Here is a 61837-nt window from a genome sequence, read left to right as displayed (position 1 = left end):
AGGGGAACGTGAGAGCCGGGGTGGGGGAGTGCGGAGGGCGGTGCACAGCGTTCCCTCCACCCCCTCCGCGACCCCCCGGTTGGTCCCCAGCTCCAGTCCCTCATCTCCTGGTTCCTTGGGGCCCACCCCAAGCCTTCCAGCCTCGGGGCCCCGTCCCTGGGGCCAAGGATGGCCTAGGTCCCCGGAAAGAGAACTGGGCGCTTGGCCGCTCCTCCTTGCCTGTCGGGGGTGGTCGTGGCGACTCTGTCCGGTACTAATTAGAGGCCCCGAGAGGCTGCAACTGAAAAATTACAGGGGCGGTGGGAACTGGCGCCTGCACCGTCCAGGTCCCACCCCCTCCCCGAGACAGTGGCCCCAAGAGAGCCTCCCGGGTTCCCCAACATGTGATTTTTGGCCAGTCCCTCCTCCAGTTCCTGAGACACCACAGCCCGGAGTAGCCTGAACCGCAGCTCAGCTACAATCTCCTGGATTCTGTCTGTCCCCTCTACTCATAACCCACTTGAAGAGGATCTCAGTGTGGCCCAGACGGAAGGCGGGGCTCCTGAGACTGCCCAGGGCATCCGAGGTGGGAGCACCGTCGGGGGTCTCTCTCCTGGGTTCCCTGCTCTCCCCATCCACAGCCTGCTCAGCCCTGACCCCTGCCTCCTCCCCAGATTAGAGGGAGTACAGCAAAGAGGGATGGCAGCAGCACCCCTGGTTGACCCTCAGCTCCAGCCCCTGACTTCTGGGCAGCTTGCAGGGGTGGGAAGTATCAGAAGACAGGGGAGACTCACCCATTACATGCCCCACACTCCCCAGAATCATGAGGCCCGGAGCCTGCCTTTGACCCCTAACTGCCAACTTGGCTCCAGGTCAGCAGGCACCCTCATTCCAGAACCCTCCCCCAAATTCAGCACCACCTTCTTGGGTATGGGGATTAAAAGAACAAATACAGGATTTTCACCATGCCAAACCTTCCCCTCATGGCTTGCTGTGTGACCTTGGGCAAGGCCATACCCTCTCTGGTCCTGCTTCCCTGAAGATCTCTGAAGCACACCCACCCTCGGGGGGGTCTTACCTCCAACGGGGTCCACTCAAGCTGAAAGAAGTCCCCTCCATTTTCCTGCATCCTCCCAGACCCTCCCTTTGGGCACCAATGGGGATCAGGAGCTTAGGGTGGGGTTGGCACCCTGTTTATTGGAGAAGACCCCAGCGTCCACCCGTGAAGTCCTGGGGGCCTCGGTGTCTCTTCTGTTGTGAGTGCTGGGCCAGGGAGCAGAGTTCCCACGAGTCCAGTCTAGTGGTGGACGGAGAGTGGAGCCTGGCTGGGCCCGGGGAAGCAGGAAGCCCTCTGTCCAGCTGGGCAGCCCCCATGGGTCCCTGATACAGCCTCACCCATGTGTCCAGAGCGTGCCCCTTCCCCCACACCCTGTGGGGGGGCTGCACCCCATCACACGCTGGTTCTGCAGGTCTGCACCCCTGTGAGGCTGCCCCGGGGGAGCGCAGGTTCCGTTGGGCCTTTGCTCCCAGCGTGAGTGACCCATCGATAGCAGTCGGTGACACGCTTGCTGGGCACATGGGGGCCACAACGGGTACAGTACACGATGCCCAGTGCAAGCAGGACCACCAGGAAGACACATGTGGGCACCAGCAGTGCCACCAGCAGCCACCGGTCATCCCTCCGGCTATGGCCTGCCGGACCAGCCTCCCCCACGGCTGTGGGGGCCGCTGAAGACAGCCACGGGGCCAGCTCGGGGTCAGGAGCACCTTCCCTTGGGACTTGAGGGGCTTGGGAATGGGGGTGTGTAGGGCTGGGGACTGAGGCCTGGTTCGAGGGGCTCTGAGGGTGCAGGAGAGTAGAGAGGGCTGGGGGCTGGGTGGCAGCAGTCCTGGGGACTTCATGGGCAGGGGACCTGGGAGTGATGGTCAGAGTTGGGGTAATAGGAAGCTGGGTGGTTTGGGTTGTGATGACCAGGACATCTGGGGTCAGAGAGGATTGAGGGGCACTGGGGGTGACCAGTGGAGTGTGAGTACCTGGGATTCGAGGCAAATGAGTGGTGTCTTGGGCCATGGGGGGCTGGCGGACAGAAAACAGTTGAGAATTTTTGGCTGAGATAACGGGGAGCTGGTGGGCAGGGGGCTGTGCTGGGTGAGTGGCAGGGATAATGGGAGGTTGGTGGGCAGAGAGCCAATCTGGATAGTTGGGTGAGATCTTGGGGAACTGATGGCGAGGGGACAAAGCTGGGTGCACAGCTGGACTTATAGGGGGCTGAGGAGCAGAAGGCAGTGCAGGGCGTGTGGCAGAGACCACCACAGGCCGCGTGACAGGGAGGACTGCGGAGTGGTAGGGGACCCTGGGGGCACTGAGTGGGGGCGGCCACGTGGGCTCCGGGTAAGGCTCTGGGGCTTCTGGGAAGCCGGGACCATAGGCCAGGCCAAAGTCAGGCAGCTGCGTGGGCTCCATCCACGGGATCCCAGGGGCCTCTGTCCAGCCACCATCGAAGGCCTCCCAGGCCTCATCTTCGTCCTCCTCTTCCTCCCCATCATCCAGCAGCATATCATCAAGGTCCTGGGAAGCCCGGGTGCTCGTTGCCCCCGCAGGACTGCAGCTGATCCCGTCTGCCTCCAGCTCATGGCCCTCGCTGCAGTAGCACTCGAAACCACCGACATAGTTGACGCACATCTGCTGGCACACGCCGGCGATCTGGCACTCATCTGTGTCCACACAGCGGTGCGGCTCGTCCTCAGCTGGCCGGAAACCCAGGCGACAGTGGCAGCTGTAGCCCTGTGGCCCGCCGGGCTCACACTGCTGCTCACAGGGGGCCTGGGCACAGGGGTCCTCACAGCTGCGCCCGTCCGCTGCCAGCCGGAAGCCCTCCGTGCAGCGACAGGTCACCTGGCCGTCCAGCTCCTCCACGCACTCATGCTCACAGCCTCCGTTGTCAGGGTCGCAGCCGGTGCCCGGGCACACGGGCCCAGCCCGCGACCAGCCCACACCACCCTCGGGCTGCTTCACACAGAGCAGGGAGGTTCCCCTGCCAACCTGGCACGGCACAGCAGCCACCGAGCCGAAGGGCAGCCACTCCAGCTCGGTAGAGACCAGCTGGAAGGGCGTGGTGTAGACGATGGGGCCGGCCTGGCCCGCCTCCTCCAGCAACGCGGGGCAGGCACCCTCGAAGCCAAACTGGCACAGGTAGCCATCGACGGCCAGCGTGCAGGAGCCCTCGAGCCAGCGATGCTCACCACTGGCTTCGAGGGCTGCACAGCGCTGGGCCGGGCAGGGCCCGCCTGAAGCTGGCAGGGCCCAGTTGGTGAAGGCCGTGTCCTGGTCTCCCGTGGTCCACGTGAAGCCGCGCAGCGGGCGCTGCGGATGGCACTGGCGCGCCTGCCGCTGCAGCCCGATCCACAGCAGCCGGCCGGCCGGGCCCTCGCCCACCAGGCCGTCCACGCTGCGGGCCTCCTCGGGTGTCCGCGGCGTGGCCAGGTCGCCCCCCAACTCGCGGCAGGCCCGCCAGGCCTCCAGGAAGCTGCGGCGCCGCGGGAAGAGCGCGTAGCAGCTGCCGGGGCCGCAGGCGGCGCGGGGCTCGGGGGCCCTGGGGGCCTGGCCCAGGGTGGGCACCGCGGCCGCCCAGGCCAGCAGCAGGCGCAGCAGCATCGCGACGCCCCCCGACTGGCCCGGCCCGCGCCCGCGGCCGCTCTTGACAGGGGGTGGGTCCACGGCCTCTGGGGGGCGGGCCGGGGGCGGGGCCCCGGGCCGGGCTCGGGCCTTGTAAGGAGTGGGCTGGGGCCGCGGCCAGCTCCCTGCTCCCGCTCCCCCGGGGCTGCCGGAGCAGGAAGCGGGCGGGGGAGGGGAGGAGGCGCAGATCCCGGGCCACACCAGGCCCTGCGAAGCTGGGAGTCAGGGAGAGAGGGAAACGCCTGCGGGGGGCTAGCCCGAGCCTCAGAAAACTCCAGCACAGTCGAGGCTCAGGGGGATGGGGGGAGGTTGCTTCCAGGAGACCCAGAGGGACCCACGTCTGGACACCGACACCTGATCACACCTGTGAATGATCTCATGGTCCAACCACTTGTCCTAAGGTGGAAACATGCTGTGACATGCATGTGCAAGGTTCTCGCCTGCTCCCATCACCCCACAAGACCCCTCGCTGGGACACTCTGTCCCTTTGCCACAGATTTGCACACACTCAGACATGCTAAGTTCTTCACCTCACTGTGGACCCACCCGGCCTGCAGCCCTCTTCCCACATGTGCACACGCTCTGACATGCTAAATGCCTCTGGTGCACATACAAAAATGGTGGGGCATTCTACATGCACTGACATGAGGTCCCTCACATGTGCGTGCAGCCCCCAGATGGGAGCCCCCTTGATGGTGCAGCAGGGGCACCCTCAACCCCTCATCTATATATTGAGCCCCTGCCTCACTCCCCCCTCCTGCAGACCCCCCACAAGCTTCCTGCCTCCAGCTGGGCTTGGTGGGTGGGGGAGGGGAGGGAGAAGGAATGGGGGCCAGGGAGCTGCCCTCCCTTCACCTCTGCTTAGCCAGGGGCCCTGGGAACCTGGGCTTAGAGGGGGGAGGAGGCAGCCCCCAAACAGGAAATGCCTCTCTGGGCTCCTGCTGCAGGAGGGCAGGGACCGTGGGGGAGGGTGCTGGGTGGGGGCTGGGCTGCACTGGGGGTAAGCAGGGCTGGCTGTTAGGCGACTGGGTCAAGGCCATGTATGGGCACCGGTTCACAATGACACATACCTGTGTATGTGACACAGATATCACATGTGTGGAGCCATCCCTGCCTCCCCCAGGCCCTGCTGCATGGGCCTGGCTAGGGTCCTCTGCCGGTCCTTCCTGGAGACCTCCGGAGTCATGTGCACAGGCCAGCACCCAGATGGTCCCTGGGGAGCTGGTTGGCGGGTTAACCCCTGCGCACCCACTGCACTCTTAACCGGTATTTGAGCCAGGGCTGGGAAAGGTGGAGGAGAGGTTCTGCCCCTCTGCCTCTAATCTGCTGTGTGACTGCATGGAAGTCACTGACCTTTTCTGGGCCTCCATTTTTCTTATCTACAAAACATGGGCAATGTGCCCTGGACTTTCAGCAACGCAGGGCTATTGTATCACAGCCTTGGGGGTTTGCAAATATACTTTGTAAGCTGGGGAGCATGAGACAACTGTTCCCCAGTCTTCTGAGCAAATCCGGGAGGGGAAGGGTATCAGGGCAGGATTTGTTGACCACCTAACAGAGTCGGGGCTGGCCCAGCAGCTGTGGCCAGCTGCCCTGGGAGCCACCATTTATGGAGCGCTTACTATCTGCCTGGGAGTTGCTTCTCCCAAGGTCTATGTCTGTGAAGCATGGGGAGCAGAAAGCCAACATGGGGCAGTTCAGCCTGCCACTGGCTCGGGCCCCAAACCTTGAGCTCATCCGTGACTCGTCTCCTTCTCCCACACCCCATGTCAAATCTCTCAGCTACTCCTGCTGCTGCACCTTCCAAGTAGATCCAGAATCCAACTGCTGTTCGTCACCTTCTCCCCCGCTCTAGGCCCAGCCACTGTCACCTCCCGTCTGGGCTCCCACGGCAGCCTGGGCTCTGGCTTCCTCTCACCCTCTGCGTCCTGTTCTCTGCATCACTGCCAGAGGAATACTTGTAAAACCTATGTCAGATCCTGCCTCGTCTCTGCTCAGAACCCCCCAAGGCCCTCATCTGACTCATCTTCTCTGCGGCCTCCAGGCTAAATGATCTGCCCCCCCCAACCTCTCATCCCATCCCCCCACCACCGCCACCACTCTCTCTGCTCCAGCTGCTCCAAGCTCCTGATTGCTCCTTAAACTGACCAGGCACACACCTACCCACCTCCTGGACTTTGTCCTGGCGGTTCTCCTGGCCTGAAAGTCTTGCCCTGCACCATCGGCTTGCTCGGCTTCTTCCCTTCCTTCAGGTTTCTGCTCAAGTTCAGAGAGTCCCTGGCCACCACCCCCCACCTCCCCTGGGTCTCCCCAGCCTCCTGATCTTGCACTGTATCCCTCCTTTGCATTTATCACCATCCGACTTGGTCTACATTGTTGATTTGCATATGACTGGAATCTCTCTAGCACAGGCCTTCACAGCCTTGGCATTATTGGTATCTTGGGCTGGATAATTAATTTGTTGTGGGGGGCTGTGCTGTTCGCTGTGGGATGTGTAGCAGTATCCCTGGCTACTACACATTAGATGCTAGAAGCGGAACCCAGTTGTGATAATCCAAAATGTCTCCAGACATTGTCAGATGCCCCCAAGGAGGCATTGACTCAGTTGAAAACTCTTCCTCTAGCGGACAGTGGGGTCTGTGAAAGTGGGGTTCTTGCCTTATTCCCTGCTGTATCCCCAGTGCCTAGGAGGCACCTGGCCCATGGCAGTTGCTCAGTAAAGGTTTGTTGAATGACTGAATGAGCCTTAAAGCAGTGAAGAACCTCACTCAGGGCGATGCAGTGGGGGAGCTGGGCTTCTGCCTGAAGTCAAAGCCCACCTGCTTCACACACACACCCGACCTTTCTCCAGAAGTCAGACCATCCTAGTACTGGGAGGTCCCTGGAAATCAGCGTTGCAGATGGGGAAACTGAGGCCTGAGGAGTCTCTGCGAGTCGGTGGCAAGGCTGGGACTGGAACAAAGGTCTCCTAACTCTTAAGTCGATGCTCTTTTATTTGCAGCACCCTGAGGAGTCATTTGAACAGAGTCTGAGAGTTGAGCATGATGTCAAGCAATGGAGATGGGAAGAAGGCATGACAAGCAGAAGGCACAGCCCCCATCGAGGTACTGAGGCGGGAGAGCTCAAGACATGTTTGGAGAATCCGGCGGACTCCACAGGGCCTGGAGTGAGGGCACCCAGAGGGCTGGTGGGAAGGAGTGGAGAGAGAATACTGGAAAGGGAGTAGGGGCCTGGCCTGGAAGGTGTTGAAGCTGCCCCAAAAAGGCTGGGCCTGCATCGTGGAGCCTGTGGAGAAGACAGGCGAGGCGAGAGCTTGCCGTGGCTGGTGTGCAGTGGGTGGAGGGGGGCCAGGAGGCCAGGGACCAGTCAGGAGGCTGTTGCAATAGTCTGGGATCAGGGAGGGGAGCTGGCTGGAGAGCCAGGCAGCAGGGCGGGCCGGCTTGGGGAGCCGGCCTCTGGAGGCTCCTTAGGGGCGGGCTGGAGCCCCGTCCAAGGGTGTGGCCGGCCCACTCATGACTCCGGCACTGGCCCGTGCTGGGGCATCCAAGGGGAGGCTGCAGGCCGTCTGGCAAGTGGGTGGGTCAGATGAGAGGTCAGCACCTCAGCCTCGAGCGGGTGAGGGGTTTTTGGGGGGCAGGCAAGGGAACCAGGAGGAGGAAGGTCAAAGGCCAAATTCCAGATGTGCAGGCTGGGCCTACTTGGGAGTAGAGGAAAGTCTGAGCCAGGCCCCGGGGCACCTCTGGTCCCAGCAAAGCTAAGTGAGGGTTTGGGAGGCAGAGAATGGAGTCTTGAGGATGCCCCTGGGTGCCCAGTTTGGGAGGGTGCCCTCCAGGTTGGGAGAGGTGGGTTGGGGTAGACCCAGCACCAGGATTCTGGGTGGGAGGAGTGGGAGAGAGGGAGCTGGTGGGAGTCTTAATCTTTCTGGCAGTTGGGTTTATCCTGGCTCACTTGCTGCCCCTATAGCACAGAGATGCAGTAAGTGCTTGGAGGGTGGGTGGCTGGGTGATGGACGGACGATGGATGATGCAGGAATGCGGGACGGGGTGACTGAATTGATGGGTAGGTGGACGGGCCCAGGCTGGATCCCAGGACCAAGATGGGGAGCCCCAATTCATAACTGGTGGCCACCATGATGAATGGCACGTTCAGGACATATCTCCACGGATCTGAAGGGACACGGAGGAGGGCGGGACAACTTGGGCCTATGGACATGACGCCTGTCCTGGAACCACACAGCCCGTGTTCTCTACTGTGGCCTGAGGTCGACGTGTCTCCCTGGCTGGGGGTGGGGACCGTGCGCCCTCCAAGCTTGGGTGACAGGCCGAGCTCATGTTTGGGGTTGGGGTTGAGGGGGCTGTGACCAAGGCCCCTATGGGGAGAGCTCGCTTTGAGAGGTGCCTGAAGGCAGAAGCCCCCTCCCCCAGAAGGAGCCTGGTCTCGCAGCTCCCGGGACAAGTTAGTGGCAGACATCGACTTTGGCCGCAGCGTGTGGTCCCGCGGGGGTGGGGTGAGGGCGGCCGGCAGAAGAGCTGGCCCAGAAGAGGGCGCGATGGACCAGCCAAGGTGGGGGGCAGGGTCGGTGTGATTGGGGGGCGCCCCCTGGACAGGCGCCCCGGAGAACCTTGGCACGCCAGGCCGCTGAGCCAGCACATTGCTTTGTGTACACATCACCTCCTTTTCTCCTTTTTCTTTTGTCCCCATCCCCCCACCTCCCTCCATTTCTAAATTCTTCCCAAACCACCCCATTCTTTGGGCTGTGGGGAGGAAGGGCCGAGGGGGTGGGCGGGAGGCGCCTGGTCTTGGGTGGGAGCTGGGGGGAGGGGAGGGGAGGTAGGAGAAGTCCCCGGGCAAGGGTGGGGAGGGAGGGATTAGGGGAGGGCGGGCGGGGGGGAGGGATTGCAGCACCCCCCCCCCATTGCCGGTGCCACACCCTGCGTGGACGGCAGGGCCTGCGGGAAGGGGGGTGGGAGTGCTGGGGACTGTGCGGGGTGGGCCAGACAAGCCTGGGGAGGTGGGCCTAGGGAAAGAGGACATTGTCCAGACCAGGCCTGGCCCCTGAGGGTGGAGGATTATGACAGGCGGAGGGAGTTAGGGGGGTGGGGGTGGGGGGTCTTTGTCGTGGAAAGGGACTCATGAGTGTACCTGGGCGTCTGTGCGGGACCGCGTGCTCGAGTGTGTGTGCACATGTGTGCTTGCACATCCTGGTGCTGCTGGGGCGGTGCACACCTGGGAGGTGTGTGTGGGTCACGGAGGCACATACCTGTGCCCCCAGCTGTGCAGGAGAAGCCCATGGCTGCCCGGGACTGCCCAACCCGGGCCCACCTGGGGCCCAGGGTCCCTCTCCTGGCAGATGCCGGACCCTGAACATCTGGCCACATCTGCCCACAAGAAAGGGAGCCTTGGAGCCCACATCAGAGCTGGAAGGGCCCAGCCCTCCCCTCCCAGTGGAGGAACATCCCAGAGAAGGAAGGGGCTTGCTGGGGGGGTCACACCATTAACCGAACAGAGAGTGGGCTGGCAGCCAGATCTTGGGAGGATATTGAGCCTGGGGCTTCCTGTCCCTCTCTCTTTTGTCCTCCCTCTAGGGCCCTCTGGCCTTGGCTCCATGGAGAGAGGCAGGAAACCACATGTCCCAGGGCTGCTCCCCCTGGCCTTGCTGCGTGCTCCAGGGGATCCCCACCTGCCCTTCTTGGGGCCTCAGTTTCCTCATCTGTGCAGGGGGCACCTGGGGGAGTTGACTCTGTGGTCCTTGATGCATCTGTTGGGGGCTTGACCTGGGGTGACCAACTTGCTCCCAGTTTGCTGAGGATCTTTGCACGTCCCAGGAATCCCAACTGGTCCCAGGCAACCCTCCTGCCATCATGGTTCTCTCTGAACCACTCGCTTCCCACAGCAGCCCCAGTCTCACCTCTCCCACCGCCACCAGCACCTCTGGAACTTTCTCTGCCGGCTCTTTCTCTTCCACCCTCTTCCTGCCCTCTCTTTCCCCACAGGGACTTCTCAGGCGTCACTGCGTCTCCCTCCGACCGCAGGGTCCCTCTCCCTGCTCTTCTCTCTGGGTCACCATCTCTCTTGCCTGTCTCTGGGTCTGGGGACTTTCTGGTCACTGGGCCATCTCCCATCTCCTCTTTTGTCACAGGTCTTTTTCTCCCAGTCTCATCTTTCCACTCTCTGCCCACTGACGCGCCTCCCCTCTCCGTCCCTGTCCCCGGTGTCTCTCCCCCGCTGCCTCCCTGTTTCTCCGGGCTCACTGGCTCGCCACCTTCCCTGGGTGGTCCAGGCCCCCCTCCCCTCCCCCGGCACCACACCCCCCGGGGCTGGCTGGGGTGAGAGCCAGGTCTGGGGGCTGCGACCAGGCCGGGAAGGAGAACCCAAGCAGACGTGATATTTATGTTGGGACTTCAAAGTGGAGCAGAGGCCGCGGCGGGGGTGGTGGGGGGTGGGGGGTGGGGTGGGATGGCAGAGGGTGGAGGGGTAGCAGGCAAGAGCCAAACTGAGGTCAGCTCAGGCCCCTCCCTGGTGGGGGTCTCCTTGGTGACACACACCTCCCCCGTGGGACTCTGAGACCCTGAGTAGGAACAGAATGGGCTATTTTGGTGCAAAGTTCCAAGAAAGGCACTTCCTGTGCCCCCCCCACCCCCGTCCAGGGCCCCATCTTTCTTCCTGTTACCCCGCAGGAGCAGCTAGGCCAGGCCTCAGGGGACTCCTACCTCCTCTGAGTATCAGCCTGGTCTGGGAGGCAGGGGGCCCTGGGGTGACAGGAGCAGAGAGCTCGATCTCAGCAGGAAAACATCCCTGGTGTCGGGACAGCCGTGCGCTCTTGTGCTCTGGCAGAAGCTTTGCCTGGCAGGGCCGCGCGGGTCTGTAACCCTGGCAGCCCCAACTGGACTGGCCCAGCCCCTCAGGCCCCTGGAGTTCACTCTGGTTGCCTGCCTGAGGCCCCCGAGGGACCAAGATGGGCTGTGAAGGTCACCCCACCCCTGCCCCCCACCCTTGGCCTAACCCCTTCCAGAGACACCAGCTGCTGGGGCCAGAGAGGTGTGGGGTCAGGGGCCTGGCCCCCGGGTGGGATGGCCAGGCAGGGCCGATTGTCTCATACTGGGGCTCAGCTCTGAGTCCAGGGGCCCCTCCCAGATCCGGGTCCCAAAGTCACCCCTTCAGGTTCAGTCCCCTACCCCACCATCCCCCGAAGTCCTTCTCCCAGCCCTGAAACTTACTCTGGACTCAGGACCCACTGGCCCAAAGCCCACCCGGGCCCCAAAGCCCCAGCCCCTGGGCCAGTGTCCCCTTTCCAGACCGTCCCCAGGCGCCTCCCGTGAATCACTCCTGCTGGAATCTGATGAGCTCAGGCCGCCCCGCCCAGCGCTGCCTGCAGCTGCCTGGCCATTGGGGTCGCTACTCCCCCATCTTGGGGGTCTTTTTAGCAACACGCAGTCCCCCACCAGGCACTACCACAGGATGGGGTGGGTGAGTGGGGGTGGGTAGGCCAGGGCTGGGACCAAGATTAGTCAGAGGGGGGCTTGAAGATCTTCTGCATGTTCAAAAGTACAAAAATGATGTGTGTCCCTGTGTGTGTGTCCCTGTGTGTGTGTGTGTGTCTGTGTGTGTGTGTGTGTCTGTGTGTGTGTGTCTGTGTGTGTGTGTCTGTGTGTCTGTGTTGGCTCTTCCTGTGCATGTTCACAGTGGGAAGGGGACCCCTGTGGACCGTGTCTTGGAGAGTGGATGTGGCCGGGTCTGAGGGGGATCTGGGTGTGTCGGTGGCTGTCCTGCACGGGTGGGTGTAAGTGTCAGGGAGCCCCGGTGCAGCAGGTCACCATGTGTCACCGCCTGTGTCGGGGAGCCGCTCTGAGCTGAGAGGGAGGCTGTTGAAATGTCTGAGCAGCATGTCAGGGGATGTCTGAGTGGGTGTCTGCCTGTGTCACGGTGTGACTTGGAGGAGGAGCACACGTGTCCCTGGGTCCCCTCCCACAGGGGATGTGCAGCTAACAGTGTCAGGGTGTGCTTGCCATTGTTGGGGTGCCTGAGAGTCGCCATCTGTGACCTGATTAGGGCCAGGGAGGCCGTGTGTTCACTTACGGGAATGAGTGTGGGCTGTGTGGCATGGCCGGCTGTAAATGCTGGGTGAGAAGTGGATCAGGGTGCTGGGTGGAGGGGCTACACGTTGCAGGGGTGATGGCGTGTGTCCCCCAGAAGTGTTCTCATGTTCTGGACCCCCGTGGTGACTGCTCTTCCTCACTGTTCCTTCCAGGGTCCCCTCTCAGGCCACCCCACAGAACCTGGCGCGGGGCAGGACTGAAACTCCTTTCCTGAGCCTGGTGGGTAGAAATTTACCCCCCCCCCCCCGGCTGGGTGTGGGTCTGTTACATCCCTTGGGTCCCCTTGGAGGCCTCCACGGAGAAGGGGACACCATACGTGGCTGGGAATGGGGCACGCTCGCCCCCTGACGGCAATGATGGAGAACGCACCACTCTGCAGTCTGGGAACCCGGAGGAAACTTGGGCTGAGTCTTCCCGAATAGATGATTTCACGTATACTTCCCTAAGTGCCAGTTCCGGGCCAGGCATTGTTCTGGGCCCTGAGACCCTGCCAGGGATGCGGCCAACTTGGCGCTGGCTTTCTAGGAGGGGGGACAGACGATAAGCACACTCACACAGACCCATGGCGACTGCAGATGGTAAGTGCAGCGTTTCCAAGCAGGGAAATGACTCGGCTGCTCCTCAGAGGAGCCTGTCGTCAGGGCTCCGGTCCTGCCCCTCGACGGCAGACGCCGGACCAGGCACGCCACCCCCCAGAACCTTGGCTTCCTCTTCCATGAGGACAAAGGTGGGGGCGGGGGCAGAAACCCAGTAATTACTGCCCGGGATCACACAGTGACCTGCTTCCATCTGGCTGGGGCTATGGGCACTCGATGCTTGCTGAGCAGATGAGTGAGTCCTAAATGGAGCATGCAGAATCCGAAGGCCACAGAGCCTGGAGGAGCCCTTTGCCCCGTAACAAGCTGCTTTCCCTGAGCAAGCCTCGATTTCCTCATCAGACTGGCCTGGGTCAGGCTGCAGTTACTTGGCCTGGATCCCTGGCTAATCAGGATCTTAAGAAGATAAACCGAAAGGCCGGGGCAGTGGGCAGGGGCTGTTCATCCTCGATGAGCTACTGCTGAATTCCCAGGGCCAGGATTTGGCTTTGCGTAGGCTCCATGCCCTGCCCTGCCCAGCTGCCCAGCTCCAAGGGACCAGCTCCACATCCTGCCCCTTGGGTTCTCCGAGCATCCCCTGCAAGGCCTTGATACATCCTGTTTGGTTCCCAGAAGCCAGCCCTCCCTTATCCTTCCAGGTTCCCTCCCTCCCGCTTACCAAACTCCAATCACAGGACAACATTTATTAAGTGCCTATGGAGCGCCCAGCACTGTACAAGGCACTGGGGTGGGGGTGGGGGGATAGGGACGGGGAACATACAAAAGGAAGAAGGGGAGATTCTCTACCAGCGAGAAGCTTGGGTGGGAGGAGCTGATGAGACATTTGGGAACCCCTCATCCAGCCGCAGGAAGGCCCCGGCCCCTGGGCTGTTTCTGGATCCTCTGAGAGCCGACGTCGTGACCTCTGCCTTTTCTGCCTTGGGGTTGTCACCCTCTGTCTGATGTATGCGTGGATCTCCCTTTTTGCTCCTTGCCTGAGACTGAAGGGTCCCCATGAGACTGGCCTCACCCAGGCCCCCGTCTCCGCGGAGCTCGAGGGTCAGCAGCCTCAGCTCCTGGGCTGACCCCCGATTGCACAGTGGTCACCAGAGCAGAAGGCCCAGACCCCCGATGCCACGGCAGCTTCCTGGGCCACGTGCTCCCCCTCGTGGTTGGCATTTTTCTTTGCTCGGATTTGCCATCTGTTCCGGGTCTCCTTTTGGGGTGGTGTCGGCCTTGAGGGTTCATTTGTCCATGGCTTAGAATCGAGGGCCCTGGATTGGGTGGTGGTGGACTGCTGTGTGACATCTGGGGAGTCGCTCTCCTTTTCTGAACCTCAGTGGGGCCGTCAGCCATGCCCTGCCTGCCGGTAAAGCTTTTGTAAGGGCCCAAAGAGTTAAGGGCAGAGAAACAGGTTCCTAAGATCCGCCACCCCTACCCCCAACCCCCGACTCAGAAGCTGGATGGGATCTCCCGCGCGTCCAGTTCCAAGGGCTGCCAGAGTGACCGGGAGGACTTATGAGCCTTCTCCTCTGGGTCCTGACGTCCAACTGGTCTACCCCATCATGGAGGGAGAGCCTTCTGGAAGGCAGAGCCTGCACTCCCGGAAGCAAGCGAGCTAAGAGTGGGAGGGGCTGCTAACGCCCCACCTCCTTCCCTCCCTTTCTCCCTCGTCCCAGCTCTGCTTTGCAGCAAACTCATCCTTCTGACCCGGAGCACTTGTGGGAGGCAGGTGGGGCAGCAAGAGCACCCCCCCCCCCGCCCCACTTTATAGGTGAGGACGCTGGCTTGCAGGTGCAGCTCCTCCAGGTGGTCCGGCCATTGCCCCTGCCTCCCTGCCTCATCCTGACACCTGGGAGGGGGCAGTTGCCCTGCCTTGGCCCCATGGGGGGAGATGCAGAGGGGGCTGGACCAAGTTGGATTTGACCCATTTGGGGACACTCACCACTACAGGCTGGCTGGCCTCCAGTAGGGGGAGGACAGGAGCCAAGAGGCTCTGGGCACTTGGTCTGGGGACCTGCAACCCCCCTCCACTTTACTCCAATCCCCCAGATGTGGCCAGCCCAGGAGCTCCCCAGCAGCTGGCTCATGGGGCTCAGTAACAGACAGTAGCAGAAGAGAGGGCCCAGGTGGGGACCAAGGAGGCTGTGGCCTGGGCTGGGGGGACTGACGGCTCTGAAGGGCCTTCCCAGTGGGCTCTGAGAGGCTCCTGCCCTTTGGGTGCTTCCAGCCACTCCCAGCTACTCCTCTGCCCCCCAGCTACTCCTCCACCTCCCAGCTACTCCTCTGCCTCCTGGCTCCCCTCAGCCTCTGGCTCCCCTGCCTGAGCAGGGCCTCTCCTTGCCTGAGGCTCGTCCCCCTCAGCAGTCACCCCAGCCTCTCCCTCCTTGTCCTTGGGGTTGGCTTTGACCCCGGCAACTTCATCTCCTTGGTCTTCTTTCTCCAGCTCCCTGCTCCCTTCTCCTGGTCCCCCACTGCCCTCCTCCGGTGAGGCCCCTGGGGTCTCCGGCCGCTCTGCCCGGTGGTAGACAAGGTAGCCGGCTGGGGGAAGCTTGTGGGCCAGGGCTCCAGGGGGCAGGCGGTGGTAGCCCTGCTCCTTGTACAAGAAGAGACTAAAGGTATCGGGCTGGGTCACTCGGAACTTGGAGGCACAGAGGTGGGTGAGAGTGGCGATGGAGGCTTCCGGGGGTACAGCCAGGGTCTTGGAGGTACAGCCACTGCTGGGGTCCTGATAGGCTACTCGGAGGAGGTGCTATGCAGGAGGAGATGCAGAAACAAGATGCAAAAACTCAACCCTGCTGGTATATCTGGCTCCAAAATCTATGCCCCCAGTACAGCTGTGCAGGGACGGTGGTGGGGCGTACATCAGGTGGGGGACCCTCCCAAGAAAGGGTGGCCTTGCTATAGGTTCTGGATGGGACTGTCTCCCCTTGCTGGGTCTTTCTGGGAAAAGGAAGAGCCTGGACCGGATGATGCCGGAGCAACCCGGGGCCTGGGCAATTTGGAGTGAACGTGATGGGGGGCTGTTACCTGGCAGCTGTGGGTGGCTGGCAGGCGGCGCTGCTCCCAGAGGCTGAGGGAGCGCTGCAGCTCCTGGGAGGGGCTGAGAGGGACAGCATGGGCCTGGCTCAGACCACTCAGCAGGGCCAGGCTGGCCGAGAGGCTGGTCAGATAGTAGCCGCCTGGGACACCAGGGGAAAGAGTGTGGGTCAGGCTGGGGGGTGGGTGGGACGACCTCCCTCTCCCCCTTCCCTGCTTACCCAGGACCCAGGGAGCAGCTAAGGTACCCCAGTCCCACCCAGACAGGGAGGCCATGGGGGGCTGGGGGGCCCCTCACCCTCTCCGGTGAGCAGGGTGGGCTCCAGCAGCTCGGACATGTACTCGGCCTCCAGGAGCAGCTCTGGAAGGTCACACTGGGCCAAGACCAGGCTCAGTAGTGGCAGGAACTCGTCGGCACCTGCACCTTCCCCTGTGGGGACATGGTGGGGGAGGTGGCTTCAGGCTCCCCTAGGCCTCAGGGTCAGGGCCCCCGCTTGTCTTAGGCTGCGGAGGGGCTGCTCTACCATCTGGGCCTCAGTTTCACCATCTGTGAGATGGAGGGTTGGACTGATTCTCCCCTGCTGGGCCGTCCCAGGGTCCTGGGTGTCTCTCTCTGAGGTGTCTGCCTCTGACTCCGCCGGGGGGCCCAGGGGGGCAGGGGTCGTACCCACGTGGGTCCTCAGGGCTGTGTAGAGCAGCTTGCAGGCCTGCAGGAGCCGCTTGACCTGGGCGCTCGGCGAGTAGGCGCGGAGCAGCTGCAGCAGCTTCTGGCGCACCTGCTCCATCTCCACCGGGGAGGGCGGGCTCAGGCGGCACCCGAAGGCCCCGGGGCCCTGGGCCCGGGCCAGGCGGAGGCCCTCGGCGAGGCGGCCCAGGGAGCCGTTGGCGGAGAGCCGGCACCGCAGGCGGGCTGCCAGGAGGGGCCGGAGGGGCTTGAGCACGGAGCGGTGCAGGGACTTCTCCAGAATGTGCTCTGAGGGAGGAGAGCCAGGCAGGGCTCAGGGCTCAGGGCCGGGGATGGGGGACAGTCCTGGGAGAAGGGCCAGGACTGGGGAGGGGGCGGAATCTTGAGGAGGAGGAATCTTGGTGGGATGGGAGAGGAGGGAGAAGGGTGGACAGGATCCACCTGAACAGTGCCGAGCCTAGGTGGGTTTGTAAAGCAACAGGACAGGATCAGGAAGGCTGGAACTGCAGAGAGGAGGGAGTCGAAGTGGGGCATGGCTGGAATGGCGGCGAGGCAGGGCAGGATGCGGAGCTGGGGCTTACCCAGCCTCTCCGGCGGCAGCAGCTTCTCGGGGCCCAGCTCAGCACTCAGCATGGCCCGGGCCTGGCTCAGCGCCTCGCGGATGGCCTGCAGCTCCCGGGGCTCGGGGCTGGCTCGCACCTGGGTTAGCAGGTCCTGCACCAGCTGGCCCACGGCTGTGTGTCTGTCCTGCACCAGCGCCACAGCTGCCCGACCCACCTGCCGCTCAGGTGCCAGCAGTGAGCAGACGGCAGCGCTCATGGACCGGAGCAGGGGCCGGCGGCGGCCCAGGCGTGGGGAGGTCACCGGGCTCCGCCGGGACCCCAGCGCCGCCCCCTCCTCCTCTGAGCTGCTGGGGGAGCCGCAGTCCACCTCCTGGAGGGAGGGCAGGGGCGGCAGGCTGGGGCCAGCGCCCAAGGGCACGCGGTACCCCACCGAGCTCTCCCTGCGCAGCAGCTGGTGAGGGGGCAGCCTTTCCGTCTGCTCGGGGGCTGCCTTGGGCAGCACCGGGACCGGGGGAGGCGGCCCGGCTGGTGGGGACAGGGGGCTGGAGGTCTCTGTGGACACGCGCACTTTGAAGCTCCTCTTGAATTTCTCACGCTTCGTGGGGCCCAGGTCCCCTGGGAACAGGGGGTTGAAGAAGCACAGGGCCGCGCCGGTGCCCTGGTCCAGCTCTTGAGGGGACCGGGGCTTCAGCCGGGGCAGCAGGGGGCCTTCGGGTGGGCCCTGCGGAGCCTTGGCATTGAGCGGAGAGCTCCAGAACTCTAGGGGAGAGAAACCAGGTGGGGGACTCGGGAACTGGGGAGGGCAGGCGCCTGACCCAGGGGGAGGCCCGACTTCCGGGTGGGTGGCTGCATGCCGTCCCTTCCCCTCTTGGCCTCGGCTTATCTGTCTGTGCCGGGGCTGGCAGGGGGCCCTTACCGATGCCCAGATGGGAGATGGCCTCCAGCTCCTTGTGAGTGGCTGCCTGGCGGATGGCCCTGGGGAGCTGGAGTGGGAGAAGGAGGATGTCCCTGGGACCAAGAAGGGAGCAGAAAGTTCAGAGTGAGGGATCCTTGGGGCCAAGGGGGGTGCGAGCGCTGGGAGGGCCGGCAGGGTGGGGGAGGATGGGGTGTCCCAGGGAGCAGGGCCTCATGGACAGACTCACTGGGTGTGGCAGTAGCCGCAGATGAGCTGGACCAGGTCCGGGAACATGAGCTCCGAGCCCTCCAAGGAGACACCTGGGAGACATGGGAAGTGGGGACATTGTCTGGGCAAATCCCGGCTGGCCCACGCTGGCCCCTTACAGCCCCTTCCCACCATGCCAGCCTCTGTCACCCCCAGAGCTCTCCAGGATGTAGTGGCTGGAGACGAAGGACGGGCCGCTGGCCTCGGGCAGCCGCACGCACAGGGTCTGGCACTGGCGGGTGTTAGATTTCCGCACCAGGAACGTCTGCGGGTGAACGAGAGTTGGGGGGTGGGGAGGTGCAGCTCTGGACCCCGGTTCCCGGCCTCTCTCCTCCTGCCCTCCGCTGGCCAGGCCCCGGGGATGGGGGCAAGACTCACCCCTGGGGGCTGGGTCCGCAGCACGTGGAGCGCGGCCGCGGCGTTGGCCCGTAGCTGCAGCCACACGGGCCGGGTGAGCAGCAGGCGCTCCCGCAGGCTCACGGCCCGCCCGGGCCGCCGCGGCTCCCCCGCCTGTCCTCCGCCAGAACCGGGCATGTCGTACAACAGGTCCTGGGCTGGCCTGTGGACAGGCGGCCAGACCTGGGCAGGGGGCCGGGGGCTGGGACCCTCACCCATCCCTCCCTGCCCAAGCCCTTCTCTGTCCCAGGCAGACCGTCCCTCGCCCGCCCGCCCCATCCCACCTGCTGCCCTTCCGACTTCACTAACTTTTCTCTCTCCAGGTGCCCAGGGGCAAAGCTGGACAGGCTGGGGGCTCCGATGGGGCCTGCTCCCGGCTCCCCGGGGGTGTCCATGCCTGGGAGCGCCTGTGCCTCTCCTGGGACTGGGGAAGAGAATCCAGCCCCCAAGGCGAGGACACTCACATTCCCGGCGGTGAGTAACACTTCCTGAGGGCGGGGCGCCGTCACACCCCGCCAGTTAACTCTTGCGTGGCCTCTCTGCCTGGGCCCTGCCTGCTTCCCCCGTTCTGGGCACAGCCTCAAGGGGCCGGGATCCCGTCCATGCCAGCCCCTCAGCGAGGGCACCGGCTCTGAGGGTGCCACCATCACCCAGTGCTTCCCTCGGCCTCCCTGGCCTCAAGCCACGCCCACGGGCAGGAAGGAGTTAACAGGGCTGGCGGGAAGGGGTTCGGCGGGGCCGGCCTCACCTCGGAGCACCTTGAAGTCTGTGGTCAACTGCTCCGTTTTCCGAGGCCCCGGGGTCAGCCTTGTGGGCGGGCGCCCCCTATTGGACGCAGATGACTCATCCCTGAGCCTAACCTGGACTTCGGGATTTCAGGTTGCCATGGAGAAAAGATGCCGTGTCTCCATGGAAACGAACCCCTTTGCCTAACTGAGGTGCTGGGGGTGGTTCTAGCACTCAGCGCTAAACAGGGGGGAGTCTGGCTGTGAGGTCGTCAGCACGCGGCGCTGCTGCCGGCTGCCTCCCACGCACAGGCCCTGCCAGCCTGCCTCGCCCATCTGCCAAGCAACCGGGCAGGTGCAGGCACGACCCAGCCCCTGAGCCCTGAGCGCCCGTCCCCTTCCCTGCCGGAGGCCACATGCCCTGCCTGGGCCACATGTTGCTTCAGACTCTGCCGAGAAGCCCCAGGGCGCCCAGGGCCCAGCCTCAAACCTTCGGGTGGGAGAGGGCACCCTCCCCCTCCCCAGTCTGTGCCCCAGGTCAGAGGTGGCAGGCTCCCAGGGACCTCAGGAGAGTCTGCCTGTCCCAGGCGTCCCCCACGGGAGCCCCGATCCCCTTGCGAGGTGAATCAGACACACACAGGCCAGGACAGAGTCCCAGGAGAGGTTTTAATTTCAATCCCCGCCACCCGGGAGGCAGACAAGAGACGCCCTGAGAAAGCCTGGGGAGCCTGGCTTTTCACTTCCAGCCCCAGCCAGATCAGACAGGGCCCCCCACTTATAAGTAATGAATCAGAGTTCCCACGCAGTGGGGCTTAGCTCCCTGGCTCAGGGGCTGGGGAATCGGGGTCCAAGGTCAGCAGGAAGGAGATGTTGCTTTGGCTTAAAATGAGGCAAGGATTTGGTCAGGGAGGGCACGGAGGCGGCTGATCTTTGGGAAGGGGAGACAATGGGCCAGTCGGGGACAGGGACGACGGCTTCTCTGCCCAGGTCAGCTCCAGGTCTACAGCCATGCAGACCCCTGGGGAGGGATGGAGGAAGAGTCCTGACCAGTGACCACTGGAGGTGAGGCCCCAGCAGCCACACTGCAGGGCTGGCTGGGCTGTCAGGTGGACCCCACAGGGCTCGCCAGCCCACCCTTCTGTAGCAGGAGGACGTGAATGTCGGGTTTGGTGCCAGCCACGCTGAGGGAACCCTTGGTGATGAATAGCGGAATCACGGTCCTGGGGTTAGGTGGGAAGGGGAACGTCACTGCAGGTGAGAGGACGCAGAACCGAGAGGGAGGGCCACTTCACACGTGGGGTTGGGATGTGGCCACAGCTCTGGGACGGTGCCCCAGCCTGAGCTGCGCCAACCCCCTGAACCCCCTGAATTCAGCCCTCAGCCCAGGAGCTCTCCCCAGCACCCTTGGGCCAGGCAGTGTGGGCTTGGCACTCAGGCCCACCCTGAGCAAACCTCGCTGGGGCTTCCCCACTTCCCACCCGGGGGTTCCTGCTGCCCAAATGCTCCCTCAACTCCCAAGTCTAGACCTCAACTCCCAAGTCTAGACCACCCTTCCTCTCTTGGGGCACTATTCTGACAGGGCTACTGCCTCTCTCCAGGATCCTGTCCTAGAGGTGGGGTTGGGGGAGGTGACAGTGAGGGGACAGGAGGGTGGGAGGTAGTGTAACGTCCATGGTTCTTACCATCCGATTTTCTCTTCTGAGGGGACACAGCTGCCCTAGCCTGGGTGGGTGAGAAGAAAAGCCCCCCTGAGAGTCTGCCTCCAGCTTGGCCAGAACCCCACGTCCCACCCCTATATCAACCTTTATGGGGGTGGGGGGCTGCTGGGTCAGCTCTGCTCTGAGCAGGGTGGGGGGCAAAGCCCTACTGTCATCAGAGACCCGGCCAGCCCAGCCCCCCTCCCGCCCACGCCCGCTCCCTCCCTGTCCCCCTCCCCATCAGAATCTGCACAGGAACAAGGAAGGGGCTGGAAGACTAACAGGGCAGCCTCAGGCCAAAGGAGAACTTGTGTCTGCTGAGGATGCCAGGGGACCTGGGGGGAAGGTGGGGCGAGGCGAGCAGGGACCCCACCTTTTTGATAGCGGTCCAGTCCTCCAAGATGTCGATTTCCTGCAGCATATACACGATGTAAGGGCCTGTGACAGGAGTCAAGGAAGCAGGGGGCCTGGCCTCCCACCCAACACTTGAGAAAGGCAGGGCAGTGGGCAGTGTGGGACCGGCAGGTGAGAAGCTGGGTTCACACTCGGGCCTCACCCCCCACCACGACACCCCCCCGGGCCTGACAAGGACCTCATAGCCGACCTCCCCAAGAGCAAGGAGGGGGCAAGTCCCACCCCTACCGCCCCTCCGCTCAGCCTCACCATCTGGTCTCAAGGGCGGCGTTGAGGTGCACCTCCCCCAGGGACCTTGCTCCTTCTAGTCCCTCCCTTCCCTGCAGCGGGAACTGTTCCGTCTCCTGACCCTTTTCCCCACCAAGTACAGAAGCAGGGGTCTCCCATCCCTGGGTGTCACGTTTCCCCCCGGGGATCGTCCGTTCTGCCCACCCCCGTGCTCACCTGTGCTCTACACCTGACATCCTTGGGGCCCATTCCTGCCTCTGTTTGCTCCCTGCCTGTCACTAAGGTGACAGGACTTGGGAATCTGGCCCTTCGGAAATGCCCTCAGAGACAGCATGAGGATTCAATTCAATCCAGTTCTGCTGGGATATGCCGGGAGAGTCGCAGGGGTGAAGACAGGGTAGGCCCTGAACTAGAGGGGTTCAGGCCTTACACAGGGCAGAGGCAGCTGCTCCCATATGGGAGGTGGGCAGCCCAGGGGGCCTCATGGAGGAGGTGACATTTGAGATCAGCTCAGAACAGGCAGGGATGGCTGCAAAGGTGCTGCCGCCGGGTGGAACACAAGCAAAGGCACAAAGGTGGGAGAGCCTGGAACAAGCTTGGGGACGACTGTGTGGCCTGGGAGAAATCATGGGAAAGCCAGAAGGGCCCAGAGGCCAGACCTCACCCAGAGGTTGTGGGGAGTCACTGAACTGACGCTTCTATTTCCCTATGATCCACAAAACCCAGGAAAGACCTGGGGCTCCGTAATAAATTCCTCACGGCTGGGTTTGCTGGCACTTGGTCACATGGCACCAAATGACCATGAATGTGTCTGGTCTGACCCTGCCTTCCGTGTCTCCCCCATCCCCCTGCCCCCAGGTCTGGTGCTGACCCTGGTCCCCGGCCCAGCCTCAGGCCACCTTGGTGGAAGGATACCAGAGACGAGAGGTGCTTTCTTCCGCTTGCTGGGCGGCAGGGAGTCCCAGGTCCTTGAGCTGCCCCTGGCATGCAGCTTGTCGTCCCACCACTCTGAGCCCCCAGACCCAGGATCCATCATGGGTGCTGGCCCTCACAGGCCACCCCCACTCCAGTGGGGCCAGCCCACCCTCTTCTCCCTTCCCCATCACCACCACCCACGACAGTACATGGAAGCCTGGGCTTGAGGCTGGAAGTCGAGTTCAGGTCCTGACTGCACAACTGTGCAGCCCTTGGAGCGAGGTCACTGCACTTCTGTGAGCCTTGGTTTCTTCACTTGTTCAGCAGACAGGGACGATCACAATTCCTGCCTCCCCAGGAACCCCCACCTCCACCCCCAAGAAGCCTACCGGCAGAGCAACTGATGTGAAGTATGAAGGGGGATATGGGGGGGCTGTAGTTAGCATACTGTCAGCGTGTCCAACCAATACCTCCTGTTCCGGTACGAGAGCAGGGCAGAGGAGGGCCAAGGGTCCCTGTTCCTGGGCCCCCACCTCATGCTAGGCACGGGGCTGAGCCCTCTGCATGCCCAGTCTCAGTGAGTCACTCCTCACAGTGACCCCAAGCAGCAGGCTCTATCACCTCCCTCCCAGGCCGAGGCCCAGAGCTGGGCAGGGCCACCGGGCGGCACTCACCGGAGCTGATGTCCAGGCTCTGGCGGTCCTCCTCCAGCCTCTGGATCCGCTCCTGCAGCTCCCCCAGCAGGGTGTCATAGAGCAGCAGCTTCTCGCTCTGGGAGAGGCAGGAGGGGCTCAGCCAGGTGGGGCCAGGCAGCCTCAGGCCTCACCCACCACCCTGCGCCCAGCTCCCTCACCTCCAGGTGCTGTTTGGCTCCCTGCAGCTCACACTCGTACTTATTCCTGATCACATCCAGGCAGAAGCCCTTGTAGATCCCTGAAGAGGGAGGGAGAAAGGGGGCCCCACTTGGCCAGGGCCTTGGTGCCCGAGGAGGAGGAGGGATGGGAGCACGGGGTGAAGCAAAGCCGGGAGGAGGGGCACACGACGGCCCACAGACCTGCCACCTGAATACGAATCTTGAGGCTCCGCTGCAGCCCCCCCAGAGGCTCTGTGTACTCGGGGGCTTTCTCCGCCCCCACTTCTTCCAGCCGCAACCGCAGCTGACTCAGTCGTTCCCTGAACAGCCTGGGAGGTAAGAAGGAAAAAAAAGGCAGTCGTATACCCATTTGTCTGCCACTCTTGGGCAAACACATGCCGAGCACCCACTCCAGACATCTGGCCCAGTGCCAGCCTGCTGCCTCCTCACCCCAGGGGACCCAAGACCCAGCGCCAGGGGTCTCCACACTCACTTCTCCTTTAGCTCTGAGAACTGCTTCTCCAGGTCCAGCATCTCGTTGACACACTCGCTGCGGCGCCGTTCGTAGTCCTCATCATCCATCTCTGGGGACAAGAGGTTGGGCAGGGGTGGGCTCTGAAGAGCAGCAGAGGTGGAGGGTGACATGCGTGGGGCTTGGGAGAGGGGGCCTCACCAGAGCTCTCCTCCTCAGACTCTGTCTGGCTGCCACTCCTCTCCTCACTCTCTTCCTCTTCCCCATTCATCTCGGCGGCCGAATCGCCCTCTGCTTCCATCTCCTCTGTGTCTTTGCTTGGAGGCTGGACCAGCATCTGGGTTCTGGGGGAAGGAGTGGAGCCATCAGTTACCACTGTCCACAGCTTGGAGCAGTAAAGTGGCCTGACTCTTAATCATACAGGACAGTCGGGGAGTCCTGGTGGGCGGGGAGGGGGTGCACGGCCCTGTTTGCACATCTCCCAGAAGCTCAGAAGCTGTTGATACACTCATGCTCTTGGGCACTGTTGGTGATCCCAATCCTGGGAATACCGTCCAAGGCAATGATCTGTAAGATCGGAAAGGCCAAGGGCATGGCGGTGATCAGTGCAGCCATTGGGGAAAGGCTGGGTAAGCTAGGCAATAGCCTGAAAAGGGTAGATACCACAGAGTAGAAAAACACTCGTGTTACAATGTTAAGTGTGACCCTAGGGATCCAAAGTTGTTCTTCCTGGGATGCTTATGAGGATTAGATACAATACACAGCAGGGATTCTGACAAGTTCCCTTTCCCTTTCAAAAAAAACCCCTAGAGCTCCCCATTGCCAATGGGACTGGGCCCAAACTTCTGACTGGGGCTTTCAAGGTCCTTCAGACTGGACTTGAGCTGCCTGTCCAGCTCTCTCACCCTACCTGTCTACCGGCCAGTCCTCAAACTCCCCATGCACGTCCTCCCTCAGCCCTGCTGTTCCTCCTGCCCCTAACGCCCTCCTCTTCTCTTCCTGGTAACCTTCTACAGTTGTCTTTTCACTGTGCTCTGGGACAAACCCCACCTCTTTCGTTTCCTCCGGGACCTCATGTTATCGCTGTCCCCCTCTCTTCTGTACCTTCAACAGCTCCCTATTGGCAAGCTCCCTCCCGTGAAACTGTAGCCATGTTCAGTATTTTCCACCATTGGGAAAAAGCAAAAACACAAACAAAATCTCTCTTTGTACCACATAACCGCTCTGTCTTCCACGTCACAGCTACGTTTTTCAAGACCTTCAGTACACTAGCTGTTCTTACTTTCTCACCTCCCATTTTTTCCCATCTGTTTCTCTGTACCCATTCCTGTCTGCTGAAACTGATCCCACTGAGTTAACCAACAACCTACCTCCTGATGGCTAATGCCAACATTTTTCAGTGCTTATCTTAATTGTCTTCTCACCAACATTGAACACTGACAAGCATTCCTACTTTCAGTAACTCATCGAATTTTTACTGAGCACCTAGTTATGCTAGGTACTATCAGTCACTATGGCATGTGCTGGGGCCCAACTGTGACAAATCCAGTCTTTGACCTCAGGGAGCTTACAAGTTCCTGGGAGAGAGAGAGGCAGAGGAGCACCCAAGTACTATGGGATGAGAAGACCAGCATCTAAGTGGGCCCTGGAGCTTGGTGCAGCAGTACAGGCTTCCAAGGGATGACCGGCCCAACAGATGAGCTAAGCTGATGGAAGGAGAGAACATTCCAGGTAGAGTGAGGAACACATGCAGAGAACCAGCAATGAGGGGAGGGGCAGGGATGGGGAGACATGGGTCTAAGCCTCAGAGAGAAATCTGCACTGCAGAGATTTGATCATCAGCATACAGGAAGTTTTTCAGGCCATGGGAGAGGGGGCACCCACCAAGAAAGACTGTGTAGAGAAGAGACCCATGTGCAACTCCCAGGATTGCCCAAGGGGCAGATGAGAAGACCTCTGCAGTGAAGAAGGAAATTAGCAAGAGGCAGGAGAGGGAAACCCAAAGTCAAAGGGAGACAAAATTTCAAGAAGGGAGGAGTGGTTGACAACAGTGGCAAATTCTGCTGGGAAATCAAGTAGGAGGAGGACTGACCAGTCTTCTCAGCAGATAATCTCACTGCCTCCTGGGGGCTTCTATTTCACTGTGACATTCTTCTAACTTCTCTGGACGCTGCAAGTTCTTTAGATTGGCACGATGCTACTCCCTCCAGGAAGCCTTCCTTGCTTGCATCTCCTCTGTTGCCAATTCTCATGTCTGTCTCCCCAGTCTGTGAGCCGCACCAGGGCAGGGGCTGCACGTGCAGCTTATTCACCTAGCACAGAACTATCTCACCTGATGAATGGATAACTGACAGAAAGAGAATTAAACAAAACCGATTTTTGAGGGGAACGGGTTGGCTTTCACTTCTCGATAGCTCCAGGCTATCAAGAAGTATGTTTGTGTCAACAAACCCAAATTGTTCTGTTAACTTTTGTAGACACTGATTAAAGTTGTGTAAAATGCCTGGCCTAGGACAGAGTTTAGCCATACTGTTCAATGATTTCAGCGATGATCTGAACAGGACCTGAAAACTGTTCAATGATTTCAGCGATGATCTGAACAGGACCTGAAAACCTTAGCCGAAAGGGAAACTTCCTTGCCTACCTCCACTTGATTCTATAAAGCAGCCTCATCTTTCCCATCTCCAAGCTTCGGTTCGTGCAGTTCCCTCTGTTTACAATTCATCCTCACCGTCAAATATATTTATTCCCCAAGTCTCAGAGTAAGTCTACCTCTTCCGGACCGCAGGTGCGCGGTAGGGTGTCTCTCCTTTCTATGGTTATGAATGAGCAAAATTAAGTTATGATTTCCCCTTCTTATCCCTTGGGCAAAAAGGGGATTCCTACTGAGTGTTTACGGATAGCGAGGGGGTGAGCGATGAAAGCACAGGGTTGGAAAAGAAAACTGTAAAGCGCCTGTGCACATGCAATTTATCTTTGCAGACTATCAGCTCCTTGAGAGCAGACCCCCTGGAAGGCAGGCCCCTCCCCACCCTCGCAAAGGCCAACCCCTCGGCAGCGCCCAGGGAGCCTCCCGCCCCGCCCCACCACAGGATGCGCCGGTACGGGCGGGAGAAACGCGAGCTCCCCGGCGGTCGGCCTTGGCCCCGCGGCCCCGCACGCGTCCGGCCGGTTAAGTCTCTGCTTCGGCCGGGAAGTAGGAGATTGGGCCGGTCCCGCCCGACTGGCCGGAAAAGCCGAACCCGGCGCGGAGGGGAGCGATACGCACCGCAGGGAGCGGGGCCTTCGGCCTCACGTCCGAGACTCCCCTAGAGGCGCCCGGGACTGTCGGCATTGACCGCCGCCGCCAGGCCCCCGGAAGCGTTGCGCCGGTTCCTCTTCCCTGGGAGGCGGGACCTGTCGGCGCTTCCGTGTGCGTCATCGGGGGGCGCCCGTCGGGGAGCTCACAATTGGACAGCTGCAGAACGAGGCACGCTGGGTTACCGCGGGCCGGTTTCCATGGCAACCGGCCAAGGTTCGCACTGGCTCTCCGCTGGCGAGAAAGGCCTTTGTGGTTTCCCTGGCTTCGCAGCCAGCACCTCTCAGTCCGCGGCCACCTCCCCAGCGAACCCGGGGCCCCTCCCAGCTCAGGAGAGTAACGGAGCCAGCTGTGGGTGTGAACACTCATTTATTTACACATGGTCATCGGTAGGCAAATACCCAGCACCAGCCTATACGAAGGTATAGATCTCTCCAAACTACCGCTCCTAAAAGCTGCGGATCTTCCCTCCTCCGGAGCCCCCAAGGGCGGAGGCCTGGAACACTTAGGGAGTTTGGGCTTCTGTCCAAAAGCTAAGAATCAAATTCAGTGCCTTCATCTGATTTCTTTCCCCAAAGCCCATTTCATTAAGTGTCCCCATGTCTCGGACTTCTCAGCTCTATCCCATTCCTACTTCTCGCTCTCCTCCCCACCCACACCCCTCAGGTTGTTAATAATAACAATAGTGATAACAATAATAATACTGTAATATTAATAATACTTCACATTTGTACGAAGCTTACAGAATGTTTTCACATGTAGCGTCTCCTCTGAGCCTCCCTAAAGTTCTGTGAGGTAGGTATTCTCACCTCCCTTTTTGCAGACAACGTAACCCGAGGCTCAGAGAGGTAATGGGATCTGCTCAAGGCCACACAGCTAGTTAGTGGTAAGGCTAGGACTTGATCCCAGCACCCCCTATTCAGGTCCAGTGTTCCAACACCACAGCTACCTCTGTAAGGTTGAGTGACATTTCTTACCCCAGTCAGGCCTAAGGGGTGGCCTGAGGAGCCAGGAGGCTGCAACGTCTCAGACTAGGGGAGGGAAGGGCTCAGCAGCGATGGGGGGAGTTGGGGTACTTGGCCTTCAACTCCTGTTTGAACTGGCGGTAAAGGATCTTATTGTGCTGATTTTCAGCCTCCTTTTGGGGATGGAACTTCAAAGCTTCTTTGAAGCCCTTATGAACCAGGAAACCTTCACTCAGCACCTCGAAATCGAACCCGGCCACGTGCAGCTCACAGGCCTGTGGGGGGAGAGAGAGGTCAGCAAAGTTTGGGGCCAAGACTGATATCCCTAAAGCCACACTCAGGCTCCTCATGCCTCTGGAGACTTCCTGATCTTCCACATCATCCAACCACTTTCTGACCCTCCTACCTCGCCGCCTCCCTTCTCCCTAGGGCCACACCTCTCGTCTCCCCAACCCCACCAATCCTGCTGCCCCATCTCCACTGCCCTCCCCCTTTTGAGCACCTGGCTGATCCGATTGAAGCCGTACTGCCGAAAACGCTCGTCGAAGGTGGGCACCTTGCCTCCGGCCACATAGAATGGCTCCCAGGGATCCTGCCAGGGCACCACATAGGCAGGCCTCAGCAGGCTCTCCTCTGGCAGGTTGACCCAGCGGGAATAGTTGGTGGGCGCCTGGCAGGGCTTGCACACCCCATAATAGAAGGGCCGCACCTCTCCCACCTGGTAGAGCTGCACCAGCTCTGTTTTGCTGGTGGGCATGCGGCGGGCTCGGCGGATCTCGAAGGCAGGCACCACCAGTGCTGTGCCTGCCCACTGCTTGCTCTGATCCAGCAGTTCCCGCAGGCCTCTCCACAGCCCCTCACTGGGCACCATGTCCACGTCGATCACCAGGGCATAGTAGGCCCCCTCACGAGCCAGATTCCTCAGCAAGTTATTAGGGTAGGAAATGTTAGTGCCCAGAGCATAATTGATCCCGGGCTGGGCCACCCTAGCTAGCTTGTCAAAGACCTCCTGGCAGGACCGCAGCAGGGCAAACTCCCCCGGCTCCCGAGGGTCAGGCACGGCGGCCTCGTAGCGCGAGGGGCACACGAGGTGCATGGCCACCCTGGCGCGCATGTCGGGGCAGTGACTGCTCAGCGCGTAGGCCAGCACCGTGGCCAGCTGCGCCTGCTCTTTGGTGGCCGCGAACACGGACAACGACAGCGGGCCCTCCCAGCGCTCCAGCAGGCCCGACAGGTGCAGCAGGTTGTCCACACTGGCGTGCGTGGCCAGAATCACATCGTTGGGGTCCATGGTGGTCTTCAGCAGGCCCCTGTAGACGCGGTAGTCGCCGCTGGCGTCCAGGACGCCTCCGGAGGCCAGCGCGACGCGGAGCTGCGCCTTGACCTGGTCTACGGACCGCGGGGAGGGGGGAAAGAACTCGAAATATTGGTCTTGTTCCTCCTGCCCGTGCAGCCGGGACAGCAGCGACAGGTAGAGCAGCTGCAGCATCGCCACCAGCATGAGCGCAGCCAGCAGCAGCTGGTAGAAGGCGCACCGAATGGCATAGGACATCTGCATGGCTCTCGGGGGCTCCGGGCGCGCAGCAGGGACCACCGGGCCGCAACCTCCGCCGGCCGCCGCAAGCCCGGATTTACCGCAGCCTGCCGAGCGCAGCCGAGGCGTGCCGAGGCGAGCCGAGCCCTTTCGCAGCCCCGCCCGCCCGCGCGGGCCCCGGGGCGCGCCAGCTCGCCCTCTGCGAGAGAGGAGGAGCTACTGCAGCCGCCGCGGCGCCGCGCGCTTTGCAAACGCCGAGCCTGCCCGAGGGCGCCGGCCGCCCCGGCCCGCCGGCTTCTCAGGATCACGCCCTCCTCCCCGCCGTCAGTGCGGGAACTCCTGGACCAAACGCGTCCTGAAACCCCGGCGCCGTCTCCTGGAGTCAGTGAGAGGAAACCGTGGCAGAGCTCGGCTGCAGCTTGGTGGACTGCCTGGGTTCCCGGCTGCTGCGGGCGGAAAGGAAAACAAAAACCCCCGTTCTTTCCGCCGTTTTCCTCTCCCAGGGCCTATGAACCCTTCTTTGGGAGTAGGGTGGGGTATGGGGGGGTGGGGTGGAGTGGGAGGTGGTGTCTGGAAGTTGCAGGTGAGTGATAAGAGAATGTGGAAAGAGACGTTTTACGTGGGACGAGGTGGCCGAGTGGTTAAGGCGATGGACTGCTAATCCATTGTGCTTTGCACGCGTGGGTTCGAATCCCATCCTCGTCGGCTTCCTTTTACAAGGTAAATAACTGTTAATTTTCTAGAGCCCGCGGGTGTGAAGCACGAAATTGAAGAGAACCTGGAGCGCGGACGCGATTCCTCTTAACCCTGGGCACTCTCTTTGCCGGCGGTGCCTCTCCGACCTCATCGGACCTCAGGTCTCTGAACTTCCCCGGCAGAGGAGCCAAGGCGTGTGTTCCTTTTTACCTAGAAAGAGGGCCCTGGAGGTCCGTGGCTCCTAAAAGAACAGAATCAGGATTCTGTCCAATGCCAAGAGGGACCAGTACATTCTCTGCAAGAATTAGAGAAGTCACCCTCCCTAAATGAAGTTGTGGAATTTGGGTGGGGGTATTTGGTCATGTACATTGTTCTGTCGACTTCTCCCCAAACACACACACACACTTAAGGAGAAGGCCTTGAACATTACCTCATACCAGCCACTGCACACAACAGGTGCTTAATTTGTGTTTGTGGATTAATTGACCCATGGAATCTTGAGAGCTGTGGGGAGAACAGGCTGCTCCACTGCTAAATCAGTTATATAACAAATACTTGGCCTTTTTTGCCTGAGCCAGAGGAACCCCCACAGGGCAGGGCACTGTGACTCTTGGGAAAGTGCATTGGGACAGATGGGGGTGGGCCTCGAATGCCAGGATAAGAGGCTTGCCTGCAATTCCACAGGCAGTAGGGAGCCAGTGAAGGTTGTTGAGCTGGGGAGCGACCAAGAGACCTGTATTCTGCAGCCCAGAGCGATAACACCTTCAGAGGATCTGCTCCCTGCTGCAGCTGTGTCAGGCCTGGGGGATGGGGCCTGAAGGAGATTTGGGGACTATTCTTGAAGGTTTTCACTGGTGACCTGTGCCAAGAAACACAGATCCCTTCACATAGGCCTTGCCAACTGGAGGCACAGAGGCCAGATTTGGAGTTTCCTGGGACTGCCTTCTCCCCTGGGGCTGTCTTTGCCCCTCTTCTCATAACACCCGGGCCCACCCTAATCCAGTTTAACTTCATCTGAATGAATCACAGCTTCAAAGACCCCATTTCCAAAGAAGGTCATATCCATGGGACCAGTGGTTAGGACTTCAACATCTCCATAACATTCAATCCTTAACAGTGCCCACGTGGGTGTTCTTTGACCTGCTCAGTGTTTTAAAATAGCAATTTGAATCACCTTAGTTGTTAACTTTGGTGAATCAGGAAATTTCACATAAAAATCTACCTTTCCAACTTATGTTTTAAAAATCTAGAAGATTTGGCGATGCCAGACCTGCGTTCCCATGGGGTGACGATTGGCTGGAGCGCCAGAGTGGCTCCCGCTTTGCAAACAGTCTTCTTTTTGCCGAAGTCCCAACCCTGCCCCTTTCTCACACGCCCGGGTCCTCTGAGCAGCTGGGAATCATCTGCTGCACTCACATAATTTCCATTTACTTCCTTGATTGATCAGATTTGCCCGGGCATCTGTCCCATCCCACCCCCTCCGGCACAATGCCAGGCACATGGTAGGCATCCATACATGTTTGTTGGATGAATAAATAAGATGTTTATGAAGTGTCCCCAGGGGGAGTCCCTAGTCTAAGAGGAGACCGTGAAGTGGTTTCTGGGCCTTGTTAAGGTGTCAAGATTGAGGAAGGCCACATGGAGCCCAGAGGAAGGTAAAAGGCTACTATTGTGGGCAGAAGCCTGGCTGGGAAGAGGAGGGTTTGGGGAATCAACACCTAGAATTATAACCATCACCAACAAGTCTGCTGCTGCCCTCACTACAGGCCAAACGGCAGGGCACCATGCCCTCTGGCTGGTTGTCCCTGGGAGACTTACTGCCCTCCCAAGAGCTCCAGCCAGAACTAGATCCCCTAGCCCTGCAGATCCCATCCCCCTTTCCCAGGCTGGGGTCTGTGCTGTCCATACCCCCACCCCCCACCCCAAGAACTGAATCAGTGCCCTCCCAGCCTGGACTGTCCACAGATGGGTGGCTCCTGGCCACACACTTCAGCTGGGTCCTGTCTCAGGTCAGATGAAGGCTTGATTGACACCTGAAAGACAGTTCATCAGACCCTCTGCTTTCACCAAGGTGAAGGCTAACGACTCTGGTTTCCTGAGGTTCTACTCTGTGGCAGCTCAGGCCAAGGGCTTTACTCACCCTGAATTCTCCCACCAGCCCCTGAGGGAGGTCTGTCCAATCCCACATCATGGCCGCCTCTCGCCCTCCCCAGCCTACCCATGTGTCTCAAACCTGGAGGGATTCCCCTGCCTCCAAGTGTTAGAAGGACTGAATGATTGTCTGAACCAAACAAGTTAATGCCTGGCTATTTGTCCACTGTCCCACTTGGCACCCTGAGGTCTGGAGCCATTTTTCTTAGGAAGCAGGGCAGAGAGAGTGTGTGCTCTAAAATTGGAATTCTGACTCTGCTGCGTGGCCTTGAGCAAGGTATTTAGTCTCTCTGAGCCTCAGTTTTTTTCATCTGTAAAACGGAGATACCAGGGCCAAAGGCTTTGCCAGGGCAGACTCTGAGGCTGCAAGGAAAAGGGAGCCCACTGGGTGACCGCAGACAACAATGGTTTTGTCAAGGGAGTATGAAAGAGAGCAAGGAGAGAACCAGGATGTCACGCGGCTCCATCCAGGATGTCATAGAACCCTGTGACCCCCCAACAACACCATTCTGCCATGCCAATAACTCCCCATCTCTACTTCTTCTGACCTCAGGACTATCTCCCCTAACCCTTATGCCCCCATATTGCAGCCACCTTCTCATAAGGGAGAGGATCTGATTGGTTGTTCTCACCAGCGAGGATGAACTAGGCCACGTCATAGGCTGCTAGCCAGCCAATGGATGGCTGCCCTGGCTCAGCACCCAGCCCTGGTCCAATCGACTGTGGCCAGACAGAGGTGTCACTCCCATCCAAAGCAGAGTGACAGTGTGGGGCTGGGGCTGGGAGGCCACTGGGGCCCCTGCAAATTGGTGGGACACTGACAACATCTAGCATGACCAGGGCTGCAGTGAGGCAGGTGGGGAAGCAAGGGATGACAGATGTTAGACGCTCCACCTGCAGGAGAATTCTCGCCAGTGCTAACAGCTCCTCCCCTTAACAGGGTTGGCCACCTGATGGTCAGGACCAAGTGTTTGCTGATGGAAACTGACTGCTTCAGTGGAATCTGGGCCTGCTGGCAGAGCCACATGAGGACTAGAGAAGTGGCAGTGGCTGGGGGACAGTGTCAGGAGTGGGCCAGGCTGGTGCAACCCAACAGCTCAAGCGTGTGTTTCCAACATTAAAAGCCAGCTGCATTCTCATCTGATGGGAAATTTGGGCTGGGAAGGAAGATGGGAAGGAGGGTGTGACATCGTAAGACATCTGAAGGATGAGTGTCCTCTTTCTGCACTCCATCCTCTACTGCTCAGCCCAACCCTCACCTTGCTCCTGAAGATGGGTGGCCCAGCACCCTGCCCTGTGAGGTTGAATGCCTTCTTGGCCCCAGATGGGGCTGACAAGCCTGGGGAGCTTTTTGGGTACAATGGACAACAGTCTCTGGAGGCAGAGAAGGAGAAAGAGACCTCTCAGGTGTTGGGCCCCTCTCATCCTGTCCCTCTTGGGGGCCTCCCCCCACCAGTCCCAGCCAAAGGGGGCAGCTGGGTCTAGTGGTCTGTGCAAAATCCTCCCACAAGCCCAACTACCACTTTCCGCAGTGTTTTAGTTTCCCAGCTGCTAAATACTGTGCAATGGGTTGGCTTAAATGAACGGGAATATATTGGCTCATGGTTTTGAGGCTAGGAGATGTCCAAAATCGAGGTGTCAGGAAAAGAAAGCTTTCTTCCCAAAGTCTGGCATTCTGGGTCTGACTGCTGGTAATCCTTGGTCCTCGGCTTTTCTGTCACATGGCAAAGCACATGGTGATGTCTTTTCTTTTTTCCTCCATTGACTGTCACCAGCTTTCAGTTGGCCCCACCGTAACTAAAAATAACCCCATTAAAAGACCCTGTTTAAGGATGATACTAACCTTGTTTTAAAATCTTTGACTTCTGTGTGGGACCAAAGGAAGAGATGGTTATATGGTGCAAAGTCTAAATTTTCTGTAGCACACTATATAATTTAACTTATATGGTCAGTTTACTCAAATGACATAATTATGTAGAACCTTGACTAGGGAGTGAGATCTTGTTGTTTGTACAGGTTAGTGTGAAGCCCCAATACAACCCAGAGTAATTTGGACAGAATGAAAGTATTTACAAAGCTTCCTTGATGGACTGCGGGAAAATATGGAAATATTAAACTTCCCCAGCTGGGGAATTCCTGATATTCTCACAAGCATTGAGGATCACTAGCTTAGTAGGCCGAGCGCTCGATCTTCGGGCTTGCTCTCACAAAGCTTGATACTGCAAAGGAGAGGCTAATCCTACTCATAATTGTATCTAGGAGTCACCCCCAGAGGGCCTCTTTTGTTGCTCAGATGTGGCCTCTCTCTCTAAGCCAACCCAGCAGGAAAACTCAGCGCCCTCCCACCTATGTGGGACACGACTCCCAGGGGTGTAAATCTCCCTGGCAATGTGGGACGTGACTCCTGGGAATGAGCCTGGATCCTGCATCGTGAGACTGAGACAGCCTTTTGGATCAAAAGGGGGCAGAGAATTGAAACAAAATAAAGTTTCAATGGCTGAGAGATTTCAAATGGAGTCGAGAGGTCATTCTGGAGGTAACTCTTATGCGTTATATAGATATCCCTTTTTAGTTTTTCATTTATTAGAATAGTTAGAAGGAAATATCTGAAATTGTTGAACTGCAATCCAGTATCCTTGATTCTTGAAGGTGACCGTGTAAGTATGTAGCCTGTATGGTGTGACTGAGTGATTGTGAAAACCTTATGGCTCACAATCCCTTTACCCATGTATGGACAGATGAGTAGAAAAATGGGGACAAAAAGTAAATGAATAATATGGAGGAGGGGGATATGGGATGTTTAGAATGTTCTTTTTACTTTTACTTTTATTCTCATTTTTATTTTTTGGAGTAATGAAAATGTTCAAAAATTGTGATGAATGAACAACAATATGATGATACTTGAATAGTTGTTTTACATTTTGGATGCTTATATAGTATATGAATATATTTCAATTAAAAAAAAGTAAATGATGGGGGAGGAGGGGTATGGGATGCTTTGAGTGTTCTCTTTTACTTTTATTTTTATTCTTTTATTTTAATTTTTTGGAGTGATGAAAATGTTCAAAAATTGATTGTGATGTTGAATGCACAACTATGATGAAACTGTGAAAAACTGTTGTACACTTTGGATGATTGTATGATATGTGAATATATTTCAATAAAGTTACATTAAAAAAAAAAAAGACCTGTTCAGAGATAGATCGTGGTGATGAAAGCATAACTATGTTATCATCCTGTGGACAGTGGATTGTATACCATGGATGATTAAATGGTGTGTGAATGTATTTCAATAAAACTGAATTTAATAATAATAATAAAAAAAGACCCTGTTTATAATGGGTTTGGGTTCACACCTACAGGAATGGACTAAGATTAAGAACATGTTTTTCTGGGATACATAATTTGGTCTCCAACACACAGTGACATCTAGTCTGGACTCAAGGCTCACCATCTCCCCAGGACTCCAGACTTGGGCATTTCCCCCAGATCCCTCCCACAGGCACCTCAAACTCCCAACTCCAGGAGCACCCCCCCATCCCCATCTGCCTCCTTTAGCGAGGGCAGCCTTTCCCCCAAGGCAGATACTGCTGATATCACCGTTTCCCGGGGCGGAAGCAGGCACAGAGAAGTTAGATGACCTGCACAGCTTGCAAGGAGTGTCCTGGATTCGAACCCAGGACTCTGGCTTCAGTACACAATCCCTTAGGTGCTAAGTTAAGTGGCCCCTGTAGGCAGCCGTCCGCATAGCTCCTGCATCCGCCCTCCTCTCTCTAAGCCCCCATTAGAGTATGTCACCTCCTTCCCATCTCCACTTCAGCTAGCCAGCTTCTCCTGGGGAATTCATCGAAAACCTTCACCAAAGTTCCCAGCTTTCAGCCTGCCCTCTGGAATTTGGATTTGTGCATCCTCACAGATGCATGAGACAATTCTTATAAAAATCACATATTTACAGATATCACCTGTCAGTTGTTTCCCTAGAGAACCCTAATATAGCTTTGGTACTGGTAATGGGGAAAAGCCTTCCATCCTCTGCTCCCAAATCTCTGCTCCAGCCTCCAGCTCTCTGCTACCCCCCACCTATGCCCCAGAGGCCTCCCCTTGGCAGAAGTCTCCACTGTTCCCCAAAAAGTCCGTAATCGTGCCCCCATACTCTGCCTGGGATGCTCCTCCCCAACCCCAGCCCAGCAAACTCATACACATCCCTTAAGGTCCAGCTGGGGAACACCTCCTCTGGAGTGCCTTCCCAGACTTCCCAGGTGGGACCAGTGGCTCCTTCTTTTGGAGTCCTGTATTATACCCTCTGCAGAGCCCTCGTCAAGCCACATCACAAGTTTCATTCTGCTTCCCCTGGCCTTGGGAGCAGGGGTCACGTATCCTTTGTTTCAGGGTTTCAAAACCCAGTCAGGGCAGGTGTCTGTGAACAGTAGTCAAAGGAATGAATCTTCACTTAGGGTCTGCCCTGCGGCTTGTCTGGGTTATCAGTCACATCTTGTCTCAGCTTCCTCTTTGGTGTCTGTTTTAGTCAGGGTTCTCCAAATAAAAAAAAGACGGCGATGTTGAATTCCCCAGGAGAAGCTGGCTGGCTGGCTGCAAGCATCAGTTCTCCTTTTAAGGCCCTCAACTGACTGGATGAGGAGACTCCTCTCATTGCTGAGGGCCATCTCCTTTGTTGACTGTAGATGCAATCAGCCATAGATGCAATCAACTGACTAATGACATAAATCCACCAAGTACCCTCACAGTAACCATCAGGCCAATGCTTGCTTAACCAGACAGCTGGACACCATACCTGGCCAAGTTGACATGTGAACTTAGCCATCACAGTTAACCACCTTTGGCTTCTGAGCTGGTGCCCTGTTCCTGGAAGGCAGGAAAGCAAGTGTGCAGAAAGTCAGGGAGCCAGGAGGTAGCAGGGTCAGTGTCTTTAAAGGAAGACAATCCTTGCCCTTGCTGGGCAGGAGAGAACAAGCATGAGGGGAGGCAACTTGTGATGGTTGGGTTCATGTGTCAGCTTGGCCAGGTGATGGTGCCCACGTGTCTGGTCAAGCAAGCACTGGCCTAACCATTACTGCAAGGACGTTTGTGGCTGGTTAATAAACCAGAAGGCTGGTTTATTAAATCATTAGTCAATTGATTGCTTCTGTGGCTGATTACGTCAATGAAGGGCTGCCTTCTGCAATGAGAGAATCAGTCTACTGGATTTAATCCATTCAGTTGAAGACTTTTAAGGGAGAAGCGAGAGAACTTTCACTTCATTTCAGTCGGCCAGCCAGGCTCTCCTGGAGAGTTCATTGAGGACTGTTACGGTGCCCGCGAGTTAAAGTACGAGACAGCCAAACAGAATTTAAAGAGCCTTTATTAGTCGGCCGGCCACTGCTCAACTTGACCCCCTCTGCACAGGGAATTCAGTGAACAGCCCCAACCTGCATGCGCTGGTGCCTTATTAGACAGAAACCGTATCCTAGAAAAGCAAGCAAGCTATTCTAACAGAAGCAGAGTTGGCAGTTAGCTCTTGATCACAAAAAACAATTTCACAAAGAAACAATTTCACAAAGAGTTTTACTTGGAACTGGAGCAGTTATTGTTAAACAGGTTATGCTTGGATGATGCGTGCAACTGCAGCTTCGCTTCCTTTAGCTGATACAGTCTCACTCCCCCCTCCTCGTGGCCTAATGCCGTTTACACAACATTTTTGCTTTGCAGATGTTATAGGATTAAGGGAAAAGGGGACCCCACTTCAAGGACCTTCATCGGAGTTGCCAACTTGCTGCCTGCTCTACAGAGTTTGGACTCGTGCATCCCCACAGATGTGTGAGATACTTTTATAAAATCTAATATTTACAGATATCTGTTGTTGGTTCTGTTTACCTAGAGAACCCTAACTAATACAGCTTGGTACCAGGCATGGTTCTTGAGAAACAGTATTTTAAAATAGGCTTTTATAGTTGGTTTTCTACTCTGATTAGATTCAAAGGTATTAGTGACTCCATTTCCAAAAATTGAAATGGCACTGACAGTCCATGGCATGAGTTGGCAATGGAGATACGCAAAATATCACCATTTGATTCTCCTAATCAACCCTTGTATGAGGCAAGCCTCTGAGTGATGGTGTTTTTGACACCTTAACAGAGCTTTGTGGAGTTAAGAGGTATAATGACATTCGCTGATTGTTCTTAGATATGCTGAATAAAATTTGAGTTGAAGGCTTCAAATTTGAAACATAAATGCCGTATGTTCTAGTTTGCTAATGCTGCCAGAATGCAAACACCAGGGATGGATTGGCTTTTATAAAAGGGGGTTTATTTGGTTACACAGTTACAGTCTTAAGGCCATAAAGTCCAAGTTAACACATCAGCAATCGGGTACCTTCACCGGAGGATGGCCAATGGTGTCCGGAAAATCTCTGTTAGCTGGGAAGGCATGCAGCTGGCATCTTCTCCAAAGTTCTGGTTTCAAAATTGCTTTCTCCCAGGACGTTCCTCTCTAGGCCACAGTTCCTCAAAAATGTCACTCTTAGTTGCACTTGAGATATTTGTCCTCTCTCAGCTTCTCCAGAGCAAGAGCTTGCTCTCAACAGCTGTCTTCAACTGTCTCTCATCTGCAGCTCCTGTGCTTTCTTCAAAGTGTCCCTCTTGGCTGTAGCTCCTCTTCAAAATGCCACTCACAGCTGCACTGAGTTCCCTCTGCCTGTCAGCTCATGTATATGGCTCCACTGATCAAGGCCCACCCTGAATGGGTGGGGCCACACTTCCATGGAAATATCTCATCAGAGTTATCATCTACAGTTGGGTGGGGTACATTTCCATGCAAGCAATCTAATCCAAACATTCCAACTTAATCCCCACTAATATGTCTGCCCCTCAAGATTGCATCAAAGAATATGGCTTTTTCTGGGGGACATCATACATTCAAACCAGCACACTGTATAACAGATGTAAAGTTTCTGTGTGCCCTGAAAGAAAATCTTATTTCCTGTGACCACAGACATGAGATCTCTGAAAACCAGACCCAGAGTCTCATCATGCAAGTAGCAGATTTACAACGTAAACTAAAACCTCAACCTCACAGGGTGTCTGCTGTTAAAGTAAAGGCATTGATTAGAAAAGAATGGGGTCCTGAAACTTGGGTTGGGAACATATGGATTGATAATAATGGCGGTGGGGACACTGGAACCCTGGATTCTGCTGAGTCTTTGTTAGATATACCTGTAGTATTCTGTCATGAGGAAACAGCCCCCCACCTCCAGTCTGCCCTGAGGAGCCCGCCATCCAACCTCCACCTAAAGAGATTAACACTTCAGTGCCTGCTAAACCTATAATCACCTCCCCTGAGGAAGCAGCCTCAGTCCCCTGGAGAGACTAATCCTGTTTCACCAGATGAAACTGCAATGGAATGTCCTGAGGTAAATGGCGTGAGGGATACTTCTAATTCTTTTCATGACCCACCCCCACCATCATTCTTTGCTTCAAGACCTATAACTAAAGTCCCAACAGGCCCCGAAGGGTGAGGTACAAAGTGTGACCCATGAGGAAGTATGCTATACTCCAAAGGAGCTGCATGAGTTTTCCAGTTTATGCAGACAGAAATCAGGGGAATATGTGTGGGATAATGGTGGAAGAAAGATAAAGTTGGATCGGGCTGAATTTATTGATATGAGCCCACTAAACAGAGATCCTGCATTCAATGTTGTAGCTTGACAGGTTAGCAAGGGCGTTAACAGTTTGGGTGGTTGGCTGAAACATGGATCAAAAGGTGGCTGACATTACCTGAGGTCGAAATGCCAGAACTGCCCTGATGTAATGTAGAGGAGGAGATTCAAAGGCTTAGAGAGATTGGAATGTTAGAGTGGATTTATCATGGAAGATCTGCTCTCATACCCTTGGAATGTCCAGAGGACACACCTTTTACCAGGACTGTGAGGAATAAATTTGTGACACTATCTCTGTCATCCCTGAAGAGCTCTGTAGTCACCCTTCTCTGCAGGTCAGATATTACTGTGGGAACTGCTGTCACTGAGCTGGAATCCTTAAACACAATGGGGATAATCAGATCCCGATTTGGCAGAAGCCATGTGGCAGCAGTTAATCGCCAAAAACAATGTAGGTGGGGCTACCATAATGGAAAACAGGCTGAAAACTGCAGTCAAAATAATCTGACTCAGAGAGACTTACTGCATTGGCTAGTGGATCATGGGGTACCTAGAAGTAAAATAGATGGGCAGTCTACTTAATTCTTTTTTTTAAATTCATTTTTATTGAGATATATTCATATACCATACAGTAATCCATGGTGTACAATCAATTGTTCACAGTAGCATTATATAGTTATGCATTCATCACCACAATCAATTTTTGAACATTTTTGTTGCCACACACAAAGAAGAATAAGAATTAAAATTAAAGTGAAAAAGAACACCCAAAACATCCCATACCCCCCATTCCTCCATATTATTCATTTACTTTTTGTCCTCATTTTTCTATTCATCTGTTCATACACTCTATAAAGGGAGTGGGAGCCACAAAGTTGTCACAATCACATGGTCACATAGTGTAAACTATATGGTCATACAATTGTCTTCAAGAATCGAGGCTACTGGGTTGCAGTTCAACAGTTTCAGATATTTCCCTCCAGCTATTCCAATACACTAAAAACTAAAAAGGGATATCTATATAATGCATGAGAATAACCTCCAGAATGACCTCTCAAGTCTGTTTGAGGTCTCTCAGCCATTGTTTCATTTATCTTCCCCCTTTGGGTCCAAGAAGGCCTTCTCAATCCCACAATGCCAGGGCCAAGCTCATCCCTGCGAGTCATATCCCACATTGCCAGAGAGATCTACACCCCTGGGAGTCATGACCCACCTAGGGCAATGAGTTTACCTGATGAGTTGGCTTAGAAAGAGAGGCCACATCTGAGAAACAAAAGAGGTTCTCTGGGGGTGACTCTTAGGTACCATTTTACGTAGGCTTAGCCTCTCCTTGGCAGCAGCAAAGTTCCCAAGGATAAACCCCAAGATCCAGGCCTTGGCCTTTCAAATTGGTAGTCCCCAGTGCTTGTGAGAATATCATCAATTTTCCGGATGGGGAAATTTAATATTTCCACATTTTCCCCCAGTTCCTCAAGGGGGCTTGGCAAATACATTTTTATTCTCTGCCCAAATTACTCTGGGATGTGTTGGTGCTTCACACTAATCTGTACAAATCAACCAGATTTCACTCCCTATTCAAAGTTCCATGCAATTATGTTGTTTGACTAAACTGACCATACAAGTTAAATCATATAGTGTATTACAATATAGTGTAAACAATATAGATTTTGCACCTAATAAACATCTCTTCCTTTGGTCTCACACAGAAGTGAAGTTTTAAAAACACCATCACTATCATCCTTTATGCCTTAGTCTGATTTACCTTAATCCTAATCAAGTCCATTTTGTTCATATCTTTAATTGAAGTTTAATCTCTTTTTTCAGGCTTCTTAACATTTGCTGTATGGGGTAATGCTGACATTTACAGCTGCCAGACTCTGGCTCTGAGTCTCAGGTGTCACACAGATACCCAAAGTTCCAGGGACCAACCAGGTTATACCCAAAGACCTCAGCATCTCAGAATTTAGAAATAACCATTACAACTCAGGAATAGATGTAACTGCTGTAAGAGCTTACAATCTAGGAACTCAGGTCTCAGAGTCTGCATATTATAGTTAGTCCATGTTAGTGAGGCATTGTAATGTTTTTCTTTTCATTTCTGGTTTATTTCACCCAACATGCTGCTGTTCCTGTTTGCTAATGCTGCTGTCATGCAAAACACCAGAAATGGATTGGCTTTTATAAAGGGTGTTTATCTGGTTACAAAGTTACAGTCTTAAGTGTCCAAGCTAAGGCGTCAACTGTAGGATCCTTTCACCGTAGGATGGCCATTGGTGTCCAGAAAACCTCTGTTAGCTCAGAAGGCACGTGGCTGGTGTCTGCTTGCTCCCGGGTTGCATTTCAAAATGGCATTCTCCAAAATGTTGCTTTTGGGGCATTTTATCCTCTCTTAGCTTCAGCTCCTCTTCAAAATGTCCCTCTCAGTTGCTCTCCAAAATGTCACTCACAGCTGCTCTGAGGTCCTCTGTCTGTGAACTCTCTTATATGACTCAAGTGATCCAATTAACATTCACCCTGAATGGGTGGGGTAACACCTCCATGGAAATTGTTCAGTCAAAACTTTCACTCACAGTTGATTGATTCACATCCCCATGGAAACACTCAAAGAATTCCAATCTAATCAACACTAATATGTCTGCCCCCACAAGATTGCATCAAAGAATATGGCTTTTTCTGGAGGACATAATGTATACAAACCAGCACACTGCCCTCAATGTCCATTCACCTCACAACTTCACTCCTTGTAGCAGCTCAATACTCTGTTGTATATATGCACCACAGTTCTCCATTTCGTTCATCAGTCTATGTATCCTTACACCACCTCCATCCACTGCAAATTGTGAATACTGAAACCATAAACCCCACTGTGCAAATGTCCATTTGTGTCCCTTTTTTCAGTTCTTCCAAGTAAATACCCAAATAACTGAGTTGCAGGACTATATGGCAACCCCATGTGTGGCAGTTTGAATGTATTATGTCTCCCCAAACACCATTATCTTTGATGCAATCTTATGTGGGCAAATGAATTAATGTTGATTAGATTGTAATTGTTTCAGGGTTTCCATGGGATGCGACCCACTCGACTGTAGGTGATGACTCTGATTGGATAGTTTCCATGGAGGTGTGGCCCTGCCCATTCAACATGGGCCTTGATTAGTTTACTAGAGCACTATATAAACTCAGACAGAAGGAGCGAGCTTGCTACAGACAAGAGGGACACTTTGCAGAACACACAGGAGCTGAGAGAGGAGCTGCAGCTTTCAGAGACATTTTGAAGATGGCCTTTGAAAGCAAAATTTTGCTCCAGAAAAGCTAAGAGAGGACAAATGTCCCAAGAGCAACTAAGAGTGACATTTTTAAGGAGCTGCAGCCTAGAGAGAAATGTCCTGGGACAAAGCCATTTTGAAACCAGAACTCTGGAGGAGATGCCAGCCATGTGCCTTCCCAGCTAACAGAGGTTTTTGGACACCATCAGCCATCCTTCAGTGAAGGCACTGTGTGTTGATGCCTTACCTTGGACACTTTATGGCCTTAACACTGTAATTTTGTAACCAAATAAACCCCCTTTATAAAAGCCAGTCCATCTCTGGTATTTTGCATTCCAGCAGCATTAGCAAACTAGAACACCATGCTTAGCTTCCTGTGGAACCACCACACTGCCCTCCAGATGGGCTGCACCATGCTACTTCCTCACCAACAGTGGTTAGTTACATCCCTTTCTTCACATCTTCTCCAGCACTTGTATCCATCTGTTATTTTTTGCATGGTTTATTCACACACCATGCATACCATCCTAAGTAAACAATCAATGGTTCCCTGTATAATCACATAGGTATGCATTCACCACCACTATCTATATAAGGACATTTCCATTTCTTCCACAAAGAAAGAGGAAGAGGCAAAACATGTAACAATACAAAAGAAAAAGAAAGAAAAAAGACAACTAAAAAGCAACAAAAGAAAAGATAAAATTAAAATAAAATACAATTAAAAAGTCAGACAACAACACCAATACCAAGAACCCCATACCTTTCCCTTATATCCCCCTCTTATCAGCATTTAGCTTTGGTATATTGCCTCTGTTACAATTAAAGGAAGCATATTACAATGTTACTGTTAACTATAGACTTTAGTTTGCATTGACTGTATTTTTTCCCCAATACCACCCCATTTTTAACAACTTGCAATGTTGACATTCACTTGTTCTCTTTTATGTAAAAACATATTTGGCCCCCTGCCCCGTCGCCTGGGAAACAGAGGACGCGTCGGCGGAAGAGACGCCCCAGAGGAGAAGGGGGACTTCTCTCCTGCTGCCTCCCCTCCCACCACGTGGAGCAGCCAGAGGGGCAGGTGGCGGAGCCGAGATGGGCACCCCCTTCAGTCGTGCGGTGGGTGGGCGAGAGGCTCCTGGCCCAGGCCTGCACGCGGCTCCCCGTGCCCATGGGTCCTTGGAGGTGGGGACGTCCCAGGGAAAAGAAGAGGCGAGGAGGACTGGCATGAGCACAAAACGGAACGTCTCCACTGGGGACTTGGGTTTTCTGTAGTTGAAAAGCAATCCCGAATCTTGTGGTTCTTTTCCCTTTCTGTGCTTGCTGGTACTTGTTTGGTTTCATGGCCCCGCTCCGGGGGGCAGGCAGCTCCTTCAGGCAGCCTGACAAAGGTGGAGCGCCCCCGAGTGATGGCTGCGGAGGCGGTGGGGAGGGGAGGGAAGGAAGAGCGGGAGGGCTGGGGGGTGGGAGGGAAGGGGTGGGAGAGCGGGGAGAAGGGGAGGCGGTGCGAAGCCGCCGAGGGCTGTGCGGGTCCGCGGGAAGCTTATTCCCAGAGAGCTCCCAGGGCGCTCTTTAGCCGCCTCTCATTCCAGTCCTGGCTGAGGGCCCTGGGAGAGTCCCCGTCCCACTCTGAGCATCACAGTTCTGAGATGCAGTTTACACCAGGCTTTTTAAAAGGGTGATCAGTGGACCTTCCTGCATGAGAAGCCCTTGGGATATTTGTTTAATATGCAGATTCTTGAGGAACTGCATGGACTGGACACCACAGAGCAATCTGACTTTGGGCATACTTCATACAACACTCATGAAAACGTGGAACTGCTGAGATCAGCGAAATCTCCATCATTTCAGCAGACTGGGAGCCTCCCTACACAGCCCAGGAGCCCAGAACCACCCTGGGGGGACAGCACTCACCTATGACATAGCACAGTCATCCCTCAACAGAGGACCAAGGGGTGCACGGCCTGGAAGAGGGACCCACTCGCAAGTCTCAGGAGCCATACGCCAATACCAAGAACTTGTGGGTCAGTGGCAGAGACAAACTGTGGCAGAACTGAACTGAAGGATTAGACTATTGCAGCAGCTTTAAAACTCCAGGATCACCAGGGAGATTTGATTGTTAGAGCCACCCCCCCTCCCTGACTGCCCAGAAACACGCCCCATATACCGGGCGGGCAACACCAACTACACATGCAAGCTTGGTACACCAATTGGACCCCACAAGACTCACTCCCCCACTCAACACAAAGGAGAACTGGCTTGTGGAGAACAGGTGGCTCGTGGACGCCACCTGCTGGTTAGTTAAAGTGTACTCCACGAAGCTGTAGATCTGATAAATTAGAGATAAGGACTTCAATTGGTCTACAAATCCCAAAAGAACCCTATCAAGTTCAGCAAGTGCCAAGAGGACAAAAACAACAGAAAATTATAAAGCATATGAAAAAAACAGACGATATGGATAATCCAAGCCCAAGCACCCAAATCAAAAGATCAGAAGAGACACAGCACCTAGAGCAGCTAATCAAAGAACTAAAGATGAACAATGAGACCATAGTACGGGATACAAAGGATATCAAGAAAACCCTAGAAAAGCACAAAGAAGACATTGCAAGAGTAAATAAAAAAATAGATGATCTTATGGAAATTAAAGAAACTGTTGACCAAATTAAAAAGATTCTGGACACTCATAGTACAAGACTAGAGGAAGTTGAACAATGAATCAGTGACCTGGAAGATGACAGAATGGAAAATGAAAGCATAAAAGAAAGAATGGGGAAAAAAATTGAAAAAATCGAAATGGACCTCAGGGATATGATAGATAATATAAAACGTCCGAATATAAGACTCATTGGTGTTCCAGAAGGGGAAGAAAAGGGTAAAGGTCTAGGAAGAGTATTCAAAGAAATTGTTGGCGGAAACTTCCCAAATCTTCTAAACAACATAAATACACAAATCATAAATGCTCAGTGAACTCCAAATAGAATAAATCCAAATAAACCCACTCTGAGACATATTCTGATCACACTGTTAAACATGGAAGAGAAGGAGTAAGTTCTGAAAGCAGCAAGAGAAAAGCAATTCACCACATACAAAGGCAACAGCATAAGACTAAGTAGTGACTACTCAGCAGCCACCATGGAGGCGAGAAGGCAGTGGCACGATATATTTAAAATTCTGAGTGAGAAAAATTTCCAACCAAGAATACTTTATCCAACAAAGCTCTCCTTCAAATTTGAGGGAGAGCTTAAATTTTTCACAGACAAACAAATGCTGAGAGAATTTGCTAACAAGAGACCTGCCCTACTGGAGATACTAAAGGGAGCCCTACAGACAGAGAAACAAATAAAGGGCAGAGAGACTTGGAGAAAGGTTCAGTACTAAAGAGATTTGGTATGGGTACAATACAGGATATTAATAGAGAGAGGGGAAAAATATATATGACAAACATAAACCAAAGGATAAGATGGCTGATTCAAGAAATGCCTTCACGGTTATAACATTGAATGTAAATGGATTAAACTCCCCAATTAAAAGACACAGATTCACAGAATGGATCATAAAAAATGAACCATCAATATGTTGCATACAAGAGACTCATCTTAGACACAGGGACACAAAGAAACTGAAAGTGAAAGGATGGAAAAAAATATTTCATGCAAGCTACAGCCAAAAGAAAGCAGGTGTAGCAATATTAATCTCAGATAAAATAGACTTTAAATGCAGGGATGTTTTGAGAGACAAAGAAGGCCACTACATACCAATAAAAGGGTCAATTCAACAGGAAGAAATAACAATCATAAATGTCTATGCACCCAGTCAAGGTGCCACATAATACATGAGAGAAACACTGGCAAAACTAAAGGAAGCAATTGATGTTTCCACAATAATTGTGGGAGACTTCAACACATCACTCTCTCCTATAGATAGATCAACCAGACAGAAGACCAATAAGGAAATTGAAAACCTAAACAATCTAATAAATGAATTAGATTTAACAGACATATACAGAACATTACATCCCAAATCACCAGGATACACATACTTTTCTAGTGCTCACAGAACTTTCTCCAGAATAGATCATATACTGGGACATAAAACAAGCCTCAATAAATTTAAAAACATTGAAATTATTCAAAGCACATTCTCTGACCACAATGGAATACAATTAGAAGTCAATAACCATCAGAGACTTAGAAAATTCACAAATACCTGGAGGTTAAACAACACACTCCTAAACAATCAGTGGGTTAAAGAAGAAATAGCAAGAGAAATTGCTAAATATAGAGAGACAAATGAAAATGAGAACACAACATACCAAAACCTATGGGATGCAGCAAAAGCAGTGCTAAGGGGGAAATTTATAGCACTAAACGCATATATTAAAAGGGAAGAAAGAGCCAAAATCAAAGAACTAATGGATCAACTGAAGAAGCTAGAAAATGAACAGCAAACCAATCCTAAACCAAGTAGAAGAAAAGAAATAACAAGAATTAAAGCAGAAATAAATGACATAGAGAACAAAAAAAACAATAGAGAGGATAAATATCACCAAAAGTTGGTTCTTTGAGAAGATCAAAAAGATTGACAAGCCCCTAGCTAGACTGACAAAATCAAAAAGAGAGAAGACCCATATAAACAAAATAATGAATGAAAAAGGTGACATAACTGCAGATCTTGAAGAAATTAAAAAAATTATAAGAGGATACTATGAACAACTGTATGGCAACAAACTGGATAACATAGAGGAAATGGACAATTTCCTGGAAACATATGAACAACCTAGACTGACCAGAGAAGAAATAGAAGATCTCAATCAACCCATCACAAGCAAAGAGATCCAATCAGTCATCAAAAATCTTCCCACAAATAAATGCCCAGGGCCAGATGGCTTCACAGGGGAATTCTACCAAACTTTCCAGAAAGAACTGACACCAATCTTACTCAAACTCTTTCAAAACATTGAAGAAAACGGAACACTACCTAACTCATTTTATGAAGCTAACATCAATCTAATACCAAAACCATGCAAAGATGCTATAAAAAAGGAAAACTACCGGCCAATCTCCCTAATGAATATAGATGCAAAAATCCTCAACAAAATACTTGCAAATCGAATCCAAAGACACATTAAAAAAGTCATACACCATGACCAAGTGGGGTTCATTCCAGGCATGCAAGGATGGTTCAACATAAGAAAATCAATCAATGTATTACAACACATTAAAAATTCAAAAGGGAAAAATCAAATGATCATCTCAATAGATGCTGAAAAAGCATTTGACAAAATCCAACATCCCTTTTTGATAAAAACACTTCAAAAGGTAGGAATTGAAGGAAACTTCCTCAATATGATAAAGAGCATATATGAAAAACCCACAGCCAGCATAGTACTCAATGGTGAGAGACTGAAAGCCTTCCCTCTAAGATCAGGAACAAGACAAGGATGCCTGCTGTCACCAGTTATTCAACATTGTGCTGGAAGTGCTAGCCAGGGCAATCCAGCAAGACAAAGAAATAAAAGGCACCCAAATTGGAAAAGAAGAAGTAAAACTGTCATTGTTTGCAGATGATACGATCTTATATCTGGAAAATCCTGAGAAATCGACGATACAGCTACTAGAGCTAATAAACAAATTTAGCAAAGTAGCGGGATACAAGATTAATGCACGTAAGTCAGTAATGTTTCCATATGCTAGAAATGAACAAATTGAAGAGACACTCAAGAAAAAGATACCAAAAAAAAAAAAAAAATGCAGATTCTTGGAGCCAGCCCCAGAACTCCTGGATCAGAATCCCATGGCTGGGGCCTGGGAAAAGCCAAGTCAATAAGCCCTCCCAAGTGCTCACTAAAGTTTGAGAATCATGGTTCTACACAGTTCTTCCGAGGGTCCCCAGGGGACTTGAGCTCAATGCAAGCGCAGTAATCAGCACAATAATCCATCCCTTTATTAGCTTTTCTTCCTTTCTGTCTCACAATTCCCACTTTCTCACTCCTGTATCCTGAAACAGCATCTACATTGAATTACCTGCACCCAAATCCTTGTCTTGTGCTGTTTGGGGGTTCTAAACTAAGACACACATAATTAGTAACATCTATGAAATTTATAGAGATACAGTCAACAGGACTTGGCAATTATCATACATAGAACAAAGAGGAGGAGTCAAAAGTTTTGCCATTTCAAGGGAATTGGAAGATGGGCAGTGCAGTAACGAAGTGAAAGATAACATGTTGGGTTTTAGAGATGTGTCAAATTTAAGATGTTGGTAGGACATCTGGATGGAGATGCTCTGCAGATATTTGGAAATTCTTTCTCCTATTCTACCCCAAAATACCTTCTCATGAATTCCATGACAACACTTCTCTTCATAGTTATCATGCTTATTCAAAACAGACTTATAAGTAGGGTCTCTTATCAGTGAGACCTTGCTGGTGCAAATGCAGGAAGACAGAAAAACTACCTAGGCCCCTGCAAAGGCCATGCTCAGCAACTGGAATGTTCATCAGCATGGGCCAACATTTCCAGTTAGGGGTCTGTGGCATCATTGAAGGGGATGCCTGAATCCACAGAAGCCTCCAAGGTTGCCTGCAGACCATATCAATAGTGGTCTAAAAAAATACAGGCTATTTTTCAGATGTACAGAGATACTGTTGAGATTAATAACATACCTATTCATTAAAGAAATCACACCTCAAAAAAAAAAACATATTTGTACATTTTATCACAATTATTGACCACTCTAGGTTTCACTACATTATACTATCCCAGTCTTTATTTTTCTTTCTGGTGTATTACATGCCCCTAACCTTCCTCTTTCAATCATACTCGCAGTCATCTTTGTTCAGTGTACTTACATTATTGTGCTACCAGTACCCAAAATTGTGCTCCAGACCTCTCTCTCCTGTCTTTTCCTATCTGTCTGTAGTGCTTCCTTTAGTATTTCCTGTAGAGCAGGTATGTTGCTCACAAACTCTCTCATTGTCTGTTTGTCTGAGAATATTTTAAACACTCCCTCATATTTGAAGAACAGTTTTGCTGGATATAACATTCTTTGTTGGCAGTTTTCCTCTTTCAGTATCTTAAATATATCATACCACTGCCTTATTGCCTCCATGGTTTCTACTGAGAAATCCACACTTAGTCTTATTGAGCTTTCCTTGTATGTGGTGGATTGCTTTTCTCTTGCTGCTTTCAGCATTCTGTCTTTGTCTTTGACATTTGATAATATGATTATTAAGTGTCTTGGCACAGGTCTATTCAGGTCTGTTCTGTTTGGGGTACACTGCACTTCTTGGATCTGTAATTTTATGTCTTTCATAAGAGACAGGAAATTTTCATTGATTATTTCCTCCATTATTGTCTCTGCTCCTTTTCCCTTCTCTTCTCCTTCTAGGACACCCATGACACGTACATTCATGCACTTCATGTTGTCATTCAATTCCCTGAGATGTTGCTCATATTTTTCCATTCTTTTCCCTCTTGGTTCTTTTGTATGCAGGATTTCAGATGTCCTGTCCTCTGTTCATGAATTTTTTCTTCTGCCTCTTCAAATCTGCTGTTGTATGTCTCCATTGTGCTTTTTATTTTTTGTGTTGTGTCTTTCATTCCCATAAGTTCTGCCAATTGTTTTTCCAACTTTTGAGTTCTTCCTTATGTTCACCTAATGTCTTCTTTATATCCTTCATCTCTTTTGCCATATCGTCCCTCAACTCATTGATTTGATTTTTGAATTGATTTAGGAGATTTGTTTGATTAATAATTAGTTGTTTCAATTCCTGTATCTCAGTTGAAGTGTAAGTTTGTTTCTCTGACTGGGCCATATCTCCGTTTTACCTAGTGTAATTTGTAATTTTCTGTTGTCTAGGCATCTAGTTTTCTTGATTACCCCAATCAGATTTTCCCAGACCAGATGGGCTCAGGTCTCAGGAGAAGGCTGTATTCAGTGTCAGGTTTCCCTGAGGGTGAGACCCAGAAGATTGTCAGACTTTCCTGTGAGGCCTCTGGACTCTGTGCTTTTCCTATCTTGCCCAGCAGGTGGTGCTTGCCAGCCCGGATCTCCCCATCGATATAAAGAGGTGTGTTCCCTTTAATTCTCAGTGGGCCCTGGCCTGGACAGGGTTGTAAGAAGGCAAGCTTACGTTGTTTCTAGGTTTTGTACCCCCCTCCCCACCAGGCCCTGGGGTCTGAATTCTCTGAAGGAGGGTATCCACTTGAGCTGGACCCTGCCCCTTTTCTTAGGAAGATATACCCTTCAGGGAGTTACCTTCTACACTTGAATTCCTCCTGTGTCTCTTTAGTTTGTTAACTCCACACTTGCCTGGGTCAGTGCTGACAATTAAAAACGCCTGAGGGTTTCTCTAATGAGCTGCTTAGAGTGAGAGTTAAAAAAAAAAAAAAAAAAGGAAAGAGAGAAAGCCCCTTTTCAGAGCCAGCCCCAAGCCCCCAGTTTTGGCAGTCAACTGGTGTGTGTACCTGGTTCTCTGTGCCCTGTTTCTTGGGACAAAGCCATTTTCCAGTATTCTGAGCTCAGCCATCTCCAAAAGCTTCTATTTACATTTATTTATGTATTTTTTTCCCATCAGCCCTGCCTCCTCTCTGCCAGGGGTGACCCTAGGGTACTTTCCTGCTTGGTCTGGGATTATCTGTACTTGTAGCTTGAATTCAGTAGTCCAAATTTCTTAATTAAAACTGCAATTGGAGCTTGGTTGAGTTACTTTCCCTGTAGCCTGTTTCTTTTTCCATGGCGAATGTTTCATCTCAGCCTGTGGTGTCGGTGGAGGAGGGGCACCAGCTCTGGGTTTGGGGAGCTTTACTTACAGTTCATGCTGTGATGTCAACTGTTCCACTCATTCCAGGCTGGTCTACTACATGTGTCCAGTCACGGATGTCCCCCAACAGTTGTTCCAGATTATTTATTAGTTGTTCCTGGTTATTTACTTGTTGCTCCAGAGGACTAACTAAATTCCACACCTCTCTATGCTGCCATCTTGTCCTGCCTCAGTCTACTTAATTCTTGTTTGATCTGTATAAGCAGAATTCTAGGTCAAGTGAACAAAAGTCTAACCTGAATTACAAAAATAGTCATGGACCCTTAATCAGTTCCCAGACTTGAGACAGTTTACAGATCCAGAGCCCCTTGAATGAGGGGAATGCCAGGTACCCTTGGGAAAGGACCCTGTTACCCTGCCACAAATTTATACTGTTAATCTTCATCCCAGCCTTCCCCAAGGGGACCTATGGCCTTTTACCAGGGTAACTGCATTGAGGAAAAGGAAATGATCTGATATTTTGGGGATTATTAGACACTGGTTCAGAAGTGACATTAATTCCAGGAGACCCAAAATGTCACTCTGGTTCTACAGTCAGAGTAGGAGCTTATGGAGGTCAGGTGATCGATGGAGTTTTAGCTCAGGTCCATCTCACAGTGGGTCCAATGGGTCCCTGGACCCATTCTGTGGTTATTTCCTCAGTTCCAGAATGCATAATTAGAACAGACATACTCAGCAACTGGCAGAATCCCCACCTTGGTTTCCTGACATGGAGTGAGGGCTATTATGGTAGGAAAGGCCAAGTGGAAGCCACTAGAACTGCCCCTGCCTAGCAAAATACTGAATCAGAAGCCATACCGGATTCCTGGAGGGATTGCAGAGATTAATGCCACTCTTTTTTTTTTTAATTCAATTTTATTGAGATATACTCACATACCATGCAGTCATACAAAGCGTACATTCAGTTGTTCACAGTACCTTTACATAGTTGTGCATTCATCACCAAAATTAATTTTTGAACATATTCATTACCACACACACAAAAATAATAAGAATAAAAATTAAAGTAAAAAAAAAAACACCAGGTGCCTTTTTTTTTTTTGCCCTCATTTTTCTACTCATCCATCTGTACTCTGTGTGGTCCATATGGCTTCTCAATCACAATGTCACCCCTCATAAGCTACATTTTTATACATTCATCTTCAAGATTCAAGGGTTCTGGGGTGTGGTTTGATAGTTTCAGGTAGTTACCGTTAGCTATTCCAATTCATTAGAAACTAAAAAGGGCTGTCTATATTGTGCATAAGAGTGCTCACCAGAATGACCTCTTGGCTCCTTTTGGAATCTCTCTGCCAATGAAACTTATTTCATTTCCTTTCACATCTCCCTTTTGGTCAAGAAGATGTTCTTCATTCCACGATGCCAGGTCTAGATTCCTCTCTGGGAGTCATATTCCACGTTGCCAGGGAGATTTGCTCCCCTGGGTGTCAGATCCCACATAGTGGGGAGGGCAGTGATTTCACCTGCCAGGTTGGCTTAGCTAGAGAGAGAGGGCCACATCTGAGCACAAAAGGATTAATACCACTCTTAAGGACTTGAAGGATGCAGGGGTGGTGATTCCCACCATATCCCCTTTCAACTCTCCTTTTTGGCCTATGCAGAAAACAGATGGGTCTTGGAGGATGATAGTGGATTACTGTAAGCTTAATCAGGTGGTGATTCCAATTGCAGCTGCTGTTCCCAATGTGGTATCATTGCTTGAGCAAATCAACACATCCCCTGGTACCTGGTATGCAGCTATTGATCTGGCAAATGCTTTTTTCTCAATAGCTGTTAGTAAGGACACCAGAAACAGTTTGCATTCAGCTGGCAAGACCAGCAGTTTACATTCACTGTCCTACCTCAGGGTTATATGAGCTCTCCAGCCCTATGTCATTATATTGTCCACAGGGATCTTGATTGTTTCTCCCTCCCACAAGACATCACACTGGTCCATTATATTGATGATACCACACTGATTGGACCTAGTAAGCAAGAAGTAGCAACTACTCTAGACTAATTAGCAAGGCATTTGTTTGTCAGATGATGGGAGATGATTCTAACAAAAATACAGAGGCCTGCCACCTGAGCAAAATTTCTAGGTGTCCAGTGGTGTGGGGCATGGATGAGTTATCCCTTCTAAGGTGAAGGATAAGCTGTTGCATCTGGCCCCTCCTATGACCAAAAAAAGAGGCACAATGCCTAGTTGGCCTCTTTGGATTTTGGAAACAACATATTTCTCATCTGGGTTTGCTTCTTCAACCTATTTACCAAATGACCAGAAAAGCTTCTAGTTTTGAGTGGGGCCTGGAACAAGATGATGCTCTGTGACAGGTCCAGGTTGCTGTGCAAGCTGCTCTACCACTTGGACCACATGACCGGCTGATCCAATGGTGCTGGAAGTGTCAGTGGCAAATAGAGATACTTTCTGGAGACTTTGGCAGGTTCCTATAGGAGAATCACAACGCAGGCCCTTAGAATTTTGGAGTAAAGCCTTATCATCTGTTCTGGTTTGTTAATGCTGCTGTTACACAAAATACCAGAAATGGATTGGCTTTTATAAAGGGGGTTTATTTGGTTACAAATTTATAGTCCTAAAGCCATAAAAATGTCCAAGTCAAGGCATAAACATGAGTACACCTTCACTGGAGAAAGGCCGTTGGCATCCGGAAAACCTCTGTTAGCTCTGAAGGCACATGGCTGGCGTCTGTTTGCTCCCAGGTTGCATTTCAAATGGCAGTCTCCAGACCTTCTCTAGGCTTAGCTTCTCAGGGCAAACTCTGGGCTAGTATCTCCAAAGCATCAGCAAAAGTCTGCTTTCAATGGCTGTCTCCAAAATATCACTCTCAGCTGCTCTGAGCTTCTTCTGTCTGTGAACTCCAGTGATTTATTTAAGACCCATTATGAATGGGTGGGGTAACACCTCCATGGAAATTATCTAATCAAAGTTCTCACCCACGGTTGATTGAGTCACATCTCCATGGAAACACTCAATCAACCTACTCAACACTAATACATCTGCCCCTACAAGATTGCATTAAAGAACATGGCATTTTGGGGGACATAATACATCCAAACCAGCACACCATCCTCTGCAGATAACTACTCTCCTTTTGAGAAATGGCTTTTGTCCTGCTATTGGGCCCTAGTAGAGACAGAATGCTTAACCATGGGCCACCAAGTTACCATGAGACCTGAGTTGCCTATCATGAGCTGGGTGTTGTCTGACTCACCCAACTGTAACATTGGGCATGCACAGCAGCATTCCATCATAAAATGGAAATGGTTTTTACAAGCAGGTCCTGAAGGTACTTGGGCCTGGTTTGCAGATGGTTCTGCATGATATGCAGATTCCACTTGAACACTGAGAGCTGCAGCACTGCAGCTCCTTTCTGGGTTGTCCCTGAAGGACAGTGGTGTTGGGAAATCCTCCCAGTGGGCAGAACTCTGAGTAGTACACTTGGTTGTTCACTTTACTTGGAAGGGGAAATGGTCAGAGGGATGTTTTTGTATACTGATTCATGCTCTGTTGCTAGTGGTTTGGCTGAATGGTCAGGGACTTGGAAGGAACGTGATTGGAAAATTGGTGACAAAGCAGTCTTGGGAAGAAGTATGTGGATAGACCTTTCTGAGTGGGCAAAAAACATGAAGGTATTTGTGTCTGTGCTGGTTTGGATGTATTATTTTGCCCCAAACGCCTTGCTCTGTGATACAGTCTTGTGGGGGCAGACAATTAATGTTGATTAGGTTGGAATCTTTTGATTGAGTGTTTCCATGGAGATGTGACTCAATCAACTGTGGGCAAGACCTTGGTTGGATAATTTCCATGGAGGTGTTACCCTACCCATTTAGGGTTGATCTTAATTGAATCAGTGGAGCCCTATAAATGCTCAGACAGAAGGAGCTTAGCGCTGTAGCCAAGAGCAACACTTTGAAGATGGCCATTGAAAGCTGACAATGACATTTTGTAGAACACCATTTTGTAACACAACCTGGAGCAAGCAGATGCCAGCCACATGCCTTCCCAGGTAACAGACGTTTTTCAGATGCCAATGGCCTTTTTCCAGTGAAGGTACCCTATTATTGATGCCTTACCTTGAACACTTTATGGCCTTAAAACTGTAACTTTGTAACCAAATAAATCCCCTTTATAAAAGCCAATCCATTTCTGGTGTTTTGCATAATGGCAGCATTAGCAAACTGGAACAGTGTCCCATGTGAATGTTCATCAGAGGGTGACTTCAGCAGAGGAAGATTTTAATAATCAAATGGATAAGATGGCCTGTTCTGTGGATACTGGTCAGCCTCTTTCCCCAGTCACTCCTGTCATTGCCCAATGGGCTCTTGAACAAAGTGGTCATGGTGGTAGGGATGGAGGTTATGCATGGGCTCAGCAACATGGACTTCCACTCAACCAAGGCCAACCTGGCCACAGCCACTGCTAAGTGCCAAATCTGCCAGCAGCTGAGACCCACACTTGGTCCCCAATATGGTACCATTCCCTGAGGTACCTGGCAGCAGGTTGATTACATTGGACCACCTCCATCATGGAAGGGACAGCAATTTGTTCTAACTGGAATAGGCACATACTCCGGATATGGGCTTGCCTTCCCTGCACACAATGCTTCTGCTAAAACTACCATTTGTGGACTTACAGAATGCCTTATCCACCATCATGGGTATTCCACACAGCATTGCTTCTGACCAAGGAACCCACTTCATAGCAAATGAAGTGAGGGAATGGGCACATGCTCATGGCATTCTCTGGTCTTACCATGTTCCATCATCCAGAGGCAGCTGGGTTGATAGAATGGTGGAATGGCCTGAAGACTCAAATACGGTTCCAACTAGGTGGCAATACCTTGCAGGGCTGGGGCAGTGTTCTCCAGGAGGCTGTGTATGCTCTGAATCAGCATCCACTTTATGGTGCTGTTTCTCCCATAGCCAGGATTCATGGGTCCAGGAATCAAGGGGTGGAAACAGGAATGGCACCACTCACTACCACTCCTACTGATACACCAGGAAAATTTCTGCTTCCTGTCCCTGCAACCTTAAGCTCTGTTGATCTATATATAGGTCTTAGTTCCAAAAGGAGGAGTGCTTCCACCAGGAAACACAATAATCCCATTGAACTGGAAGTGAAACCGCCACCTGGTCACTTTGGTCTTCTTATGCCTCTGAATCAACAGGCAAGTAAGGGGATTACTGTACTGGCTGGGGTGATTGATCCTGACCATCAAGGGGAACTTGCACTGCAATTACACAATGGAGGTAAAGGAGTTTTCCTGGCATACAGGAAATCCCCTAGGACGTCTCTTAGCACTACCATGCCCCATGATTAAAGTCAATGGAAAACTGCAACAACCCAATCCAGAGAGGACTACCAATGGCCAAGAAACTTCAGGAATGAAGGTTTGGGTCACCCCACCAGGCAAAGAACCACGGCCAGCTGAAGTGCTTGCTGAGGGTAAAGGGAACATGGACTGGGTAGTGGAAGAAGACAGTGATAAATATGAACTAAGACATGACCAGTCACAGAAACATGACTATGATGTCATGAATATTTCCTCCTTGTTTTGTTATATTTGTATTTGTCCATAAAGGAAATAGCTCTGCTTTCTTATTATAGCCCCTTATCATATGATGCAAGTTGTATTATTCCTTTCATAGTATTTAAGTTTTAGGATATCAAGTTTAAGAGTGAATGTTACCAAAGGACTTGCACCCTATTCTGGAGAGATTTAGTGCATTTCCAGTTGTATGCAGGACAGCTGAGTATTGTTAGGTGAAACATGTCCGTTATTGTGTTCTATTTAGAGATTAAGAATGGTTTAAAGTGATGTATATAGCTGCCAAGTTGACAAGGGGTGGACTGTGATGGTTAGGTTCATGTGTCAACTTGGCCAGGTGATGGTGCCCAGGTGTCTGGTCAAGCAAACACTGGCCTAACCATTACTGCAAGGACATTTATGGTTGGTTAATAAAGCAGCTTTCTGGTTTACTAAATGATCAGTCAGTTGATTGTATCTGTGGCTGATTACATCAACGAAGGGCGTGCCTTCCACAATGAGAGAATCCAATCCGCTGGATTTAATCCAATCAGTTGAAGACTTTTAAGGGAAAAGAGAGGTTTCACTTCATTTTGCGTCAGCCAGCCTCTCCTGAGTTCATCGAGGACCTTCATCAGAGTTGCCAGCTTGCTGCCTGCCCTACAGAGTTTGGACTCATGCATCCTGCCCTATGGAATTTAGACCCGTGCATCCCCACAGTTGCATGAGATACTTTCATAAAATCTCATATTTACTGATATCTCCTGTTGGTTCTGTTTCCCTAGAGAACCCTAATACACAGCCCTTCTCCCCCCAGAGAACTGGCTGGGTTGCCAAAGCCCTGCCCAGGCTGTTTGCCTCTCAGAGGCTAGATTTCTGAGAAGGAGCCACACTAGAGAGGAGAGGAGGCCAGGAGAGCAAGCAGTGGATGGAGGCGGAGCGTGACAGGTGTCCCTACGGCCAGAAGTCCTTGAGGAGCACAGGGCTCCTTGTGGGTCAATGCTCCTGGGCCACTGTGTGGTCCTGAGGGCTCAGACTGGGCTGCCTGTCAGACCTGCCCTCTGGGGTCCGTGTCATCCCACCTGTCAAGGGGGGGATGAGCATCCCCAGCCCATCCAGCTCACCAAGGCCCAGAGAGCCAAAAGCACTTTGGAAATAAACACTCAGTGAACATGTCATACAAATGAACGGGGTTGTTATTGGACCCTGAAGCAGGGTCAGAGGAGCAAAAAGGGGGAGTAACTGCCTAGGCCTCCTGCCCTGCACCCCCTGAGGAAAAGAGAAGCAGGCAGTGGGAAGGGAAACAGCACCGACTGGGAGCGGGGAGGGGGAGGCTGGGTCCCAGCTCTGTCACCAGACTGGTCACTCGGCCCCCATCCCGGTCTCCGTTTCATCACCTGCACAGTTGGGGAGCACAAGACCTGCCTGGCTCCTTCCAAGGGTCCCGGTGAGGCTGACTTGAGAGAGGGTGTGGGAGAGCTTTGCATACTGTGAAGTGCAGTGCACACATGCAGGCTAACCAGGGTTCTGGGACCCAGCCTCACCCAGTGGGGCTTTGGGGAGGGGACAACAAAAACACTGTTTGAGGCCCAGTGCAGGGTCCTTTGAGCAGCCTCAGATCCCTGATGCCTGTTCCTCCTTCGTTCACCATCCTGGTACCCTCTGCTCTGGGGTCAGAGACTCAACTGGGGGCAGGGCGGGGAGAAACTCCTGCTCCAGGCTCCCCCACCTCCCACTCTGAACCTGTGGCCCAGACCCCAGCAGCCAAGCCCTCCGCACGGCCCCCAGTGATCAGCAGGTTGGCTTTTTATGCTTAACAGATGCCATCCTGCTGGTGAGAAGAAGGCACGGGCCAGGCCCCTCTTTTCCCTGTTGCTTTCCAGTCAATGACATCTTCCGGATGTCCAGACAAAGTCTGTCCCGCTGCCGTGCCGGCTCTGCTCCTGGGTGAGGGCTAGAATGACCCGTGGTGAATCAAATCTTCCTCTCAACACCTCGGGTGGCTGCCTGCCCGGGTCGGAGAGCTGCTCCCGCCGCCTCCTGGCAACCCCAGCCGAGGGGCCCCAGCCTGGCAGAGGCCTGAGCCCGCTCTCCACGCCTCCTCGCTGGATCTCAGCTGCAGGGAGAACTCCGGAGCGGCCGCTTCAGAGCAGAGCCTTGAAGAGGAAGGAGAGGGACGCTCCACACGAGAGCCCCAGAGCCAGGAAGAAGGTCATGAGGGCACCGGCCACCTCCCGCTCGTGCGGCAGCACCTGCCTAGACATACGGAGGAGGGTGCTCTTGGAAAATGCCGGACTCAACCCAGCCCCGGCCCAATGTCCTCTGTCCCTCCTCACGATGGGACACCTGAGTTCTAGCCCAGGCTCTGACCCAGCTCCCTGTGCCCCTCTGATTAGGTGCTTCTTCTCTCTGGGCTTCAGTTTGCTGGACCATAAAATGAGGCCATCGGATGAGGACATCTCTCAGGGCCGTTGGGGTCCGACATTATGAGATTAGTTTCCACCATCTTCCCTCCTGACAAAATGTCCCAGCCTGGTCCTTCTTGTCACCTTTACCCTTCTGGGGTTCTCAACTCCATCCCCCAAGAGGAAACAGCCCACGAACCCCAATTTTTATCAAAACCTTAGTTCCCCCTCAGTTGAGAATTATGGAACTAGACAGGCCCTAAGGGATGACAGGCCAGCCCATTTATTTTACAGATGGGGAAACTGAGGCCCAGAGAGGAAGCGATTATGCCCCAGGTGGCACAAATCCTTAGAACCAGCGCCTGGTCTCCCAGCTTCTGGCCCAGGATCTGCTCAGCAGTTAAGGCCTGACCCGATGGGGTGGCGCCAGTGGGGCCCAAGACAGCTAGAGCTGGGCTGGCCGGAAGCAGGTGGCCCCGTTCCTCTGCTAAGGGCCAGCCCACCCCCAACCCCGCTGCCCTAGCCCTGACCCAGCCCCCAACCTGGGCGCCAGGCACATGGTGAGGGACACCAGGTAGCCGTTGGACACAGCAAAGAGCAGCATGAAGACGATGAAGTAGGCGTCCTGGGGGAACAGGATGGGCAGCCGGGACCTCCGGGGCACGTGGCACAGCATGAACAGTGGCACAAACAGGAAGCGCAGGCAGACCAGCAGCGGCAGCAGCCGGCTGTCCTCGTCTGGCTGCGGCAGAGGTCAGGGTGAGCGGGGGTCCCTGGGAGCAAGGTCTCTATTCTGGGGACCCCTTGGGACACCCACAGTATAGATTCCTAGAGTACTTCCCCTGACCTGCTCTGACCACAGTGAGCCAGTGCGGACCCAGCATTGGGGTCTCTGGAGAGCAAGGGGTTAGGTCCAGGCCACCAGCCATCAGGGGCCAGTCTGGGCCTCCCCAGACTCTAGCCTGTGCTCTTTCCATGGCAGAACTGGAAGAAGCCTTAGGCTGCATCTGTGGTTTTCAAACTTGGTTCCCCAGAGCACCCCTAGGGGTTCCACAGACCCCTTTGGGGCAGATGGAGCTGCTGAGTGGCACTGGAAGTTGGGGATCCAGGCCCCATTCCACTTGAACCAGAGCAGTTTCTCTTTGATCTGCTTTATTTATTGTGGCTCCTTAGAAGATTTCATTTAAAGAAATAGTACCTTGGCCAAATAAAGGCAATGCAAACACTAGGAATCTTGCCCAACCCTTCTCTTGGTGCAGGAACCTCCATGTGACCTCCGAGTGCTGAGAGCTGGGCCCTGGGCTGGAGGCTGGGGACACAGAGGTCAACTGGACATGGCTTCTGCTTTCAAGGAGCTCACAGTTCAAGCCCTGGTTCATGTACCTCCGGGGGCCAGCTGCCCCATTCCCAGACCACCTGAATTGCTGGAAAACTACCTTCTCTGCTCTTTCATGCCCTCAGATCCCCACTTGCTCTGTAAAACCCTCCCATAATCCCAGGGCAGGCATTCTCACCCACAGGAAGTAAGAGGTCAGGCTCCGTCCCAGACAGTCCATGATGTTGAAGAGAAGGAAACAGCAGATGGGGTTGAAGAACCGACCTGGGAGAGAGGGCTGGCAGCTCATCCTGGTTCCCGGCTCCTCTCTCCCTGCTCCCTTTCACTCCCCCTGCTCCTCTGCCCCCTTCTGCACCCCACCACTCACTCCACTTCCCGGGACTGGTGGAGCTGGTCACCATGGCTGTGATAGCAGGGAAGACTGACAGGGTGACTGTGAAGACCAACACAAGGCACAGCGCCATCAGCCAGATCTGGGAGCCAGAGGCAGGGCTGTGAGCAGACAGCGCCGGCCCCAGGCCCAATGCTCAGCCCAGCTCCCTGCCTGAGCCCTGGCCCAGGAAAAGGACCCCTGGCCCAGCTGGGTCCCTGACCCGCTCGCACCCTGTGACCTCGGGGTGGACAGTGGGAGTACTTAAGCCCTGTTCCCTTCTAAGATTCTCTGGGGAGGGCTGAGGAGGGGCTCTCTCTGCCCCAGAGGTG

General features: G+C 53.6%; 5 protein-coding genes and 1 non-coding gene across 19 annotated transcripts in view; 1 reads left to right on the top strand and 5 right to left on the bottom strand.

The window, feature by feature from the left end:
* Window positions 1-1142: 1142 nt before the first annotated feature.
* Window positions 1143-3639, bottom strand: CD248 (CD248 molecule). The gene has a single exon (XM_037839078.1). The coding sequence runs from the start codon at window positions 3632-3634 to the stop codon at window positions 1430-1432; it is 2205 nt and encodes a 734-aa protein (XP_037695006.1). The 5' UTR covers window positions 3635-3639; the 3' UTR covers window positions 1143-1429.
* A 9376-nt stretch (window positions 3640-13015) lies between these two features.
* On the bottom strand, window positions 13016-19427 carry RIN1 (Ras and Rab interactor 1). 6 transcript variants are annotated; one of them, XM_037838974.1, is made up of 11 exons: window positions 18920-19427; window positions 18481-18595; window positions 18154-18334; window positions 17908-18040; window positions 17756-17828; window positions 17530-17621; window positions 16632-17372; window positions 16033-16338; window positions 15664-15795; window positions 15357-15508; window positions 13016-15078 (listed from the first exon to the last, which is right to left on the bottom strand). In XM_037838974.1, exons 2-11 carry the CDS (start codon window positions 18564-18566, stop codon window positions 14605-14607), a joined length of 2370 nt encoding a protein of 789 aa, XP_037694902.1. In that variant the 5' UTR covers window positions 18567-18595; window positions 18920-19427; the 3' UTR covers window positions 13016-14604. The 6 variants fall into 6 exon arrangements, with proteins under 6 accessions (XP_037694902.1, XP_037694901.1, XP_037694899.1 ...); XM_037838973.1 differs by lacking the exon at window positions 18920-19427 and having other exon boundaries at window positions 13016-13689; window positions 14671-15078; window positions 18481-18899; XM_037838971.1 differs by lacking the exon at window positions 18920-19427 and having other exon boundaries at window positions 18481-18899.
* A 116-nt stretch (window positions 19428-19543) lies between these two features.
* BRMS1 (BRMS1 transcriptional repressor and anoikis regulator) lies at window positions 19544-26995 on the bottom strand. Of its 4 annotated transcripts, XM_037838981.1 has the most exons (11): window positions 26744-26995; window positions 25568-25822; window positions 23677-23819; window positions 23497-23587; window positions 23205-23332; window positions 23004-23083; window positions 22825-22921; window positions 22151-22243; window positions 20967-21031; window positions 20579-20618; window positions 19544-20144 (listed from the first exon to the last, which is right to left on the bottom strand). In XM_037838981.1, exons 3-11 carry the CDS (start codon window positions 23810-23812, stop codon window positions 19999-20001), a joined length of 876 nt encoding a protein of 291 aa, XP_037694909.1. In that variant the 5' UTR covers window positions 23813-23819; window positions 25568-25822; window positions 26744-26995; the 3' UTR covers window positions 19544-19998. The 4 variants fall into 4 exon arrangements, with proteins under 4 accessions (XP_037694909.1, XP_037694908.1, XP_037694911.1 ...); XM_037838980.1 differs by lacking the exon at window positions 25568-25822; XM_037838983.1 differs by lacking the exon at window positions 25568-25822 and having other exon boundaries at window positions 19544-20116.
* Window positions 26996-27125: 130 nt separating this feature from the next.
* B4GAT1 (beta-1,4-glucuronyltransferase 1) lies at window positions 27126-29413 on the bottom strand. 2 transcript variants are annotated; one of them, XM_037838979.1, is made up of 3 exons: window positions 28457-29413; window positions 28241-28330; window positions 27126-28013 (listed from the first exon to the last, which is right to left on the bottom strand). In XM_037838979.1, the coding sequence occupies exons 1-3, from the start codon at window positions 29294-29296 to the stop codon at window positions 27822-27824; spliced, it is 1122 nt and encodes a 373-aa protein (XP_037694907.1). In that variant the 5' UTR covers window positions 29297-29413; the 3' UTR covers window positions 27126-27821. The 2 variants fall into 2 exon arrangements, with proteins under 2 accessions (XP_037694907.1, XP_037694906.1); XM_037838978.1 differs by having other exon boundaries at window positions 28241-29413.
* A 482-nt stretch (window positions 29414-29895) lies between these two features.
* TRNAS-GCU lies at window positions 29896-29977 on the top strand. The gene has a single exon. It is a non-coding gene; the product is annotated as a tRNA-Ser (tRNA).
* Window positions 29978-58572: 28595 nt separating this feature from the next.
* The window catches only part of SLC29A2 (solute carrier family 29 member 2), an 8210-nt gene continuing 4945 nt past the window's right edge, over window positions 58573-61837 (bottom strand). For 2 of the 5 annotated variants that reach the window (XM_037838679.1, XM_037838682.1), the window contains 4 exons: window positions 61503-61608; window positions 61314-61399; window positions 60342-60541; window positions 58573-59650 (listed from right to left, as the gene is read on the bottom strand). In XM_037838679.1, coding sequence (XP_037694607.1) covers window positions 59539-59650; window positions 60342-60541; window positions 61314-61399; window positions 61503-61608 — 504 coding nt within the window. In that variant the 3' untranslated portion in view covers window positions 58573-59538. Of the gene's footprint in view, window positions 59651-60341; window positions 60542-60837; window positions 61109-61313; window positions 61400-61502; window positions 61609-61837 lie in introns of those variants that run through there. The other 3 variants (XM_037838680.1, XM_037838681.1, XM_037838683.1) reach the window with 3 other exon arrangements.

The sequence above is a fragment of the Choloepus didactylus genome, chromosome 6 (assembly GCF_015220235.1).
Source record: "Choloepus didactylus isolate mChoDid1 chromosome 6, mChoDid1.pri, whole genome shotgun sequence".
Taxonomy (NCBI): Eukaryota; Metazoa; Chordata; class Mammalia; order Pilosa; family Megalonychidae; genus Choloepus; species Choloepus didactylus.
This window is presented reverse-complemented; position numbering and strand designations above follow the sequence as displayed.

Bases quoted from the DNA above. Each gene is read 5' to 3' on its own strand.
- B4GAT1 (XM_037838978.1), bottom strand. From the start codon at position 29,296: ATGCAGATGTCCTATGCCATTCGGTGCGCCTTCTACCAGCTGCTGCTG. The intron at 28,014-28,240 runs GTGCTCAAAAGG...CTCCCCCCACAG, and splicing joins GCTTCAATCGGATCAGCCAG to GCCTGTGAGCTGCACGTGGC.
- CD248 (XM_037839078.1), bottom strand. From the start codon at position 3,634: ATGCTGCTGCGCCTGCTGCTGGCCTGGGCGGCCGCGGTGCCCACCCTG.
- BRMS1 (XM_037838981.1), bottom strand. From the start codon at position 23,812: ATGCTGGTCCAGCCTCCAAGCAAAGACACAGAGGAGATGGAAGCAGAG. The intron at 23,588-23,676 runs GTGAGGCCCCCT...TCTTGTCCCCAG, and splicing joins GTCTGAGGAGGAGAGCTCTG to AGATGGATGATGAGGACTAC. The intron at 21,032-22,150 runs GTATCCTTCCAC...CTCCTGTCACAG, and splicing joins GAAAGCACCTCTCGTCTCTG to GCCCTTACATCGTGTATATG.
- RIN1 (XM_037838971.1), bottom strand. From the start codon at position 18,818: ATGGTGGCACCCTCAGAGCCGGTGCCCTCGCTGAGGGGCTGGCATGGA. The intron at 17,622-17,755 runs GTGAGTCTGTCC...TCTTGGTCCCAG, and splicing joins TGCGGCTACTGCCACACCCA to GGACATCCTCCTTCTCCCAC. The intron at 15,079-15,356 runs GTAACAGCCCCC...CCTCCTGCATAG, and splicing joins CAGCCACCCACAGCTGCCAG to CACCTCCTCCGAGTAGCCTA.